At 43.3% G+C, this 72,089-nt stretch overlaps 4 non-coding genes across 4 annotated transcripts; 1 reads left to right on the forward strand and 3 right to left on the reverse strand.

Moving 5' to 3' along the window:
* Nucleotides 1-30,306: 30,306 nt before the first annotated feature.
* On the reverse strand, nucleotides 30,307-30,378 carry TRNAH-GUG (transfer RNA histidin (anticodon GUG)). The gene has a single exon. It is a non-coding gene; the product is annotated as a tRNA-His (tRNA).
* A 1,096-nt stretch (nucleotides 30,379-31,474) lies between these two features.
* Nucleotides 31,475-31,548, forward strand: TRNAI-AAU (transfer RNA isoleucine (anticodon AAU)). Its single transcript has one exon. It is a non-coding gene; the product is annotated as a tRNA-Ile (tRNA).
* A 10,749-nt stretch (nucleotides 31,549-42,297) lies between these two features.
* On the reverse strand, nucleotides 42,298-42,369 carry TRNAG-UCC (transfer RNA glycine (anticodon UCC)). Its single transcript has one exon. It is a non-coding gene; the product is annotated as a tRNA-Gly (tRNA).
* Nucleotides 42,370-68,551: 26,182 nt separating this feature from the next.
* Nucleotides 68,552-68,624, reverse strand: TRNAK-CUU (transfer RNA lysine (anticodon CUU)). Its single transcript has one exon. It is a non-coding gene; the product is annotated as a tRNA-Lys (tRNA).
* Nucleotides 68,625-72,089: the final 3,465 nt, after the last annotated feature.

The raw sequence follows: 72,089 nt of genomic DNA on the forward strand, positions 1-72,089 counted from the left end.
TGCCATATACTTTTCGCTCACAAAGATTTTTTGTTCTGTGCAAAACATATACTGTGCAATTTTTGCAATCTTGAATATATAATCCATATACAATATGTTAATATATACAGAACAATACATACAATACAGAAAAAGGTATATATATATATATATATAAATAGAATAAAATTCAATTCATTGTTATTCTATACACACACTATTTACAATAAAAGGCGAAGTGCCCGTACGTAGGAAAATGAACTTACTCCTACTAAAAATTGTAATTTCCTACTAGTAATATGTATATGCAATTGTTGACAATAAATATCAGATTCTGTAAACATCATGATAAATATTGTGTTAACATCAGAACATGTGCAAACCCTTGTGCATATAAAATGACACTATTATCTTTCGCAAAGAGACAAAAGAATCACATTATTGAAAATATTTACATCTAATTCATATGAACTCATATAATCTTATTAGTTACCCTTGTCGATACCTTAACCCTATGTGTAAAAAATGGTATAGTGCACAATGATAATTCATAATTCAAAATTTCTTTTATTAGTAAAGTCATAAAAAGGTTTTTTAAAAAGGTGTGGGAAGAAGTTTCAGATTTTATAGGACATCTTCATACCACCATTAGTCAATGAGTACCAAAACTCAACATGAGAGATATCGATCATAATTCACAGTAAGCATAAAGGACAAGAGGAACATCCTTCCAGGTTTGTAAGATATCTATGTTCATAATTTTCATTCAGCCAGGTACAACATGAAATTAGAACTAAAGACAAGTATAAAGGTCTTCACTAGCGTTCATCCCCCGCGGGGCCTTACTGTCTAATTCTATTATGTACCTGGTTTCCAATACCCGGAGTTTCGCATCTCTGTCTCCTCCTCTCTTTAATGGAAGGACACAGTCTATGGCATAGTATTGGAGGAATATGGGGTCACTGTTGTGCAGATTTTCAAAGTGACGGGCTACCGGGTACGCCTGATCTTTCCCCACGATAGCCCTTATGTGCTGCAGTATCCGCTTGTGCACGGGAAGGCGGGTACTCCCCACATACCGGAGATCACAAGGGCACTGCAGCACATACACTGCAAACTCAGTTCTGCAAGACATGCGCTTCCTAATCATCACAGGCTCATTTTTAAAGGGTACTATATACTGTGTCTTATTGCACCCGTGCCTACATGCCTTGCAGAATGCACATTTCTTAAATCCTCCTCCAAGGGCACCCCACGTATCCGAAACTTGTTTCTCAAGAAAGTTGTGCACCAACTTGTCTGCCATAGATACGGATTTTCTAAAGGTTATGTTGGGTTTATTGTGGATGTACTTCCCAATAACAGGATCCCCTGTTATCAAATTCCAATTCTTATAGAAAATTCTCTGAATTTCCTTATGCTGTCTGCTGTATTTGATAATCACTCGTGGCTTAATCACTATATCTTCTTCCTTCTGATCAATGGGCCTATCTTTGATGGTTAGGGCCTCTTGTCTTGTGATAGAATTGGATCGGTTTATAGCCTTCTGGATGATTTTTGCTGAATAGCCACGAGAAAGAGAGCGTGATTTGCATTCTTCTTGTGCTATCTGACAATCTACATCAGTACTACAAATTCGCCTGATCCGCAGCATTTCCCCAAAGGGAATGCTGCTAACCAGGTGATAAGGGTGCTGGCTGGACTCATGCAGGACTGTATTTCCAGCCGTTGGTTTTCTATGCATCCTTGTGGCTATACCTGTTTCCGTTATATAAACCTCAGTGTCCAAAAATACCACCAACCTAGCATCTATATGCGAAGTAAATATCAAATTGAGACCATTATTGTTGATCGCTTCCACAAAGTCGTTGGCTTCACTCATTGTATCTTGCCATATCAAGAATAGGTCGTCTATGTACCTTAAATGCAAGGGAACATGTTTCTGCATTACTTCACTAAAGGTGCCTCCAAGGACCTGCTTCTCCCAAAGCCCCATGTGTAAACATGCCAGACTCGGGGAGAAGCAGGCCGCCATTGCGACACTCCTGACCTGCTGATATAGCTGGTTGTTAAAAAAGAAGAAATTCTGTTCGAGGCACATTTCAATCATTGACAGAAACATTCTGTTGGGCGCCGAGAAATTCATGGGTCTCCTATTTAAAAAAAACTCTGTTGCTTTAAGCCCATCAGAATGTTTGATTGATGTATATAGTGAAGTTACATCTAATGTTATCAATAAACAGTCCATATTCCACACAACATTACTCAATTTTCTGATAAAATCAGATGTGTCCTGTACATATGATCTTAAACCTTTTACCCATTCCTGTAAGAAAAAGTCTATATAACTCGAGATATTTTCAGTCGCGCTATTTATCGCCGATATAATCGGGCGTCCAGGTGGTGTCTTGGTGTCCTTATGTACCTTTGGTATTAGGTAAAATGTCGGAATTACCGGGTGGTCATTTTTCATGAAGTTGTATTCATCATTGGACAAAGGTTTAGCACTCCTCCATGCCATTAATTTCATGTTTTGTTCTTGCCTCGCTCCTTTCAAAACAGTTAAGTTACTTTTCCTATAGCACATGGTGTCCAATAACTGACTCTCTGCTTCGGCAACATACATTTGTCGCGGCCATAAAACAATGTTACCGCCTTTATCGGCCTGGCGGACAATCACATCTCTATTAGACTCCAATTTTTTGATTAAGTTGTGATAACATTGATTCTTTTTATCGTCTGCTTTACGTTTTATGTTAGTGACAATGTAAAGTTGTTTGAGCTCTTTGATGACAAGTTCGTGATACATCTCCAAGTTGTCATGAACTAATACAGGTTGGAAAGTCGATTTGGGCTTAAACGGAGTGTGACTCATAGCACGGTCCTCACTTGATGTAATCAAAGGCAGGTCACTAGTTATTTCTCCTTCTTGTTGTAAGCCCCAGATCTCATCAAATATGCCACGATCCCCTGCTTCCAACAAGGAGGGACTACTTTGTGTCTCTATTGTTTTTTTTCTTTTTGGTTGCAGGAGAAAAAACTTATTAAGCTTCAACTTTCTTATGAACCGATAGGAGTCCATTCTTGCATCAACATAATTGAAATCCGCCGGAGGACAATACGATAATCCTAATCCTAGGATCATTTCTTCATTAGATGTTAGGCTGAGATTGGTGAGGTTGATAATCGATTTTTTGTTGTTGTTTTTTAGCTGTGGGTCGCTTTCCGGTTCGATTTGTTCCAGCGGCCCCTTGCTGCCTGACTTGTGTTGGGCTGCTTTGTACCTACGGCATTTTCTCCTGGTGTGCCGCTTTTGGTTTATTTATTTATTTATTTATTGTAGAGTTTTATATAGCGCGAACAAGACCCGTGGGTATCAGAGCGCTTAACATCGAAATAGTTAACTCACACAAGTGTTGACATTACAAAGAACAAACAGATATGAGGTATATAATAGCATGAATGTGATTGTGTAAGCAATATAAATGCAAACAGAAGTACATGTGCAAACCGCCTTAGGAGGTGGGGTAAAGCTAAGATTAACTCATATGCCATCTGCATCGAAAAGTGAGGTAGGCGATGGTCAGGTTTTGGCTTAACAACAAGTTAATCTTTCCAAGAACAAAACCGTTATGAGATAGATAATAGTGTGGCTATGTGAGACAGTATATATATGAAAACACAGACATCATGCAATTCACATTAATAGGTGGGGTAGGGCTTATATCATATGTCATATACCCCGACAGGAGTGAGGTAGGAGAGGGTAAGGTTTAGACTGTGAGATATAGGTATATTATCACATCGCCCCTCAGGGCATTAGGTAAGGGTACATATGCGTCTTATATAAAGCGCCAGTCTTGAGCCAAACAATTAGCTTTTTTAGGTTGGAGCTTCTCCTTCTGAGAGCAACCCTAGATCAGCGTCACTATGCAAGATATTTGCTCATCAAGAGGCTCTTCACTTCCCGTTTGAATGATGAAATATTGCGAATCTTCGTAATGCTTGGAGGAAGAGAATTCCAGATTCTAGGGGCAGTTCCAGAGAACGCTCTGTCGTAAGTCTTTTTCTTTCGGAATCTGGCTGGCCGCAATAGCAGTTCAACGGCACTCCGAGCTGGTCTGTCACCTCCAGATATCTTAATTTTCTTGGCTAGATATCTAGGAGTGTTGCAGTGAAGCGCTTTATGGGTGATACATGCTAACTTCATTTGTATTCTGGCTTCATAAGGAAGCCAGTTTAATGCTTTCAAGTGAGGGGATATATGATCAAATTTCCTTGATCCTGTGATCAGTCTTGCCGCTGCGTGGAGGCAGGCTTTTAGCGGAGCTGTTGACATTTTTGGTAAACCTGCTAAGGTGGAGCAGCCATATTCAATCCTAGAGATAACAAGAGATTGGATTGCTAATTTTAGATCAGTTTCAGAGATGTAAGGTTTCATTTTCCTTAAGTAGTTAAGGTGGAAGCGGGCACTTTTAGCCATTGCATTAATATGAGCTTTCATGTCGAGGTTCTCGTCTAGGGTGATTCCAAGTGATTTCGCTGATTCGACTAGTGTTGTGGTGCAGTTTAGTGCAGACACTAGTTTGGTCCATTCCCTTATTTCCGAATGGCACCTAGGTGGTGAAATTAGAAGGAACTCTGTTTTGTGCGCGTTTAGCTTCAAGTGATTGGTGGATAACCATTGCAGTGCCCTTCTCAAGGACTCGTTCATCCGATCAATGTCTTCAACAGAGGCGACCTTTATGTAAATTTGCGTATCATCCGCATACATGTGGTAGGATATCTGAGATTCTCGGAGAATTTCTGTGAGTGGTTCGACATACAAATTAAACAGGTCTGGGGAAAGTGTCGATCCTTGCGGGACTCCTATTGAGTTGGGACATGGAGTTGAGGTAGAATGATTGACCAGGAATCTTTGTGTTCTGTTCCGTAAGAAGGAGTCGAACCATTTCAGCACATTTCCAGTTAATCCCATCCTATCTCGAAGTCTAGCCAGTAAGGCTTCGTGATTTACCGTGTCAAATGCAGATGACAGGTCCAGGAGAATCAGCAGGCACGCTCGATTTTGGTCTAGGGCTTGTAGCGAGTCGTCCACAATATGTAGTATAGTCGTTTCCGTGCTATGTCCTGCTCTGAATCCTGATTGGCAGTCATCTAGTAGTGAGAACTTGGAGATGTGTTGGCTTAGCTGCCCCTGCACACATTTCTCGATTAGTTTGGCCAGTAGAGGGATGTTAGTCACTGGGCGAAAGTTGTTCGGATCTGTTGCGTCCGCTGTAGGTTTTTTGATTATGGGAACCACTTGGCCTGTTTTCAGGCAATCAGGGAGGATCCCTTGTGATAGTGATGCATTTATTATTTTGGTCCATATTGGAACCAAGATGTGGCTGATATCTCTTACACATTTTCCGGGTAGAGGGTCTTGGTAGTGGTTATTAGGTTTAATTTCCGACAGCGTTTTGGCGATCTTATACTGGTCGTATAGTTTGAATGTGTCCCAGTTTGCCTCGTTTTTTGTCTTGGTACATTCTAGTGACTGGATGTCATCGTTCGGGGGCAAAGAATGTATAGCGAGGTTGGTCGCCACATTTGTGAGCTCTTCTTCCAGCGCTTTTGCCTTCTCTGTAAAAAATGTGGAGAATTCTTCACAGCCTAACGGAGTAATCGTGTTCTCTTGAGAGGATTTGGCTAGTTTGTTTGATTGTTGTTTAAGGATTTCAAAGAGTTTTCGTGGTCTGTTTTTGGCATTGTCCAGTTCTGATCGGATAAATTCCTTTTTGGAATTGATGATCTTTTTGTTATATTGGCTTCTGATTTTTCTGAGAGCTTTCAGCTCCGGGGATGAGGGGTGTTGTCTCCATTTCCTTTCGGCCATTCTCAGTTTCCTTCTGTCTTCATTCAGTGATCCACTAAACCAAGGATTTTTTGTCTTCTCTGTGACTCTTTTCAGTTTTAGTGGCATGGTGTTGTTGACGATGTTTTCAATTGATGTAAGGTAGTGATCAGTAAGCTCATTTACATTCTGTAGATGGTTAGGTGGCTTTAAGTCTTTCTCACATCTTTCAACCAGTAGCTCAGTATTAGCCTCTTTCGTGTCGCGAATCCATTTCTTGCACTTGAAGGGTTGCACAGTCGTGCCCTTTCTCACTGTGGGTATCGCAAATAATATTGCGTGATGATCAGACCAATCACAAGGGTCTATTGAGAGGATCGATGCATTTTTGTCTCTTGCAATAATCCAGTCTAAGGTCGATCTTTTCAGGTGTGTAGGTAGCGCACATGCTTGAGTTAGGTTTAGCTCGACAAGGAAATCTTTAAGCTTATTAACCAGCTTGTCATTATGGTCGTCCCAGTGTAGGTTGAAATCGCCTAGGAATATGTTATTGACATCAGTATTGGGGTAGGCAGTTATGATTTCCATTAACTGCTCTGTGAACTTTGCGTTGTCACCTGGTGGATGGTAAAACGCATGCAGGTTGCATGTTTGGTTGCTAGCCGCTTTTATATTAAGCCCTAGGTATTCGCATGATTCTAAGGTGTCAGCTTGAATTTCTTTGACCTCAATCTCCGAGCGGTGGATGCAGGCTATACCTCCTCCTGTTTTTATTGGTCTGTCTCGTCTCACAATGTTATATTGTGGTGGTACTAACAGATCCATGGTTGGAGCAGATGATTCCGTTAACCAGGTTTCAGTCAAGATTGCCAGATCAATTTCCTTATTGATGATGAGGGCAGCTATATCTGATGCATGAGTTGTTGCCGATCGACAATTGAGTAGGAGGCACGACAGGGGTTTCCCTGAGTTACTGAAGTCCCTATCATTGGATTCAGTTGTAGTTAACTGGACTTGTTGTAGATTGTGGAGGTTAGGTTTTCTGTTGTTCTTTCTGGATGTTCTGTTGGAATCGATTGCTACTGTTTTGATTATCTCCTCACTCCCGGGGTCAGATGATTCGTATATTTGGAGTAACGCAAGTATTTCCTCTTGTGTCAAGGATTTAGTCCTATGTGGTTGATTCAATCTGTTAGCTAGTGCCAGGGCCCTACCATTAAACATTATATTTGAGGAGTGTAGGACCTTCTGGATATTCGTGATCTTAGAGTGGGTGCTTGCCGTTATCTCCAGGATTCTTCTGATTGCATGGGAGGTGTTATTAGCTTCTAGTGCTAGGTTGCTAACCAGGTTCTGGAGCTCTTTAATATCTTTCAAGTTTCGGGCCGATCTCTTAGGTATGTTTGGCCTGCGTATTTGGGGTTTGTATTCTGTTCTTCTCTGTTTTAGATCAGTACTCCGAGCCACAGTCCTTTTCTTTCTCTCCCTTGTACTATTGCTAGTTCCGAGATTATTTGGGATGACAAGAGTGGTTTCAGGTTTAAGTGAAGCCAGTGGTGATATTTTTGTTGGGGAGAATCTACAGACCTCCAGAATTGTGCTTGAGGTATGTGGCAGAGTGTTGACTTCTTCTGTTTTCTCCAATTCCCTGTTCACATCGGGTAAATCACTCAGGGTCAGTGGACGTTCTAGACGTGATGTCTCATCTTTTGGTGGTGAAGCCAGTGGTGATGTTTTTGTTGGAGAGAATCTACAAGCCTCCAGTGTTGTGCTTGAGGTATGTGGCAGAGTGATGGTTTCTTCTGTTTTCTTCAATTCTCGGTTCCTATAGAGTGAATCACTCTGGGTCAGTGGACGCTCAGGACGTGAAGTCTCATCTTTTGGAGGTGGCGTTTGTTCTTCCCTTCGGCGCTGATCATGCTCTTCAGTTGCATGATTAATGGTTCCCTCTGTCCCTTCACCCTCATTCTCTGGTAATCTCGAGTCACCTACGATTATAACTCTCGGGCTATTGTTTTGTTCGTGTAGGCCTTCATATCTATTGGCGTCCCCGGCCGTATTAAAGGCGTTATTGTCAGGGGTGTCTTCTGCTGGTGACTGGTGTTGTGGATATCTTGGCCCCTCCAGTGATTCTTTTAACGTTTGAAATATCGTTTCAAACTTCTTTAGTTCGTTGTTCCCAGCTTGTATTAGCACTATTCTCATACTTTAGTTCTTTAGTTCGTTGTTCCCAGCTTGTATTAGCACTGTTCTCATACTTTTTTGCATATGTGAAAATTTGACCATTCAGGTAATCGAGGCGGTCACACTCAAATTTAAAAGTCTTGCGTTTTTTTATTATTTCCTCATCTTTTTTCACCCTCTGTATCATGTCACTCCTGAATTTATCTGCTTGTTCACTGGGTCCCAATGCCGCTATTTCTACTTCAAATTTTTCAATATCCGCTTGTATTTTCAGGCGGTCGCTTTCTGCATAGCGAACCAGGGTCCCCATTAATTTAGCAGAGCACTCCAAGTTGATTTCTGCCCACTCCGTGAGCATTGCAGGGTCTGGCGTTTCATAACTTGGTGCAAGACTTATTCTGAGACCTCTCGGAACTCTACCGACTTTTAAATATCTGGATAAGGACTTGTTTTCCCACCACTTGGATTGCTCTTTTTTCATGAGCTTCTCTAATTGCTTGAATAGGTCTCTCAATGTGGGATTAGCGCTCAAGTTGACATTAAGTGGTAATTGTCCTTGCGGGTTCGACTCCCCAGCCGGGGCTGTGTCAAACATGTTTTCCGCCGCCTCCTCCCTGTTATGCAACGTATCCGCAGACATTCTTGCTTGAAGCGATGCCGCTTCTATTTCACGGGTGATTAATTCCTTAGAAATTTCACACTAAAACAGACTAAGCACTCGAACCTCGGATCCCTGAGTTGATTTGCGCTTTCGTCGTTTGCACAACTCCCCACTGGAAACTCTGGGTTATCATCCTACCTTTCACGAGTTCTCTTCACTGCCGTCGGATTCTCTCACTCTTGACAGACTTGACTCCCGTATACCAGGTAGGTAATTCATCCAGTATCCAGGGGCTCTTCGCGGTATGCTTCTCGCCGAAGCCGTGTAGAACTGCTTGTTCCGGGTTAGGGAATCAAACTGCTTCCTGCCGCCGAGCCAATCCACAGGGGAGGGGTCTGACTTACACCTTAGAAGCCGGTTACAGTGTTTAATATTCCTTGTACTCCGCTCGATGTTGCAGCCGCCACATCACTCTCCTCTCTGTCCGGACAGTTTTCGAAAAAAAGCGAACAAGTCAGACCTAAAGTTTCTGGTGCAATTTTAGTGTTTTATTTCCAAAATAAAACCCAGCAAGTCCGCATGACGCGTTTCGCCTCTAGCTCGACGCTTGATCACATGATACAGTTGCTAAAACACAGACGAGGGTACTTAAGGAGTTCAAAGGAAAGGGGTGGTGTTAATCAATTCCAACCTGCCCAGGTTAACCCTTTACTGTGCACATCCTTATGAAACAAGATGTCTATCATTTGAAACTATATATAAATAAATATATATTTATATATATATATATACCAATACCCACTAAAAAATTGGTCCGACACATGCTCAGAGGCTTAAGTTGAAATGTATTTCTCTCCAGGCTAAGGTCCCAAAGTCCTAAGATATGGTGAAATGCTGGGCAGAGGCGTTTCAGCCTGATGGCTCTCCTCAGTGCCCGCTTCACTTGTGCTGTTAAATCATTTAAGGGCTTGGTTTGAAAGACTCAGGTAGTGTTCGCTCATTGGAACAAGCACTCTGGCCCGCCCTCCACAACTTCCAGCCATGTCAGTCCTGATTAGATCCATGCCGGCTTTTCAATGCTCCCCGTTGGTGAATGCTGGTGCAGTGAACAGCTTCTTCATACACCAGGTGGTGTCCCAACCTCTGCTGGCCACAGAAAGCACTTCTCCCCGGCGATCTGCGCAGGGAGTAAAGATGACAGTATCAACTCGAGCCTCCTCAAATGGGAAACATCCTTAACAACGCGGTCAGTACACCGCAATGCTGTTACATCGCGGTCGTTACAACGACCGCATGTAACAACGCTATGCCATTACAACGCAAGTCTTTACATTGACTTGCGCTAGATGGCGTGCTAACATTAAAAATGGTGTAGTTTACTATCCCAACTCCTTCCCTACTGATAAGTGGACTGGAGTTGGAATAGTAAATTACACTTTTTTAATGTTAGCACGCTATCTAACGCAAGTCGATGTAAAGACGTGCGTTGTAAAGGCATAGCGTGGTAACATGCAGTCGTTGTAATGACTGCGATATAACAGCACGCGTTGTAATAACACGCGTTGTTACATCATACATCCCCTCAAACAGCATACAGCTGCTTCCTTTTTCCCCATGCGGCCACGGACTCCAGTGAGTATCTTGGACCTTCCGGGGGTCGTCGCGCTGTTTCCTTCCACACTACACCAAACTGCACAGGCATTGCACGAAGCTCCAGATCAAAAGGGCGTGCCAGTCAAACGGTGCCTGTAACCGCTTAAATATCAACACCAATACCCATTAAAAAATAGGTCCGACACATGCTCAGAGGCTTAAGTTGAAATGTATTACTCTCCAGGCTAAGGTCGCAAAGTACTGTAAGATATGGTGAAACGCTGGGCAGACGCATTTCAGCCTGACGGCTTTCCTCAGTGACCGCTTCACTTGTGCTGTTAAATCATTTAGGGGCTTGTTTTTAAAGACTCAAGTAGTGTTCGCTCATTGGAACAAGCACTCTGGCCAGACCTCCACAACTTCCAGCCATGTCAGTCCTGCTTACATCCATGCCGACTTTTCAATACTCCCCGTTGGTGAATGCTGGTACAGTGAACAGCTTCCTCATACACCAGGTGGTGTCCCAACCTCTGCTGGCCACAGAAAGCCTTTCTCCCCCGACGATCTGCGCAGGGAGTAAAGATGACAGTATCAAATCGAGCCTCCTCAAACAGCATACAGCTGCTTCCTTTTTCCGCATGCGATAGCGACTTCACTGTCTATGTGCTGGAAAGTCCCATTGCAATAGCCTATTCACTGTCTATGTGTTGGAGTCCTTGTGGCTACCGCTACATAGGCAGTACCAAACTTCCACTTAAAGTATGGATTCTACAGCACCTTCAAGCCATAACTAACCGTGATTGTCATTATCCGTTAGCACGGTACTTTGCAGAGACACATAAAAGTAACAACAGTCCTTTGATATTCTTTGGAATTGACAGAATCCTACCCTATATTCAGGGTGGTGGTAGGGAGAAAATCTCAGGGTTTTGGAGTTGAGATATATAATTGGTTTGAATACAAAAACCCAAAACGGTCTAAACAGTGGGGAAGAACTGGTTATGCATATTGACTGCTAATTCTGCCTTCCCCCGCTCTCACCAAAGCACTTCCATTTAATTCTTAACTAATTTTATCACTTAATCACTCATTTTAATTAGGAGCCCACGAATGAGGCTTCCCCTCTCACATTCCGTGATTTGAAAATGCGTAGTCATGAATGGGGCAATAAGGGACACATTCATTACCCAATGCAGAGAGAACTGTTGAAGGAACTATACCGTGACAGTTGGATGTCCTTTTTAAGTTCCATTTATTATCACTAGTAGATTCACTCAATAGGTTATATTCTTATTTTTTCACTCATCACCATACACTTAGAGACAGCATTCCCTTAGCTAGGATTTCAGTGGAAACCATAGAGTTGGGTACATGACTCCTGATTGCAATTATCTTAATGGCAAGAAGATAATATGGGTACATTACCCTACATTGGCATTGTTAATATTGTAATGGTTTTGCACACATATGATAAGTATTTGGGTGGTAGCATAGATCACGTGTGCTGTTGATGCGATAAAACATGAATTGGAGGTTAGGACTTGGCTAGCGCAAATGTATCTTTTTCTTGATTGTTATGGACTTATAACCATGTATAATTATCATTTTTGAACTAGTTTTGAATTTAGATTCATGTTTTCAAAACGCGATGCAATACAATTTAAAGTACAATTATCAGAAAGCCATTTTTTTAATGAAACTTTAGTGTATATCGCATGTGAACACAAAATGCTTGTGTTTATCTCATATGTATTGAAAATCCTAATTTGTGTGTTTAGAACAAACTTGAATTGTGCATGCAGACCGCTTACTAATGAGAACCCAGAGCGTCCGCCTCCCCCCTTCCGCTCCGAAGCCACCGATATCATCTGCGGCGTACCCCAAGGCTCATCCCTCAGCCTAACGCTGTAAAACGTCTACATGGCACCGCTCGCCCACGTCGCCCGACAGCACAACCTCAACATCATCTCCTATGCCAACGACACCCAGCTGATCCTCTCACTCACCAAGGACCCCCGCACCGCAAAAACCAACCTCCATAAAGGAATGAAGGCCATCGCCGACTGGATGAGGAACACCCATCTGAAGCTGAACTAGGACAAGATAGACGTCCTCATCCTCGGCTCCACCTCCAATTGCCTGGGACGACTCCTGGTGGCCGACGGCACTAGGAGCACCCCCTACACCCACCAACCACTCACGAAACCTGGGGGTCATCCTCAACTCCACACTCTCCATGACAAAGCAGGTCAACGCCGTCTCCTCCTCCTGCTTCAACACCCTTTGCATGCTTCGCAGGATCTTCAAGTGCATCCCCACCGAAACTAGAAGGACAGTCAACCAGGCCCTCGTCAGCAGCAGACTGGACTACGGCAATGCACTCTACGCAGGAGCCCCAACCAAACTCCAGAAACGACTCCAATGCATCCAGAACACCTCCGCACGCCTGATCCTGACATCCCCCTCCACAGCCGCATCACACGCCACCTGAAAGACCTACACTGGCTCCCCATCAACAAGAGGATAACCTTCAAGCTCCTCACCCATGCACACAAAGCACTCCACGACACCAGACCAGCGTACCTCAACAGCTGACTCGGCCTCTACACCCCCGCCCGCTGATGGAGCGAGATAGAAAACAAAATTTTGTTTAAACTCGCAAAGTCATATTTCCATAACATGAATAAAATTATTAATGATTTGTGATATGTCGTGCTAATACAACCTAGATTAAACTTCACACGTGGGGGGACTAACATGTGTGCTCATAAACGTGCATAAATGTTGCATCTTTTTGTTTGTGCAAAATAATAAAATAATTTATTGTTTTCGTTTTTGTCATTACTAACTGCTGCATATTTAAAATAAGCATGTGCTTGTTTTGCTTTTTCTTGTCTGTGTGATGTCATTTCTACTATTCTAGGTGCATATGGGTCTCATTGAAAAACGGAGACTGGTAAATATAAACGCTGCTTTATTTGTTTGCAATGGCTAGGTAACATTTTGATTAATCGGGTGGGTTAATTATTTAGTAAACCATGGGGTGGATACAGAATATACTTTATTTCTTACATTAATACTTTTCTTGTGTTTGTTTTATACTAGAAATCATAAGTTGCCTGCTTTTGAGGCCTAACTATTTGAGCCGCACAAAAAGAGCTAATTCATATTTCTGCAGAAAGTCACGAGACGCCCATTCTGAATTAAAACGTTTATTGAAGCTGCATTCACAAAGCAAAAACTGATGAGCTGACATCATTCTGTCGGACATGGCCAAGGTCGAAAGTGAACTTTTTGTCAGTCCTTAACTTGGCATCCGCGGAAGTTGCACTGAAAGACTATGGAAGCTGCGAGGATGACTTAAAACAAAGTTGCAATCGCAGGAAGCCTCTGGCTTCACGTGGAAGAGACAATGGTCTTTGTAAGACATGATTTTGTGGAACTTTTTAAGAATCGGGTGACATGTCACTTGTCACTCTCAGCCAATGGGACGTCGAGTATTTCTGAAAATTTTCCTTCGCTAGTTTAGTTAGCGTAGAAAGGTATAAAAAGTCATGCCCTTAGGGTTGGGCTGGCTGCTGCTTTCTGACTTTCCGATGAGGGTGATGTGCTGCTGGACTTTGCGTGGAGCACGTAAGAATCCTCAAAGAACTTTACTTTAATTTCTGTCTATTTAGCTCAGTTAGGGAAATAGGTTTTAGAAATGCTAAACTTTATATAATTTCTTAAAATTGATTCCTTTGCTTAAATTGTATTTTTTTCATATTTCTTACTATCATGCTTGCTTTATTGCAAATAAATTTCATTTATAAAACTTACAACTTATATACCATAATCTAGAAAATAAAATCTTACTTTTGACAAACAAGCTGGTCTTGGTTATTTAGAAGTATAGGTTACCTTTAGCTAGATCACGTCGCCTATGGTGGTCGTTTAAATGGTTGGGTTTTATTCTAATGACAATATTCTTTCTGCAAATGTATAAATATGTTTATAGTTTGTAAATAATGTGTATATAGATTTATTCTGACCACCTGATTCAGTAGGCCCAAAATATATCAGGTTCATAAATGGGTCCATGTTTAGTATAGAATTTTGTTTATAGGTTATGAAATTGGGTAGCGTAGTTTATGATATATTTTCTATAGCCCGCTGGATCAATTATCTGGTAGCAGAAATTGATGGTTGCTAAGCGGTAACCAAGGTAACATGTTGGTTGCTAAGGATTGCGTCATGGTATGCAAATAGGATTGATGTTTTAACACTTGTTAAGTTCGTTTTTCGTGCCTATCTGTAAGCTATACCGGTATAGATTGTGTGGCGAGAAATTAGTCACGCAAGCCATCTGTTCGTTTGTAGTGATATCGCCGAGTATCACAAGAGGTATCGCCGTGTACCATAGTGTTGTCGCCGAGCAGCACAGTTTTAGGGCTAGGTCTGATTCTTGTATAGTGAGGATTTTCTAAGAAATCAAAGCAGCATGAGAATAGGGACAAAGCGCCTTCCATAAAACTCACTGTGATGAGAGTATTAGTTATATCCAAGCTTGAGTGAAGGGTAAAATTAGCGTCGGTGCATGATTATCTATAAACAGGTTAGAGTCCTGTACGGGTACATGTTTCATATCTATAAACAGGTGAGAGCCCTGTACGGATAACGTCGTTATTTTGCTAACGGTGCATGATTTCTATAAACAGGTGAGAGTCCTGTACGGATTTCGTGTGTGTTTGAATTTAGGGAATTTTCCGTGTAAAAGTGCGAGTTTGAATTGTATTTTATGTTCAAGTGGAACTCTTAGAACTTTCACTTCGCGGTGGGTTCAGAGCAAAGCGAGTTCATAATTATACTTGATTGAAGGGTGGGGTAAGGTTACTCTACTGACAATTGAATATTATCCTTAGTGTGAATAGCGCCGTCTATTCCGAAGTGTGGATACTTGAATGTATGTAAACTATCCTAATTAGTGAAACGAACAGATGTTGTCTTTATAGTCATTGTTAAGAATTAATTTACACTGAAAAGTGTTCTTAAAATGGCGCTGTGAAAAGATTTTGAGAAGGAGGGGTAAGCGCCAGGAGTGAGAAACGAGAAACCGCAGCTGCTGTGTACGTCACAGAGCCGCGCTGGGATTGGGTGACCTACGTCACAAACTGTATTCTGATTGGCTCCTGAGTCTCTGACGGCCTGTGAGCTGATTGGTCCTTAGGAAAATCTCCAAAATTATTGGTCGAGCTGAAAAGTGACGCAGCTCAACTGCCATTGGCTTGTTGGTGTGTTTCGCGCACGGATTGGTTGTTTTGCGGAACATCCCGGAAATATTTTACGAACGATTTTGTGAATTAAATTTTACTTTTGAAAATGAGTTATCATTTTAAACATGTTGAGAAAAAGACAACATTATTTCAGAAATTTAAGAATTTATTTTCACCTGACAAGAAAATCGAAACGCGAGGTGGTAAACTACTTCATAAGTATAAAACACCTGCAGCGTACATGGAAGGTGAATACGGATATCATACTGTCTTATGGTTCGACAGTTGGAAACGCTATACTAAAAACGATGGTGTTTTGGCTTGGCCTGATGATGGTTCATTTAATGTAAGAGTTTTAAGAAACTTACGAGAGAAAATGAATGCTCTTGTTCCAAAACCGAGACCAACTCAATTTGAAGCTTTAGTTGAGTGGGAAGATGAGATGTATCAGTTACAAAGAGAAGCTAGTGGAATTAAAAGACCTTCTAAAAATCCATCATGGAAAAGAGAAACTCATGAAGATAGATTACGAATGTGGAGACAGGGAAACATGAGTGAAGGATTGTATTTAATTCATGAAATGGTAATGGGTTCTCCTACAGGGAAATCTATGGAAAGTGAATCTGAGGATGCAATTATGGAAGAAATATATACAACTGCAAAAAATAAACAGCCTAATCAGCCTTTGAGACCTCCTAGATCATGGTCTACTCCGGTGGTTTCTACTGAAACTTCACCGAGTGCACCTCCAATTAATGAAGCTCCTAAACTTTATCCAAATAATTGTGAAATCACTGAAACTCCTAGAAGACCAGAATTTGAGAATGCTCGAAATGAGGGTAGACATTTTTCAATGACTCCAAGAGCAAGGGAACCTCCAAAAGATTATACAAGAGAGACAAGAAATGTTGATGAGGTTGATTATAATGAATACTTAAGGTCTAAAGAAGAATTAATTAAAAGAATGACAAAAGGCATGGAAGCTGTCACAGTTCCAGTAACAATAGGTCCTGTTCAGCCTGTATTTGATCAAAGAAATACAAACAAAACTGGATTAACTATTCCTTTAAATACAGAAATTCAAAAGCCTGCTGAAAAATTTTATTCAGATTTGACAGAATTAAACACTTCTAGATCGAGAATGCCTGATTTAACCTTTAATGAGGATTTATCTCCAAAAACACCAATGGGTGCTATGTCAGATGTAGGAAGTCCTGAAGTCAGGGTAACTACACCAAAGCTTGATGTGGCCAAATTAAAAGCAAATATAGAAGAATTAATTATTGGAACAATTGGCCCAGATAGTTTAAATTACTATCGAGATGATGAATTATTATTCATTTGCAAAAGTATTCAATGGAAAACGAAAAATAAATATGATCAATTAGAGGATCTAGCTGCAGAACTTGAAATCGATGTGAGTAAACAAAAGAATTTTGCAAAACATTACAGATTAGATTTCTCAGAAAGCGACATTGAGAGTTTGAACTCAATGGGAAGAATAGTTCACATTAAAGATTTAATTGTCTATATCAAAAAGCTAGGAGAACTGAACAAATGGAGAGTGAAATGGACTAAAAGGAAGGAAGATGAAAGATTAGAAAGAATGTCAAAACAATTTCCAATGAGAGAAGTTGCAGGTGGAGGATATGTCCATGTCCCATGGTCGAGACAGGACATTCTGTTATTCACAAATGACTTTCCTAAATTAAGAGAGAAACCTGTTGAGTGGTACAGGCAAGTCGATAGATTTATCAAAGTGTCAAAAGTTCTGTGGATTGATTTGGATGGATTTTTTGACATTGTTGTTCCATCTGATCTTTGGACAGAATGTAAAATATCTATTAGTTGGCCAAAAACAGAACCTGAGCGAATTAAAGAAACAGGTGCCCCAAATCCACTTGTAATGGATTTTTATGAGAAAGTAATTGTTTGGATGAAAAACAAAATTCCACCCAAAGAAGTTGATTGGGTTAAAATAGAAAGAACAGAGCAGGAAACAAAAGAATCAGTTCATTCTTTTTATGAAAGACTACTGTTAATCTTTAAACAATACAGTGGTTATGAAAAATTAGATGAGAAAGACATGAGTCATTTTATCTATAGATTTGTTTATGGACTAAAGCCTGAAATTGGAGAAATGATCAGAACTAGTATTGTCGGATGGCAAGCACTATCTATTGATGATATTCTGAGAAAAGCAAAATATTGTAGCGATGAATTAGAAGTAAAACAGAAAAAGCTGAAGGAGAAAGCCATGTGGGCACAGGTAAAAGTGGCTGAGCAACAGATTGCCAGCATGGGAAATAAGAACACTAATTTTGTTCAAACTGGAAATACGAACCAGATACAAGGAAAGTTTAAAGGTAATAATTTCCAAAAGAAATTTAGCCCAAAGATAGAAGAGCTGAAACAAAGATTACCTTGTTTTAATTGTGGCGAAATTGGACATTGGAGGGACGAGTGTCCTCATCCTCCTAGAAATTTAAAGAATCCCTTATTGAATCCACAGATGCAGAATGGTGTTAACGTGCAGCAACAGCTACAGATGCAACAGGGGTTAAATGAATTTAATATTCAGCGACAATTACAACAACAGCAACAACAACAGGTGAATAATCGACAGGACCAGTTGCCACAACCACCTTTTCCGAATTGTGGGGGAGTTCAAAAATATAATCCAAACGTGGGATTTCAGGGATGTGAACAGGTAATAAAACCACAAAAACAGCAAAAGCAGCAAAGGGTTCAAATGCAAAATGCTTCACAACAATTTTTATTAACAGAAAGCCAAGACAGTGATTCTGATGATTATTGCTGACGGTGCCCGAGAGAGGAGGAAGAGTGTGTTGTTGGAGCCACTCTTGAGGTTGACCAGTCTGGTCCTTATGTAAACGGGAAAGTTAATGATGTAGACATCACTTTTCTAGTGGACACTGGTGCTACCCGTTCTACTGTTAGATCAGTGGAAATTGAAAACCTACCTCTCTCTGGGGATACCATCCAAGTTGTCGGAGTAAGTAATCAGCAAATTAAAACAGACTTAACTGATCCAGTACCAGTTGAAATTGGAAATTACAGAGACAAACACAGATTTGTGGTTTGTAATAGTAGTCCAGTAAATCTATTAGGTAGGGACATCCTATGTAAAATGAATTGCAGAATATATTGTTCTCCTGAAGGAGTTGAATTACAAACAATGGAGGAAGATGGTTTGTACAGAATGACAATGATGATGATGGAAGCAGAAGAAACAAAATTGTTTCCTGCATTTGAAGAAAAAGATTTACCTGAAGAGCTAAAAGAAACAGTGAAATCTGAAATATGGGATTTTACTGGGAATGAGATGGGTCTGATGAAAAACGTAGATCCTGTTAAAATTGCATTGAAGCAGGGAATAGAATTTCCAAACACTCCACAATATAAAATGAAAACAGAGACAATTGAAGGTATTACACCTGTAATTGAAAAATTAATCAAGCAAGGTGTATTGGAAGAAATGAAGAGTAGCTCTTGTAATTCACCAATTATGGGAGTTAAAAAGGCTAACGGAACATTTAGGATCGTACAAGATTTGAGAAAGGTTAATCAAATTGTTATTCCATGTTGTCCTGTGGTTCCAAATCCAGCAGTGATTCTATTTCAGATTCCATATGATGCTGAATGGTACACAGTCATTGACCTTTGCAATGCATTCTTTACTGTTCCTCTACACCCAGACAGTTATGAAATCTTTGCTTTCAGATTCCAAGGTAAGACCCTTGGATGGACAAGAATCCCTCAGGGCTATACAGAAAGTCCTTCAATCTTTAACGAACTGTTAAAAAGATCATTAGAAGATTTAGACTTACCAGGTAGGTCTACGTTGGTGCAGTATATTGATGATTTGTTAATAGCTGCAAAGACAAGAGAAAATTGTGTAACAGACACAATAATTTTGTTAAATCGCCTTGCAGAAGAAGGACATAAAGTGTCCCCAGCAAAATTACAGTTTTGCAAACAAGAAGTAAAATATCTTGGTCACAGAATTGCAAAAGGAAAAAGACAAGTAACAATAGAGAGAATAAAAATGATTCAAGCAATGTTACCACCAAGAACACAAAGACAGGTCAGAATGTTCCTGGGAATGGTAGGTTACTGTCGACAATGGATAAGTGGATTTTCGGTAATTGCGAAACCACTACAAAGACTGACCAAATCAGATGTAAAAGATCCAATCATTCTTAATGATGTTGAGATGGAATGTTTTGAAAACTTGAAAAAGAGCTTATGCCAAGCTCCTGCTTTGGGTATGCCAAATTATGAGAAAGATTTTGAACTGTATTGCAGTGAGAGAGAAGGATGTGCATTATCTGTGTTAATTCAGAGACATGGAAACCTAAAGAAACCTATTGCATATTTCTCTGCAGTTCTTGATCCAATTGCAAAAGCATTACCAGGTTGTTTAAAAGCAGTTGCAGCTACAAGTATCAGTCTTGAACAAAGTGAAGGAATCATTATGGGATTTCCTGTGAAAGTTTTTGTGCCTCATTCAGTTGAAATATTACTGACAAGAGGTAAGACTCAACATTTAACAAGTAGCAGATTGACAAAGTATGAGAAAATCATACTAGGAGCAGATAATGTTTCGATTTCAAGATGTTTGAATCTAAATCCTTCTACATTACTGCCTGATTCAGAAATCGTTAATGACATTGAGACAGAACATGAATGTTTAGATGTCATGGAATTCTGCACAAAACCAAGAAAAGACATCAAAGACAGACCTTTGCCTGAATCGGATTTTGTCTACTTTGTAGATGGCTCATGCTTAAGATCCGAAGGTGGTGTCTTGAAAGCTTCATACTCAGTTTGTACAGTCGAAAATATTAAAGAAGCATCATGTCTTGAAGGAGTTCGTTCAGCTCAAGTAGCTGAATTGATTGCTTTAATTCGTGCATGTGAAGTATCAAAGGATATAAGAGTTACCATCATTACTGATAGTCAGTATGGGTACGGAGTTGTGCATGATTATGGACAACTCTGGTCACAGAGAGGATACATGACATCAACAGGGTCACCAATTAAAAATGCAGTTTTCATTAGAAGATTAATTGAAGCAATACAATTGCCAAAAGAAATTGCCATAGTCAAGTGTGCAGCACACACTAGAGGGACTGATTATATTTCTAAAGGAAATGCCTTCGCAGATGAAACAGCAAAGTACTGCGCAAGGAAAAATTATTCTTACAATCGGAATAGAAGTACAGAAACTGATTCAAATTCATTAATGCTAACAACTATTGTAGAAACATGGAATGAGATTAGAGATTTACAAAACGAAGCAGATGATGAAGAAAAAGACCAGTGGTTAAGATCAGATTGTAGACAACGTGATGAAGATGGAGTGTGGGTTTACAAAGATGGGAGAGTAGTTTTACCAAATTGCATGATTTCTGACATGGCCAGATTATATCATGGTCCTGCACATTTAGGAAGAGATTCTATGGTCAGACTGTTTAAAGAAACATGGTTCAATACCAAATTTAGAACCATTGCAGAATCTTTTTGTCAAAGGTGTTTATCATGCCAACAAATGAATCCAAACAGAAAATCAGTGGTGGGGACAGGAATAATTGGTCGAGAGGGTGGTCCCTTTACCAGGTTACAAATTGATTTCATTGAAATGCCATTACACAACTGTTTGAAATATGTACTTGTAATTGTATGCTTATTCTCAAGGTGGGTAGAGGCTTTTCCTACACGACATTGTGATTCAATTACAGTAGCAAAACTAATGCTCAGAGAAATCATCCCAAGGTACGGTTTTCCAGTCACTATTGAGAGTGATGGAGGAAGTCATTTTGATAACAAACTGTTGAAATTAATTTGCGAAGCTATGAGCATTGAGCAGAAAATACACTGTGCATACAGACCAGAGGCATCAGGTGTAGTTGAACAAATAAATGGAACTATCAAGAACAGAATTGGAAAAATGTGTCTAGAGACAGGAGTTAAGTGGACTGATGCTCTTCCACTTGTTTTGATGTCAATAAGAAGTACACCAGATAAAAAGACAGGTTTGAGTCCTCATGAAATTTTGATGGGAAGAGTTATGAGGCAAGCTTTTGTACCTGTAGGTAAACTGTTGAGCATAAATGACAGTGCAATTTTGGATTACTGTAAAAGGTTATCTGATATGGTAACTTCTGTGTCTAATCAGGTGGGAACTGAAGCACAATCAAATGACAAAGTTTTGACACATGATCTGAGACCTGGAGACTGGGTCAGAACGAAAGTACATCGGAGGAGGAATTGTCTATCTCCTAGATGGCAGAAACCTAGGCAGGTAATCTTGATCACTACTAATGCTGTAAAGTGCAGAGGATTGAAGCGCTGGATTCATCCAAGTCATACTATTCCAATACCAACTCCTGAGAGTTCTGATGTTGAAAGTGATACCACAGATGACTCTGATTCTGAAGCAGAAGACAGATCAGAAGGTGAAGTAATTCCAGATTCTGAAGATCGACAAGAAAGTCGACATCTGGAAACTGTGCCAGTGAATGGAAATCTGACAAGAAAAGACTTAGAAATAATTGAAATAGATTCTGAAGGTGAAGAGAATCTGCTAAAAGGAAAGATAACTGAGGATTCGGTTGTCTATATTGAAGACAGAGAAGCTGAACCAAAAGAAGTTTCAAACCAGGAGAGTATCGAAAGGCAGAGAATAAGCTCTGAAGTAAGGAACAAAAATCCGAAATCTGGGAAGCTAGAGGTAATTGAGGAAGAGGAGGAGAACGAATTACCGAGTACCAGTGATGGAAGACAAAGTGAAGTTCCTGAAGGAGTAAAATTGCCGAATAGAGAAGTTCCTGAGTCAATTGAAATTTCAGACTACGAAACTGAGGAAAGTGACGTGGAAGGTGGAAGTGAAAGCAGAAAGAAAAGGACTTGGAAATCTGAATCGAATAATTCTGAACCAAAGAAAAAGTACGTGAGAAAAGCAGACTACTGGCCTGGTGGAAGATTGAGAGTCAGATTGATTAAAAAGCCAATAGAACAAGTTGAAGAAATCAGTAGTCAAAAGAGTCCTGGAAAAGAGGTTGGAGTTGGAAGGAAAATAGAAGTGATATCAAGAAAAGGGAAGAGAATAATTAGACCAAACCAGAAATACAAGTCTCCTGAGTGGACTTACTTAGTAATTCCACCTGTTATAGACATATATGATAGTAGTGAAGAAGAAAATGAAATCCAAGAAATTAGTGACAATGATTGAAGTACAAATTTATTAAATTGGCATAAGGCTGAAGAAATCCTGTTAGTTGACACAAGGTCGAAGAAAAACTGTTTAGTAGAAGAAAACTTATGTATGACATAAGGTCGAAGAAATCTTGTTTAGGGTTATAAAAGAAAAATATATTTTAAAAGGGGGGTGTATATAAATTTTAAAATTTATTTTTATTTTTTATTTTATTTTTGAGGCTAAAACTAACCTAAAAATGCCTTACATCAAGGAGAGCACTTCAAAATGCTCTGTTTTTAAAAGATGCTGTAAGATGACTCTGGTGTGTCTGCTCATTTTAGTACTGCTCTGGTTGGTACTAGCTGTGATTATACCTTTAGAAATGAATAGAGAATTACACAAAGTTAACATAACAAGCAAAGCTCTGGTTAGCCAAACTAAACATAGTGCATCTGCAAAAGTAATTGATCATCAGCCTAACATTCATCAAGATAAATCAATAGGTGATTTTTCAAGCAATACTTTCACAAAGCTTTTGAGTGAATATGTAAAGGTAATGGATGCAAAGGATTGTTATGTGTGCGTTAAGTTGCCCGCTTCTGTTTCTGAGGGAGTAACATATAATATGCTTCCTCTCACTTATGCTGTTACATGTAGTGTATTAACTAGTTTATTTTATCAAACTGGTCGTTTAGAATATTACTATTCAAATTATGATGAGATTTTTGCTAATGTCAAGATTGATAATGCTTTAAATAAGCATAAGAAAGCTAAACAATTGAGAGAATATTTCCTTGTTACTAACGAACTCACTTATGAGTATGCTTACAAGAATAATCTAACATGTAAATTAAGTGCTGAAGGAAAGAAATTTCTGAATATGGTTGAGGAGAGAAGAGCAATTTATAAGAGAAATGAATTAGTCAAGCAGACTAAGTCATCATTCTGGCAAAAAGAGGATGAGAAACTAAATGGCAAAATGCTTGAAAATATTGCAATTCACATAGACAAACCTGTTAGTGGAAAGCTTTGCATTAGAAGAGATAACACACTTTTTGATAATTATTTTGTAGGTGCAAGCAACTGTGAAGATACTTATCAGATTTTGGGAGGTTGGGGATTTAAAGGTGGAAAAGATCCTATCTTTCCTGGAATTTATTTTGTTTGTGGTGACAAAGCCTACTACAACCTTCCAGACCATTGGTATGGAACTTGTTATGTGGGAATTGTTTTTCCTAAAGTGTTTCATGTTGACAGAGATTCAGAAGGATTATTTAAAATCCATAATTATGTAAATAGAGCTAAAAGAGAAACTTTTACTGAAGTTCTGGGAGATATTTTTCAAGCTGTAATACCTTTTGTTGGTATAACCTTAAATGCAGGGAGAATCAGAAAATTGTCCACTATAGTTGATAGATTATCAACTGACACTGCTGATGGATTTCAATTAGTGAATGTTGAAGTTATTGCAATTAGATCCATGGTAATTCAAGATCGTCTTGCTTTAGACATACTCTTAGCAAAAGAGGGAGGAGTCTGTGGCATTTTACATGTCCAACATTGCTGTACATATATACCGGATGAAAGTAAAAATATTGAAATGTATATTAAGAATATTACACAAATGCATTCTGAAATAATTCCTTTAGAAGAAGAAGATTTTACTGGGAAACTTTCAAATAGGTTTCAAGCAATTAAAAACTGGTTTCATAATATCGGAAGTTCAATTCTTGGCAAGATTCTGGCACCTTTGATTATAATTATATTCATTTTTATTTTGACTAAAGTAGGTTGTTTGTTGCATAAAAGAAAGAAGCATTTGAGAGAAAAGAAAAGAATCTATAAACTCAGAAAAGAAGAGGATAGGGAGATTGAGTTGCAGGAGTTACATAGAGAGCGTCATGTTAATTGCAAGGATTATGCTGAAACAGACTTTTAGGTTTACTAATACAATGAATTTGAATCGATTTCTTATAAAATAAATTTACCAAAATTTTGAGTGCTGGTGTGGTGATTTGTTAATCACCAGATGAGGGAGTTGATGGAGCGAGATAGAAAACAAAATTTTGTTTAAACTCGCAAAGTCATATTTCCATAACATGAATAAAATTATTAATGATTTGTGATATGTCGTGCTAATACAACCTAGATTAAACTTCACACGTGGGGGGACTAACATGTGTGCTCATAAACGTGCATAAATGTTGCATCTTTTTGTTTGTGCAAAATAATAAAATAATTTATTGTTTTCGTTTTTGTCATTACTAACTGCTGCATATTTAAAATAAGCATGTGCTTGTTTTGCTTTTTCTTGTCTGTGTGATGTCATTTCTACTATTCTAGGTGCATATGGGTCTCATTGAAAAACGGAGACTGGTAAATATAAACGCTGCTTTATTTGTTTGCAATGGCTAGGTAACATTTTGATTAATCGGGTGGGTTAATTATTTAGTAAACCATGGGGTGGATACAGAATATACTTTATTTCTTACATTAATACTTTTCTTGTGTTTGTTTTATACTAGAAATCATAAGTTGCCTGCTTTTGAGGCCTAACTATTTGAGCCGCACAAAAAGAGCTAATTCATATTTCTGCAGAAAGTCACGAGACGCCCATTCTGAATTAAAACGTTTATTGAAGCTGCATTCACAAAGCAAAAACTGATGAGCTGACATCATTCTGTCGGACATGGCCAAGGTCGAAAGTGAACTTTTTGTCAGTCCTTAACTTGGCATCCGCGGAAGTTGCACTGAAAGACTATGGAAGCTGCGAGGATGACTTAAAACAAAGTTGCAATCGCAGGAAGCCTCTGGCTTCACGTGGAAGAGACAATGGTCTTTGTAAGACATGATTTTGTGGAACTTTTTAAGAATCGGGTGACATGTCACTTGTCACTCTCAGCCAATGGGACGTCGAGTATTTCTGAAAATTTTCCTTCGCTAGTTTAGTTAGCGTAGAAAGGTATAAAAAGTCATGCCCTTAGGGTTGGGCTGGCTGCTGCTTTCTGACTTTCCGATGAGGGTGATGTGCTGCTGGACTTTGCGTGGAGCACGTAAGAATCCTCAAAGAACTTTACTTTAATTTCTGTCTATTTAGCTCAGTTAGGGAAATAGGTTTTAGAAATGCTAAACTTTATATAATTTCTTAAAATTGATTCCTTTGCTTAAATTGTATTTTTTTCATATTTCTTACTATCATGCTTGCTTTATTGCAAATAAATTTCATTTATAAAACTTACAACTTATATACCATAATCTAGAAAATAAAATCTTACTTTTGACAAACAAGCTGGTCTTGGTTATTTAGAAGTATAGGTTACCTTTAGCTAGATCACGTCGCCTATGGTGGTCGTTTAAATGGTTGGGTTTTATTCTAATGACAATATTCTTTCTGCAAATGTATAAATATGTTTATAGTTTGTAAATAATGTGTATATAGATTTATTCTGACCACCTGATTCAGTAGGCCCAAAATATATCAGGTTCATAAATGGGTCCATGTTTAGTATAGAATTTTGTTTATAGGTTATGAAATTGGGTAGCGTAGTTTATGATATATTTTCTATAGCCCGCTGGATCACCGCCAGTTCCACTCTGAAGAACATGCCCTCGCCACCGTCCCTCGCTTCTGAAGAGTGACCGCCAGCGGCAGATCATTCTCCCACCTCGCCACCAAGACGTGGAACACCCTCCCCATCCACCTACGGCAGACCGAAGACCTCCTAACCTTCAGGAGACTCCTCAAGACCTGACTCTTCGACAGTAGCAGCATCCCCCCCACCCTCCAGCGCCTTGAGACCCTCACGGGTATGTAGTGCGCTGTACAAGTGCTATGATTGATTGATAGATTGATTGATGAGGAATTATAGTAATTGATTTGTTGAAATAATGCGTTACGGCTTTAATTCGAAAAATACAGAATGTCATAATGTACGTTTTCTATGTTTGTGAACACTGATTGCTATTTCTAGGGGCAATTGCTGGCATAACAAACTACTCAAAAAGGCTCAACGCGGAAACGCGTCATCTTGCTTTTTGGTGCACAATAAAGTAATTGTGCAGTCTTCTGGTGTGCCGCTCCTTGTTTTCTCCAGCTGGGGTTTCATCAAGGATTTTCTTTTATATATATAGATATATATAGATATATATATATATCCAAAATAACACCGCACTCCTTCTGGACTATAGGGGACCCATGGAGAGTGGCGCACATGCCGGCGGAGCAGACCGGCTGTATTCATGCTATCACCGATTTCACTCGTAAGTACGGGCTCAGTTAAGGATGGCTATGTGCATTTCAAAGTAACTGCTGTTTAATCACAACGCGTTTTGCCTTGACAAAAGGCTTGATCACGTGATCAAGCAAAGGTTTTTAACCTCTTCTAGCCTTTCACTAACCTTCTCAATTAAAAATAACTGACTAACATATCCACCACTCAAAATCTTTCATATTTCACTCTACTAATTCACCACTAACACTGTATGGGTTCCAGAGTAGCGTTCTACTCGCAGAAAAAAGCACTTCAACCCCCATCAGAGGTATTAAGCGCTATGTAAATGCAAACCTTTTTACCTTCTCTATCCCTACACTATCTTTCTCAATCCAAATAACTGACTAACTTATCCACCACTAAAATTACTTCCATATTTCACTATACTAATTCAACATTAATCCTGGGTTCCGGAGTAGCATGCTACTTGGGAAAAAAGTACTTCAACACCTCATATGGGATAGCAAGCGCTATACAAATGCAAACGTTTTTAACTTCTTCTACCCTTTCACTAACCTTCTCAGTTAAAATAACTGACTTACATAACCACCACTCAAAATCTTTCATATTTCACCATACTAATTCACCACTAACACTGTATGTGTTCCAGAGTAGCGATCTCCTCGCCGAAAAAAGCACTTCTACCCCCCATCAGAGGTAGCAAGCGCTATGTAAATGCAAACCTTTTTACCTTCTCTATCCCTCTACTATCTTTCTCAATCCAAATAACTGACTAACATATCTACCACTAAAATTACTTTAATATTTTCACTATACTAATACACTACTGATCCTTTATGGGTTCTGAAGTAGCGTGCTACTCGCCAAAAAAGCACTTCAACACCCCATCAGGGGTATCAAGAGCTATATAAATGCAAACCTTTTCTTTTCTCTCTCCCTCCCCTATCCTTTTCAATCCAAATAATTGACTAAAATATCCACCACTCAAATGAATTTCATATTTTCACTATACTAATTCACCACTAATCCTTTCTAGGTTATAGGAAGTATATGAATATAGGGTGTCGCCTTCCCTGATTCCTACTTTTATTGTTCTATTTCACACCACAGTCCTGAAGAAGCGCACCAGGATCCATTAGGGACCTTTATTGAGCACAAAACATGTTGACCCAATCCCACTTTCACTCACACTCACGGATTATAAGAGCAGTAGAATAATACTCTTCCCTCTACTATATTTGTTTATTAGAGGTCCTCCTTATCCCTTGTTTATTACTCTTACCTCTTGAACCCCTGAATAAAATGTATTTTCTGGGTACTGTGAGGGTAATTTTAACTGCCTCTCACATATTTTAGACCCACAGACCCACATGCACAACTGCAGCGTCTCTTAAAAGATCTCTGACAAAGAGCCCTCTCGCAGGGCCTGTGCGGGACAGTAGCACCGCCCCCACATGGAGCAAAAACGCTCTTTGATGAAGCATGACACTCACAGGGGTGTGTGAGGGCACTATTTCCAAAAGGAGGAATTCCCCTACCTTCATCTAGATCCAACTGTGTTGATCAATCAAGACTACACTTCCTTTTTTCCTAATGCGCAACCAGAATAGGTTGTCTTTTGCCTTATAGGAACCGTTAACCCATAGTGATTTACGTGATTCTTTGGGAGCACTGGTACTGGACATGCTTTTTTTCCTCATTCGCTCCCTGTCCCCCCCGCTTCACATTGTGTTGTGGAGTGCTACTTTACCTGATGCGATACAAGTGAAATTTCAAGCACCCCCAAACATGCTTGATACTTTGGCTGAAGATGGGCAAGAACCCAGGCCCACATTTCCAGAAATGCACACGTTGACTGCGCCAACTTTAACGGCAAGCACTTTTCTACTTTGGAGCAACTCAAAACACTATGAACAGCATTTACCAGAATGCAATGGTCGAACTGGAACTGATTTTCAAGCAGTCTTTCCCCTTAATTGTCAGGCTCATACTGGAATTATTTTGTTGATGAGCATCCGTACACTCTGAAGCAGTGCATGGTATATTAACACTGGAATCTTGGGAGCTCCATTGTAGACAATGGAGTACTCCCTGCTTCTACGAGCCGGTAAAGGCCCGCAGAGCAACATTCCAATCTTTTACAAAGGCCTCTCGGAGCTCGAGGGAATTTAAATCCCCTCGAGCTTCGAGAGGTCTTTGTTTTATTTGTTAGAACCTTCTGCCCTCTAGTGGCAGAATGGTCTAATGGCCTTATAGCCCTTTGTAGCAGGGCTATACCGGCTATTAAAGTCCCGGTCCCGGTCCCGGCTCAGGCCTTTAAAGGCAGGAACTGGCCTTTAATAGCCGGTGTAGCCCGCTATATTAGAGTGTTGGAATGCTGGGAGCTTAACTGAAGATAATGAAGTGACTCAGGGTTAATAACGGTTGGTATAAGCCTTTTGCTCCAACATTCCAATGGCTGTCTTTGTGTTTCTCCCTTTTAAATTTAGATCATTCTACTCTCAGTGGGTGAGAAGTTCAAATAGCCTTAGAGATCTTCTGTCTCGGGCCATACCAGTTGCTAAAGACTCTCTCACTCATTATAGGCCTGAGCCGTACTAGTTCAGGGCCTTTAACAACCTTTATAGCCCTCAGGAGTGGGCTATAAAGCTATATAACAATGGGTATTTCAAGTACCACCAAACCAGACTGCTACTTTCTTCTAAACAGGTATAAAACACCCAGAAACATGAGACTAGTAATCCAAGCACTGGCAGTGTCAAAACTGGCGCCAAATAATTTTCTCTGTGTGTAATTCAAAACAACTGTGAACTAAATCTGACAGAAAGCAATAAAAGAACTTGCTGGTAGTGTACTCCCTCACCCCAACCCCCTCTTGAATTAAGCAAAAACATATCCCCTAACAGACACTGCTATGCCATTACAAAATAAAGAAACATTTGGATTTGAGGACGGGTTGTTTCACACACTTTCAATTCGATGCGAAGGTCTGGGCAAATACATCATTTTTGTTGGGGTACATTTTTTTTCCTGTACAGGTAGTACATTCTTTGCTCATAGTCGATACATTATTTTCTTGATGAAGGAGTATTCTTTTGACTTTGACTGAGAGAATATTCATAACCAAAGCTGTGATGCTTTCATTTAAACTGTTCGGCTTGTTTAGAACGAAAACAATATTGTGAAGTCAAAATGAAGTTTCTTAAAGTGTTCTCGATTAATTTGATTCTATAACAGAACTGAACTCTATTTCACTAAAAGCTTACCAGGTAGGCAACACGATTTTCCACGTTCTTTCACATCAAATGTAGGTACATTTTATCAAAATATGTTATCTGTATGTATGCAAATCTAAAATATAAATTAAAAATATCGCCCAACTGCCGTGACATTGCCACCCGCAATGCCGTGACTCGGATTCGAACCGAGGTTGCTGCGGCCACAACGCAGAGTACTAACCACTATACGATCACGGCGAGCTACTTGGGCTCAATGCGTCATGCTCTCTGTGGCATTAATAGCATATAACTGTAGCACAGTTGCTGTCCTCTGATACGTTAAAAGCACATCATGGCCAACTGTCTGCCTATGACCTAAAGCGCTTTATGCCCGCCTCCCTCTTTGATTGGCTGTAAGAACACCAATGGAACACCTATTTCCCTCTTTCTGTGCTTGGACCGGAAGCGTCATATTCGGGTGCCAGTGTTGTGTGACGATAAGAAATCATAAGTTGGTCAGACACAGCTTTGGGTTTTAACCGAGTCATTTTAACCGTTCAAGCTCGTCACGGTATTTAGGCGGAAACTGATGTCCTCTCATTTAATATGAGTGAAGCAGATCAGGCTCTCCCCAAATTACGTAGACGATTAAAGAAATGAGACAAGAGGCTGGGGGACTTTAGAGAGGAGAGTGCAGTGCCGAGCTCGATTGAATTGAAGTTGCTTTTATATAACTGCCATTGACAAAGCGTCGAGGCGCTTCACATGAAGAGAGTATGTTTGGTTAAGGTTGTTTTAGTTCCTCGTTAAAGTGCCACACATCTGCACAGGAGGTGGCGCTGTTGAAAGAAATTACAGTAGTTTGAGGTATGTTACGTGGCAAGAGTAGCGATGGGCGAACAGCCTTTGGAGCTCCTTGACAACAGAACAGCAAGGGTGGATTTAAGGGGTTGATGTGGTCACCTTTTTGTACGCGTTTCAAAACGTTCAGAGCGGCACCATGCAAGGGAACTTTCTGATAAAAACGTACAGCTGGGCTCAAAACAAAGGCCTTCTTGAAATGGATACCAGCCCTTCTTTTGTTTGAGGATAACACTGGATGGGAGCTATCTGAAGCCTAACAGCTGGACACCAATGTAGGTAACTACGTGTGTGTATTGGAAGGGCTGTTCGCATCAGTGTTTGGTGTTGACCCCCTCAGAGTTCCAAGCTATTCAACATTTTTCACTGTTAGACAAGGAAATACAGCTTCTATTTATAGGGGAGCCTGTAACTACACTTGTTGACAGTAGCACGTAGAAAAGACATAATATTAGATAGGAATGTATCTAGTTGTTCAATGTGAATATACGGTGGCCGGTTAGCTCAGTTGGTTAGAGCGTGGTGCTAATAACGCCAAGGTCGCGGGTTCGATACCCGTACTGGCCATGACCATTTTTATTAAATGTCTTTAATCCTCCCCAGCTCTGATTTTTTGCCACTTAATTCGTGTTATTTTACTACAGTAAGACTGTTGCAGCGCAGAGACGCGAGTGACGGGTAAGGCAAGCATTTTGAAACAGAAGGACAGCTGAAGGCAATATTGAACCTGCAGGACGTGCTTAGACGTGACGGGCTGAATGGAGATAAAGCACGAGTGCCTTGAACGATTGGGGTACAGGGTGCTTAATGCTTTTCTTTTATTGCTCTCTCCGCTCCACTGCATATTTATTCCCCATGCTGTATTTTTTTTTTCTATTTTTTTTTCTCTGTGGTTTGCTTCCTTACTGCCGGCCTACTATATAATGTAACATCCTTCTGCTGTTTACTGTGTGTATGTAAAGCGCTCTGATACTTACGGGTCTAGCTAGCGCTATATAAAACTTAAAAAAAAGAGAAAAGGAACATCCGCAAAGAAGAAAATTGAGAAAAAACTGCTTCCACCAGTACGAAACCTCTCAGCGTGCAAAGCATTTTTGTACTGCATGAAATAATACTACGGGAGTAAGTTGAAGTATCAAAATAATCTGATACCTACAAGACGGAAAGCAAGATGTATTCTATTGTTCAATTTGGGTATATATAGCCCCTACCGCCCCTGATGAAGCGTTGCAGCGCTTTATTGTGGAGGAAGTGAAGTTCAGAAGTGAGCAGAAACCCAGAGGTGGGAGACAGCGCCAATATTCTGATGTGTAAACATGCTATGTGTGATGAAAACGGGAGAGGGGTGATTGTTCACAGGCTTTCTATTCGACGTGCAGGCAGGGCTAGAGGAGGAAGCTACAGTATGAAGTTCAAGCACATTTGTGATAAACATTGGTAACATGACAACAGGGCCGTGGGATGGGATGTAGCCCGAGTAGAACCTTCTCGAATCTTCCAACCATGATCTGCTTACATTGCTGATGGATGCCCATATTCTGGGTCTGACTGCAGAAACACACAGAAGCCAGCGTTTCCCAAGTATTGGATGGCCTGGCCATTCAGACCCTGCACACCACAGAGTGAAGGTCTCGGAAAATGTGATCTCATCCTCTAGGGTCCCTAGATGCTTACACACCTCCAGATACACTGCACTTACCCAACTCCAGGGACCCCCATTCATCTTGCCAGGACCCTCCTCCCCTCCCCTCCTTAAAGAGACACTGCAAGTTCTCACCCACAGAGACAGGGCACCTCCCTGCACCCCAGCCACCTACAGGAACTATGCATGACCCCTCCACCCATGGTTTGAGATTTTCACTCACAACCACCCCCACCTACAGGGACACCCCACCTCCCTGCGTCGTGTGATCCTGCACCACAGTCGCTTACAGGGACTATCCCGGACTCCCCCATGACTAGAGATTATGCACTTGCCCTCCCTTCAGGGATACTACACCTCCCCACCTCCATGAAACCTGCACCTATCTGACCTATAGTCACCCAGCACCTCTATTACCAACAGGTACCCTGCACCTTCTGAGCTTCCAGGGCCACTTTGTCTCCCAGGTCCCTGCACCTTCCAAACCCCAGGGAGACTCATGCTCCCCTACCTACAGGAATCCTATACCTCTACAGATCTAGTTACCTCCACCTTTGCGCACCCTGCACATCGAGAACCCTTGCCCAGCTCTCATTCCCGAGACTAATCACCTCCTGGGACCCTAAACCTCACTCAAAGTACCCTACTTCTTCCCTCCACCACCTCCATGGACCATGCACCTCGTCCACCTACACGGATTCTGCACCCCCACACCACAAATACCCTGAACTTCGAGACCCCTACGCCACCAGGAACACTCCAACTCCCTAAACTCTGCAGCCCCTCCCTCTACACTCTAAAGGGACACTGCATGCCCTGAACTCCATGGACCTCACACCTCCATGAATATTTCCCCTGTACTTCTCAATGGACTCTTCCACTCTAATGACCCTGCTCCTCTTTTGTCACCTCATGGACCTTGAATCCCCAGCACCTTCAGTGATTATTCATCCATCAAACATCCAGAGACCTTGCTCCACACCATCTAACGGGGCACTGCACTCCTATTTCCAGGAACACTGTACCTCCAGGAACACAAAACCACCAGAGACCGGATACCACCCACCTCCAGGGATTTTTCACATCCAGGGAACATTTACCTCTTTCACTTCAAGGAGCCCATCACAAGCCCACATCCAGGAACCTTTAGAAATCATGTACTGTAGAGATCCTGTCTCTTCTCCGCCTTCTCCAGAAGCTCCACACCTCCTCCACCTGAGAAACCCTGCACCCAACACACCTCCTGTAACCGTACATCATACCGCCAACAGGAACCTTCCATCCTCCTGTGGACCCTGTACCTCCCTGGAACATATAACGTCCACAACCTAAAGAGGCACCACACTTTCCCACCCCAATGAACCCTACATCCATCCTGCCTCCTGGGATGCTGTACACCTCCTCTACAGGAACCATGCAGATTCCACCACTTCTAGTGATTCTGCACCTCTCATGCCCCCAGGGGTTCTGTGCCTCTCTTGCCTCCAGGGGTTCTCCACCTCTCTTGCTTCCATGGATTTTGCACCTCTCTTGTTTCCAGGGGTTCTGCACATCTCTTGCCTCCAGGGGTTGTGCACCTCTCTTGCCTCCAGGGGTTCTGCAACTCTCATGCCTCAATGGGGTTCTGCACCTCTCATGCCTCCAGGGATTCTACACCCCTCTTGCCTCCAGGGGTTCTGCACCTCTCTTGCCTCCAGGGGTTCTGCACCTCTCTTGCTTCCAGGGGTTCAGCACCTCTCTTGCCTCCAGGGAGTCTGCACCTCTCTTGCCTCCAGGGAGTCTGCACCCCTCTTGCCTCCAGGGGTTCTGCACCTCTCTTGCCTCCAGGGGTTCTGCACCTCTCTTGCTTCCAGGGGTTCAGCACCTCTCTTGCTTCCAGGGGTTTAGCACCTCTCTTGCCTCCAGGGGTTCTGCACCTCTCTTGCCTCCAGGGATTCTGCACCCCTCTTGCCTCCAGGGGTTCTGCACCTCTCTTGCCTCCAGGGGTTCTGCACCTCTCTTGCTTCCAGGGGTTCAGCACCTCTCTTGCCTCCAGGGGTTCTGCACCTCTCATGCCTCCAGGGATTCTGCACCCCTCTTGCCTCCAGGGGTTCTGCACCTCTCTTGCCGCCAGGGGTTCTGCACCTCTCTTGCTTCCAGGGGTTCAGCACCTCTCTTGCCTCCAGGGGTTCTGCACCTCTCTTGCCTCCAGGGGATCTGCACCTCTCTGGCCTCCAGGGGATATGCACCTCTCTTGTCTCCAGGGGATCTTCACCTCTATGGCCTCCAGGGGTTCTGCACCTCTATGGCCTCCAGGGGTTCTGCACCTCTCTTGCCTCCAGGGGTTCTGCACCTCTCTTGCCTCCAGGGGATCTGCACCTCTCTGGCCTCCAGGGGTTCTGCACCTCTCTTGCCTCCAGGGAGTCTGCACCTCTCTTGCCTCCAGGGGATCTGCACCTCTCTGGCCTCCAGGGGATCTGCACCTCTCTGGCCTCCAGGGGTTCTGCACCTCTCTTGCCTCCAGGGGTTCTGCACCTCTCTTGCCTCCAGGGGATCTGCACCTCTCTGGCCTCCAGGGGATCTGCACCTCTCTGGCCTCCAGGGGTTCTGCACCTCTCTTGTCTCCAGGGGCTCTGCACCCCTTTTGCATCCAAGGGTTCTGCAACGCGTCTTCCAGGATTCTGCACCCTCAGGTAAACTTCACCTCCAGAAACTCTACGCCTCCAGGGACCTATCAAACAAGTCCCTTTCTCACCAATCTCCATGATTAATGTATAACCCCAGATCCCAGAACACTCCGCCTCCTCCACCAGGTGTCATGCACTCCTCCTTCTCTCACACAATCACCCTTTCTGCACCATCTCTCATAGTGACTTCACCACCACCACCTATTCACCAGAGATCGTACATTTCCCTGTCTTACAGGGGCCTTTCACCTTTTCTCCTCGAGGTACCCTGGACCACTCTCCCCATGGACTCTGTATCCTTCCACCATAGATCATGTAACCCCCCCTCCACCAGAGGCTTCCCTTCCCCATCTCCACGTACCCTACAGCTTCCTCCACAGGGAATTCTCATTTTTTAGGTTGAGCCTGTCAATGCGCTTGCGCATTGAGCTAGTGAGAGATATTGGGGCTTAACGAGAGCTTAATCATCGGGCGATTTGATTCTGTGCCCGTGAAAAGCAAGCTCAATGCACAAGCGCATTGACCTAAAAAGCGAGTGCACATGAAAGCCAGCCATCTGTTGCTTCCCCAGCGTGGTGCATTTCTCCTCCCCACAGCAATGCCAAGAGCTTGTTATTCAAAGGAATTGTTCCTTGATTCTTCTGGGAAGTATGCACGGTTATCGTTCTACTCGTCATCTAAGAACTTTTAAAGACCAGTTAATTTACAAGACAGTGTCATTGTCATTTTATAATATGACAGTTTAAAACTGAAGGCAAAAAATAACCTGAAAACCTAGACCTGTTCCGCCGAGTGGTGTATCAACATTTGCCGTACGTGCTTAAAGTGAACACTTAGTGTATTTAGTAGCTCAGCTTATACCTATAGCATCACCGTGGCATCTCGGAAGGTTAACGTGCCTGCTGTAGCTGAGCTTCATGTCCTTCCAAGGACATGACTGACTGACTCAACGTGTCATTTGTCAGGGGTCGACGGAAAGAGTGCGATTTAATTCGAAGTGTGTTCTCATTGACGTTCACGGGTATGATGGCACAGAGATATTCACGTACAGCTCTTTAAGTTTTTATGTTGCGCTCATGACCTTTGTCCTCATTTAATACCCACAGACATTTCGCTTCATACCATTAGATTTTCACAGGTAGGAAGGAGTAAGCGAACCCATTGGAATAGCCGAGTATTAAGCGGCGTTCACTGTGCACCGCCTACTGGCTGAAATGCACACACTTGCCCTACACAGTAATTCTCAGTCCCTTAAAGTGCACCCAGAGGGGGCCTGGTGTGCTAATGCACTTTTATACATTCCCCCCAAAACAGGCACTTTGGCCAGAAACCCTTGTTGCGCCTAAAACGGTATCATAGGTCATGCACAGAATTTCCAATGACGAGTCTTTCTCGGCATACCATATGACAGGTAAATCAATCGCAAGTTTATACCTGCAACATATATGCGAATGAGAACCTGCTTGCTTCTGAGGTTTGAAGCTCGGAACTGAGGCAACCATCCAGTATTACCACTCTGCCCCCCTTTTGACCTGCAGAACTCGCGTAATTGAGGGTACACCGGGATAAACAACACCGCTTCCCCAGCACGCGCTGGGCCTCACTTCTCCTCACACCCCATATGCTCATTCCCTCCCACGACTTCAAAGGAACACCGCTCCCCTGTTCCCCGCCCCCCCCCCTAATTCACCCCTGCCATCGCGTGGAAGTGCGTTTAAATTATGTGTTTACCGGATTGTCATTTTCTTTCGTTTCTTATGTATAGGTTATGTTTTTGTGTTGCAAATTGGTGCCGATAACATCATGGCGCAGTTAAGGGTACGTTGAGGATGTGCTTTTTTGTTGCGAATATGCACTTATGTTTGTAGGCTTTTTTGAGCGGCCCAGAACGCTAGCAAGGCACTGGAGGTATGAGAACGAAAGGTAGGCTTTCTTTTGGCGAATTAGCTTTATTTATTAGGGTATTATAGGTAGCTGGGTGTTGGGCATATTTCCTTATATGTTTGTGGGGGCGTACATGTGTTTCTTTGTTGACAATAGACACCTTTGTTGCACGTAGAGGTTGTGCTTTTCTGTAGTGAATCTGTGCTTGCTGTTGTGGACTTTTTTTTAGGCGGGCAAAATGCTAGCAATGCACCAGAGGTATGGGAACAAAAGGTGGGCTTTTTTGTATCGGTAAATTTGCTGCATTCATTATGGTATTAAATGTGGCTGTGCGTTGGGCGTATTTTGTTATATGTTTGTGTGGACATATATGTTGTGTTTGGCCATGGAACGATAGCTACACACTGAAGCTCAAAACACATACAGGTAATCATTTATATGTTTGTGGGGACGTACTTGTTGGGTTTCTTTGTTATTAATAGGTGCCTTTGTTGCAGTCAGCCACACCATTATACGTTCATCTTAAAACTGGCAGTGTGTATTTTAATGTAAAACAATCCACTACAGTAACACCGGCAACAACGTTCAAAAGGAAACATGATCTACACTCAGGACGTTGCAGTGGGCCTTTGACTGATTTAAATAAGGAGCGGGTGACATTTTTAATGTAATCTGGCCATGTGTTTAAAATGTGGCTGGCGTCCCGTGTGCGTCCTTTCTGGCCGGCTACATGATAGCCCTCATCAGTTTGAAAGATTTATCCGTCAATTACATAAGCTGCACTTTCCGCAGAAGACAATGTGGTTTCCAGACCAGTTGCAGTTGAGGTCCGCTGTCACTGGGATTAAACGTGTCAAGCCAATGTCAAGCCAATGTCAAGCCAAAAAATGTACCTGTGTTCCAGTATACACACAGGTCTGCGTCGTTCTAAAGGGATGCTATGCAAAACCACATGGAAGCTTTACATTTATATCACAGTCCACCTTCCTCTCATCCACTTTGTAATGAATTCTTCAAATGCAAGTGTGCCTTGCACTCTGGTGCCAGAAACTTCTCTTTAATTTTACCACTGCTTAATTTGCCCCGGTGTCAGTTGCCGGTAGTCAGTGTTTCTTTTAGTGAGATCACAGCTTCTCCCCCGCCCCCACTACCGAAGTCTACAAAACTCCTAACTGCGTACACTAACCTACGAGAGTGACACCAAATACTCCCACGAGTTCACTACAGTTCTATCAACTTATTTTTTCTTCCAGCTAATGAAACCAGAGAGGCAGTTACGTCACTGCCTTAGGTTTCATCAGAAGAAGTCTTTCCTTTTATTATTTTTGAAAGTGTACCAGTTACCTAGACACTGCATTGTTTTGTGTTTTTTTTCCAAACATATCTGTGTATAGATCTATGCCAACGCGCAGTTTCCTTTAACAGTATATGTTATTACAGAGATTTGCATAACACTGTATTGCCATTAGTATGGCCTCGCAGCAATCCCATAGTTCTAGACTAACAACTACTTGATAAGATGCACTTTATATCTGGATTGTGCTGACCAAAACATAATTCTGCACGACTTCACATGTCTCTGCCAATATCCACTACATGGTGAGGGAATTGTTCATGTCTGTTGAGTGGCTCATTCCTTCCCCCCTGCAAGCCCGATTTCTTTGCCCCTCCCATCCCCCACCTGTGCGCCCGATTTACAAACCCACAGGAACGATAGCTACACACTGAAGCTCAAAACACATACAGGTAAGCATTTATATGTTTGTGGGGACGTGTTTCACTTTCTTTTAAATATTTTTCATTTCACCATCGAAGTTCCTCTGTTACTGCCTCCAACTGATCCCGTTGTTCATTACATCCATTCCACTGTTGCTCATCTTTCGCTGTCTCATTTTTTGAAAACTTTTTTGGGACCCAGCAGTTTTTGGGGGGACTGCACCGTTCTAGCAAAAATGCTTTTTTCATGTTTTACCCACACCGCCCCAAACCAATGTCCTTCACTGCCCGGTGCCTTCTCCTCTCAGTGCTCTGTGCTTGTGTCCCTCAATGTCCAATGCCTCTCCCTCACCCTCCCTCACACCCTCACCCTCACACCTCCTCACACACCCTCTCACCCTCACACACCCTCTCACCCTCACCCCCCTCACACCCCCTCACCCTCACACACCCTCACCCTCACACACCCCCTCACACACCCTCTCACCAACCCTCTCACCCACCCTCACACCCCCTCACCCTCACTCACCCACCCCCTCACCCTCACACACCCTCTCACCTTCACACACCCTCTCACCCACCCTCACCCACCCTCACACCCCCTCACCCTCACACCCTCACACCCCCTCACACCCTCACACACCCTCACCACCGTCACCCTCACCCCGTCACCCTCACCCTCACACTCCCTCACCCTCACAACCCCTCACCCTCATACCCTCACCTCCCTCACCCTCACACCTCCACACTCCTACACCCTCACACCCCCTCATCCTCACACACCCTCACACCATCATCCTCACACCCCCTCGCTCTCACACACCCTCACACCCTCACCATCACCACCGTCACCCTCAACCTATCACCCTCACACTCCCTCACACCCTCACACTCCCTCACACCCTCAGCCTCACACCCCCTCACCCTCACACCCTCACCCCTACACCCTCACACTCCCTCACAACCCCACCCTCACACCCCCTCACCTTCACCCCCCTCACCTTCACACCCCCTCACCCTCACACCCCCTCACCCTCACACACCCTCACTCCCCCTCACAACCCCTCATCCTCACAACCCTTTCTCCCTCACACACCCTCACTCACCCTCACACCCCCTCAGACCCCTCACCCACCCTCACCCTCACTCACTCTCACCCTCACCCTCTCACACCCTCACCCTCACACTGCCTCACCCACCCTCACTCGCCCTCACTCAACATAGCATAGCATCACAAAGCATAGCATAGCAAAACATAGCATAGTATAACAAAACATAGCATAGCATAACAAAACGAAAATAGGATAGCAAAACAAAACATAGCATAGCATACAGCATCACTCAGCACCACCACAGCATCACTCAGGGGCACCACAACATCACAGTGCGCTACCACAGCATCACTGAATGCCACAGCATCACTCGTTTGCCATCACAGCATCACTCAGCACCACTACAGCATCAATCTGTGCAACCATTCAACAACAGCTGGTTCAAATATGTTCTCTCAATGTGTCAAGCTTTATTACAAATGTAACAAAAAGATGTTAATATTTCACTTCTGTTCTTGGATTTTCGTCACAATAAAATACACTGAACATAATCTTCACAAAAGTTATTTACAAAAGTTTAAGCTATTGCCATTATAAATTACAATTACTTTTATTTAGGTATTCATTATTAAAAAAAATTAAAAGCCATTGTTATTTGTAATATCAAAACATGTATGTCACGTAAATACAACACAAATTGGATTACAAATGCTATAGGTGTCCCATTTGTGAAAGTTATAACTATTGGCATTGTACATGACAAAGCTATTTATTTCGCAATTTTCAAAAACAAAACATAAATAAAAAATTGGTCATTTACAATACCAATAGCTCAAACTTTCCTAATGCGAGACCTATTGCATTGCAAATGCTTGTTTACCAGAGATCCTATGCCACCCTCCCGCCTCTCCCAGGCTCTTTTCCTCCTTTAAGCCCCCTGCTCTTTCTCTACTGGGGGCTCTTTAGCACTGTAACCCAGATATCCTGTATCCCCACCCCCCTTTTTATAGGGGCCCTATGCCTTGCCTCTCTCTAGGGACCCTAGTTCACTATTTGGAGGAAAGGGCCTCTCAAGATTGCACATTTTCTAGAAAATGTATTAGTGTAAAATGCATAAATCTGACTTTAATTTCTTGCACACAATTGTGCAGAGAACTTGTAGCATTTGAAAATGAAGAGTAACCTGTTTCTGGTATGATTAGGCTTAAACCCATTGAGCTGCCTGGATCAGCAGTCCCTATTCCAACATGTTTTTGAAGCACAGCACTTAACAATCTTGGTTCTGTTCTTTTCTTTGTTCTGCTTTGAAAACCAAGCAGCAACAAAAATCAATCATAAGGCACCCACTTTGCACAACGGACCTCTGTGTTTATGGTCAGAATTTGCAAACAAACATCAAAGTGATGAAAGCAATGCTTGAATTACATGCACGCCCAAACACCCGATTTAGACGGGAGACTCCCGATTTTTCATGCCAAAAATGAGTTTCTTTAAGCTGTTTCCCACCTGAAATTGCATCTTTTTCAATAGAAGTCGATACGGAGATGACTTTTTCTCGGTTTCTGTTTCAGAATCTCAAACTTCCCTGTCCTAACATGTTGACACGTATGGAATTCTTCCTATTGGAGCAGGACCTAGGCTTAATGGCAGATGCCTGCTCGCAATAGTGATAAAAAAAATGATGGACTGGATTGGGCTGAGTTTTAATACTAGGGGATGAAATGAATCCAAGCGTTCCACCTATCAACTTTTTTTTGTTTTTCTCTGCGGTAACAATTTAGCATTTTCGGACCATGTAGCTAACTGTTTCTCTGTCTGCCTATAATATTTATTGGGGACTGGCGTGCTCTTAAATTTCCCTTTGTGACATGTTAACTCTATAGAAAATAAAATAAATATGTGCACTTCCCCATTTCACAGCTCCCTCGCCGCCTTCCTTCACACACGCCGTTTTAAACCCCCGAGATTCCCCACATACTGTTTTTTTTAAAATTTCTATAGTTTTAGTGGTAGATTGTGCCCATATATGTGTTAATCACATTATTGTCACAAAGTTACTTCAGAGTGACAAATGCACGCTTCTGTCAGGACAACAGACGCTTCACTTAATAAGGGAACAATGACATATGAGAAACGTGTTCGTTATGATTTTTATGGGTGCAGATTTCATTCAGCAGTTACACAACAAATGGCATGCTCCTCCCCCTTGATTCATGCGTTCCAGGAGTTGGCTGTCCAGAGAGGGCAGCATTTCTATCCCAGAAGGGTGATTGCGGATAAAGTCCGCCGTTCATGTTTAATACAGGTTTTACATTTTTGAAAACATATATTACTAAAAGAAAAAAAAAAATGAAGCTGCGTTGGCCGGGAATCGAACCCGGGTCAACTGCTTGGAAGGCAGCTATGCTCACCACTATACCACCAACGCTTGCATGTTTTATCGGAGCACATCTGGCATGATGTAGTTGCTAATGTCTATGTGAAACGGCATGTATTGTGATAAAATGGTCTAGTGTGAACACTGCCTTTTATAACAAAATGTGTCCTCTCTAGTTGTGCCACCACAAGACTGAAACAGGCAGCCAGGTCTGTCCATCAAGCACCATTACCGCAAACCAAAGGGAATGCTTTAAAAGAGGCCAAATGTCCAGGAGCATTAACAATTTTAAAATCTGGAAAACACCTAACTCAAGTGCCTTGATTGCACTTTCTATGCTGCTGATATATATTTCAGATATTTTACTTTGGCTTGTGAAGTAAGCACCTCCTTGTGTGTTAGGAAACCTCTGGAATACTGCAGTTGTTTTCAGTAGCGGTTTGCGGGGAACGAGGGGTGAGGTGAGGGGTACAAAATAAGAAAAGCACTTACCTCCTTCCCGCGTCTCTCTTCCATTGTCTCTCTGCAACCAGAACAGGAAGCACACAAGCTCCCCTAAGCCAATCACAACGCTGCAATGCAGCATTTGTGTTTGGTCTGAGCACCGTGGATAGGCGTTCAGTTGGGGAATGGGAGCCTGGATGGACCATGCAAAATGCACATGACTGTTTGGCTGGCCCAAGACAGCCGGCCAAACAGTCATGTGCACTTGGAGTATGCAAACCACTCCTCGACCCTGTGCCACCAGCCCCGCCTCGTCCTAACCCAGCCCCAAACCTACAAAAAGTAAAAAGATAATAACATAGTTATTATCATTTTATTTTTTACTGCTCTGAGAGCAGTAGGGCGACGCTCCTCTGGCTGTTTCCTTTCACATGTATCCCAGCACGAGTGTTATTAGTTAAAATGACAAAATACTTTAAACATGCAGCCAGGGAAAGGAATACTAAATACTGCTCTCCAAGTTAAAAGAATTAGCAGCACTTAGTTACACACAGTGATATGCATTACCCCATATGTATGCACAATAAATTATTCTGCACTAATATATAACGGCCTCTTCATTATTTATTCTCCATTTGTGCTCCCTTAGGAGATTATAGGGTGCTGCAGCACCCCTAGCACCCCTGCGTTCAGCACCATTGCAACTGTCAGAGACAGAGTTTGCAACCACCTTCTACTGTGCACCAGTCTCTCCACATAGAGAATTAGTACTTCCTCCACTAAATGATCTGAGGGTCCGATTTAGAGTTTAGTGGACAGACTACTCCGTTGCAAAGACAACGATGTACCCTCTCCGCCAAACCCTCGGTACACCTGTTTATTTCGAGAGATGGGCAAACATTACGCTTTCTGCCCACAGAGCACCCATTGACTCAGTCAATGGAAAACTTTGTCCAACAGCTGATGGAGTAGGAGCTGTCAGAGGAATATCTTTTCTAGTCTTTTACCACCAGAAAAACTGGGCAGTGAGGGACAGAAAAGAAAAAATATCCCCACACCCTAGGAGAAAACTCCCAGAGTGTGGGGATCATTAGTTTGTAGTTTTTTATGAAACAAACTTCCACTTTGAGAGTTTTTTCTGGAAACAAAAAGAAGTTTAAAGTTTGGTGAATGGCTGTCAAAACAGACCTTGCATCCACCAAACCTTTTGTTCATTAAAAGGAATCTTTATGATTTGATTCCTTTCAGTGTACAGGAACGACCGCTGGCCCGGTAATCATTTCTAGCTGTTACAGGCAGAAGTCCATCAGGATGATAAAGGTGATGTTTTCAGCCACCCTGACAGATGGAGTACAGTCCATCAAACACTAAATCAGGCCCTAACAATGTTAAACTCTCTACCCTTGTCTCTGTTTGCACTCTCTTACAGTACTTACACTTTTAAAACCCTCATCATTAGGTAAATACAACTGCGCAAACTAATCAAGATTACTAGCAGACTGTATTCAATAAACAGCCCAACCATGGTGAATTTTCTATCTGTCTAGGCTTATTCTGACAGCGTAAGCAACGGGCTATATTAGTGATCTCTGGGATTAGCAACGGGCCCCATACCTGGTGTGTGTTCTTTCCAGTAACGGCCTCTGCAGGAATTCGCCTCTCTGCTCCCAAAGAGACAAAACACAGTTTATATGATAAAAGAAATGTGTTTTAAAAGCTGCAGCTGGGCTACTGTGTCATGTCTAAAACATTAGCAGCTATTGCTGACTGAACAGAAAACAGTACAACATGGTGTTGTGTGTTCTAAACATCTGAAATGTGTAGACTGAATCCCAAGAAGAGTCACTGAATAACAAAACAACATGTACAGGATATTTCAAAAATAATGTTACAAAAACAAAAGTGTTATCTCTGGTGACTGTGCAAGCAGATGCAGCCTAAAACATCTATTATACTAAAATAAGGGAGAGCCAAAGTGAAAACCAAAGTGGGCCCATGAGGGAGATCACCACATCCTCTCCTTGGTCGGGAAAGTAACTTAACGACTAACAAAAAAAAAAGGTCACGAGCTAAGCAATTTCAATGCGATACTAATAAGCATAAAATACACATTTATAGTTATAATAAACTGAAACATGAACATTTCCAAAAGGTGGCTTAGGGTACAGAAGGGGCACCCAAGATTTCTTCCAAAAGATCAATGTTTTTTTAATCAAGAATGGAATTGGTCTCTACATGCAATGATTCCTGAAGAGCTCCATTCAAAAGCTTTAACAAACATATATGATTCTCGTTATTAGCAGATGCTGAGGAAGTAGTCTGTAGGCCTCATCCCTGTTATTAGAGCAAAAGTGTGGGAATCTTGTTGCAGAACACCCATCTCCCCAGTAGGAAGCAGCTCATTCCATGCATCTATAAGGAGCTACAAGTTGACAGGACAACTCTGAATATGTGTTGTTATCGGATTCATAAACAAGTTCCTGACCTTAGGAACAGGCAATTGCAGTGCCAGGCAGACATCAAGTACCCACTTGAAGGGACACCAGAGGCAATGAAACACGGGCTGTACGAAGGTAAACTAGGCAGGTCGGAATGTCAATGGCCAGTTAGTGTTCAGTTCCTGGACCAGCAGGGCTTCAAAGAGATGTATCAAGCACTTACGGCACAGCAGAACCGGTGGCAGTTCAAATATCAGTGGGCTTCAAAACGGAACATTCATTGCAGAGAACCAAAGATCGAATCAAAATGCAGCAAATGAGGAATAACACCAAGGTCATGTCCCCAAAAACACTGGAAAATAGGGAATGTATAAAGGCCTTTATTGCTCCAAAGATTTTCTGAAAGATACTGACTAAAACAGTTGCAATTGTTTTAAAAAAAAGTGTGCAATACCAGCAGTAATGGAAGCATTAAAGTTGCGATGCACAAGCTTACCAAAATGCTGTGGGAGATTTGTGCTTAAATGTGATTGTATTTCACTGGATGTCCTTGCAACCTGAAGTTCAAAGGTTTGTTGGGCAGATGTTAATGCCATATCTTTTTGAAACAAAAAGGGTTTGAGTCAGCTTAGCTTCTCAAAGTCTGCCTTCAAAGTTGGAATTGAAGACCACAGCAAAGTATCAGAAACCACAGGCATAGGTGGGAAAACGCGTTATTGCAGTAGGCCAATATCTGAGAAACACACACAATATATGGGATCCTAGCCTTCATTCCACACACAGTCGTGATAACTTAACAATAGGTAACTTTAACTGGAAAGGGCTGTAATAAGGAGGATAATTGAAGGGCCTGGCATTCCTTTTAAAAACATGCCAGATTCACTACCAAAGTGTTGCATACTACGCGAATGGTAACGTGGCCTCTTGGCCAACAGATGAGTCGCATTCCTTTCCAGTAAGTAATACCTTTCTGTCTGCTCGTTCACATCGATAGTCAAAAGGGAGTGACCATGATTTCTGAATAAAGCTCACTCCTAGAGCTTCATATCTACCTACCAGGAATAGTTTCATGCAAGATGTGACCTGGAATGCTGAAATCAACAAATAAATTATGCTGTGAATTAACCATACAGTGGAGGGTGTTTCAGCTACCGTAAAGGACAACTGTTCTAACTTCTTAATATGTAAGATTGTGTAAGTGGTATCTTTTTTTGGCCATGACCGCGCACCTACTATTGCTCCTGAGGCGTGAGCCGGGAGCTGCTGCTAATTTCACTCCACTGCCCCGTTTTGCACTATTTTCTGTATAGGATCAGTTGCTGCTATCTTGAATGAATTTTACCCTTGTTTTACTCGTTTAATTTATTTATTTTTATAAATTGTGTGGTTGAATTCCATGTGGACCTAGTTACTTAGGGAGGGCAGGCCACTGTTTATAACACAATTTCGAGGCCCAGAAGGGAGGGAAACGTGACTATGCTCTCACCTGGATGGCTGCCATTTTGAGTGGGCCAGGGTGAGCACTCTAGTCTTTTCTTCTCACCAGACCTTCAAAAGGGGGGCTGGCGCGATCGCGCACCTACTATTGCTCCTGAGGCGTGAGCCGGGAGCTGCTGCTAATTTCACTCCACTGCCCCGTTTTGCACTAATTTCTGTATAGGATCAGTTGCTGCTATCTTGAATTAATTTTACCCTTGTTTTACTCGTTTTTAATTATTTTTTTTATAAATTGTGTGGTTGAATTCTATGTGGACCTAGTTACTTAGGGAGGGCAGGTCACTGTTTATAACACAATTTCGAGGCCCAGAAGGGAGGGAAACGTGACTGGGCACTCACCTGGATGGCCGCCATTTTGAGTGGGCCAGGGTGAGCGCTCTAGTCTTTTCTTCTCACCAGACCTTCAAAAGAGGGGCTGGCGCGGCCGCGCCGCCGGCGTGCCAAAGGCAAGCCCGTCTGCGCCCGTCCGCGCTAAGGCAGCGCTCAGCACCAGCCACGCTGCCCTTTTTGGCGGGGGTAGGGTGCCCCCCTCAGAGATTGCCTCGCGGCACTATTCCAGAGAAACCTTGCTCAATATAGGGGAACGTTGCGCCGACAGGGGTAATCTAGCCTTCGCTGACTAGTCTCTTCCCTAGAGCGATTTCCTGGGTGGCAGCCTTCTCTCATGTGGACTCCTTAATGTGAGGTCTCTGCCTAAACACTGTGTGGAAATCCAATTGCTATTTGAGTCACATCAGCTTGATGTTCTTTTTATGACTGAAACTTGGACTCGCTCTGACTGCGAGATTGAACCTGGTTGGGCCTGTCCGCCAGACTGTAAAATCCTTCATCTCCCTAGACCAGCGGTTCCCAAACTGTGCGCCGCGGCGCCCTGGTGCGCCGTAATGAGTTGCCTGGGGCGCCGCGCGCACGATGAGGGAAAATAGTGTCTGGCCGTGTGCTGAGCAAGACTCTCTACCAGGGCCTGAATGCAATGAGCAATTGAAGGTTATTCTAGCAGCAGCGCGACATAAGGGGGAGTTAGAAATGCCGCCTGCACAATCTAGGAACATGGTTTTGCCCAGTAAGAGCGCACTGCCGCCATACATGCATACGTGCATACCTACGTGCTTTCCTTCACAGACTTACATACGCCGGCATACACAGCAGATTGTACAGCGTTACTGCTGCCCGCCGTATTCTGCCGTGCCTCGCGGGACCCTCTTCTCAAGTTACATAGGTAAGAGGACAGAATCACGGCTCAATCATGGTTAACTCATTTATGTTGTCATGTCGAGTTTGAAAGTGACGACTGTTAAATAAATGTCTGTGCATTTAGCGGAATTGAAATCCGCAGCAAGATTGACAATATTCACTGTCTGCCAAGTAGAGTGTAGATGTTTAGAGGCATAAAGTCATGGTTGCTCTTGGTTATCATGTTTCGAATTCCACCTTGGTGAGTTGATCAAAATATGTACGGGATCTCCTGATCGTGCCAGTGTCTCAGCTTGGAGCAGAGCACAGCTCTCACTGGGTTACGCTGCTGCATTCTGGCTCCAGTGCCAGTTTAAATATGCCAACGTTACATAAAGCATTCGGTCTCATTATACAATGATATGCATTTACCAAAAGGTTGCTTCTTATGTTATTGAAAACCGCTTCAAATTGCCTCATCATTCTTTTTCCTCAACACATCATCATTCCCTGGGGCTAAAAGCAGAATTTGCAGAGAGATGCAGGAAGTTAAAATCTGAGAAGAGCTCACATTTGAATTAAAACAGTGCTGTGCTAAAACTCTCTGACTGCAGCATGCCTTTGCCCCCAAACCATCTGCTCAGCTAACAGACTGAACTCCGAGTCACCTTAGTCGAGAAGATTACCACTGCAATTGCTCTTCTTTCTGACTTCTAGAATATGAGGATAACTTTGTAAAGGACTGTGGGCGTGCAGATATTCGGGAAAGGTTTAGAAGCCCAGGGAACGAGAATAGGGGAATACTGTGTGCTTTGTAAAAGGTATTTCTTTCTAGTGCACAAGGGGAGATGGCGTGTGGCAATCCAACACTCCATCGTTACTATCTCCCCTGGATAGTGTGTGTTCTTCTTGTGCTCTCGAAGCTTGGCATTCACAGGGACACAGGTGAGCTTGCAAGAGTTTATTTTACAATAAGCTGATTTATTAGAAACTGTTTCAAATTCATACGGGCCTCGGTCTTCCCTTGGTTTGATTATAGTCTGTGCAAGGGCACCAAGGAAAGAAATTCAGAAGATACAAAGAATCAAACATTGAGAGTCTGTCTGAACTTAAATAAATCCTACCACATTACTCTCTCAATGTATTGCTTATTCCTGATGTAATGTGTAATTGTTATCATTTTCCATAACATTGTGCAACCTAATGTAAAGCGCTCTGATACTTACGGGTCTAGCCAGGGCTACATATGTAATGTTTGTATCCATGAATATCTGCTATTCTTGTTCATTGTCTCTGTGCTTGTGTCTTACTATGCTTGGATCCTCATGTAAAGCGCTCTGATATCCTTCGGGATCTGGTTCACGCTATATAAAACTTTATAAATAAAAAATAAAATATATCAGTGCCCTCCGTACCCAATGGACATGAACACAGAGCATTCCAGAGATGTGCATGTGGAGAGTAATGAATATTTTTTAATTAGGGCTCTTGTATTGCAGGATATAATGCACAATTAGGCTGGTTCTACTCCTGGAAGCAATTGGCAGAAGCCCAGGCCTGCATCCACTACTACTGTACTAGCCTCTCGTGCCACTTGTTCTTCTGCTGCCCTGCTGTCTTGCCATGTGACTTGCTCGGTGTGCAAAGTGACTTTCTCTCCCACCATCCAGCAGACTTGGCATGTGACAGGCTCGCCACATGAACTTACTTTGTGCCTGACTGTAACCCCGACCTACTTGTCTGCCCTGCAAACAGAATTAGCTTGGTCCGCTTATTCGCCTTCCAACTCACTTTGGCCAAGTCCTTCTTGCTTGTCATGCAAACAGTCTCAGTCTCAGTTCATCTGGCATGCCATGCATATCTTAAACTGGCCACCACTGACCTGGGATGTAACTGGGTCTACCACCTCCACTTTGTGCAACTGACTCTACCTTATCCATATCAACATGCTACAAAACTGCCTCTTGCCCGTCCATTCTTCCTGCTATGAGACTGGCTCTACCCCAGCCCCACAGAGTTGGCTGGATCTTACGCAGCCTTGTCTTCTACCATTCATCTCGTTCTGCCCCCAACCTTACTGTCCTGCTCTGCCTCAGCCCCTGTGACCTGGAGTGTGCCTACTAGCTCTACCAATGCTTGTTGACCTGGCCCCACTGACAGTATATTACTGGCTGTTCACCAGCCCTCCCAGTCTGCCATCCAACTGACTGCCCCATCCCTACTGTACTAACTTTACTAGGCGACTGACTCTGCGTGACTCTGCCCATACACAGTGACATGGCATGCGACTGTCACTGCATCACCCGGCATACTGGCATAAACCCATCTTTGTAGTAACTTGACCTGACCTGTTTAGGCCTGCCAGGGAACCTTTAACGATCATAAAATGCTCCAAAACATGACTTCCTCTGCTTGTCATCAATTGGAAAATCCAAAAGCGAACTCACAGAAATATTCAGCGTTGCCAGCTGAATAAAAAAGTTAGTGCTCTCTATTTCCTAGTCTTCCCTTGAAAAATATTATGATTTTATTACCCATTTTACCCTGTTTCCAAATTAAGAAGTTACATATTCGACAACAATTTGAAAAATGAAATAAAGTCAACAGGTGATTGTATCATTTCGGACTTAACGAGTTCTTATTGAACAACTGTTATATTTTAATTTTGTTACAAATATGATTATAATACATTCATCGCATCCCAATTGATTTCAGGAAGACAACTGGAAGTACTCCCGAGGTCGGGCTTACATCCCCCCACCGGTAAAAAAATGGTGGGGAGCCACGGCCAACTGCCAATTAGGTCAAGGGAGCCACAGGTCAAAAAAGTTTGGGAACCACTGCCCTAGACCCATTGGAAGGGGGGTGGGGTGGGGTTATCTACAGGGCCCCCTGGCTAGTTGGGACCATTGAGAAGGACTCAGTTGACGGTGTGGAGCTACTGGGCTTGGCGATAAAGAATGCCTCTGGCCTTATCGCCACTGGGATCATTTGCTATAGACCCCCTGGGGCCTTTACAGCTCTACAACAACAATCCCTGCTAACAACCTTTACGAACATGGCAGCTTCCCACAATAAACTGTTAATCCTAGGGGATTTTAATCTCTGGCCCAATGGCCCCCTAGATGTAGGGCACCGCAATCTTCTCCACTCGTGTGAGGACCTGGGCCTTTCTCAGCAGGTGGTGGGTGCTACTCACAAGGATTGTCACTGCCTTGACCTTCTCTTCTCCGGCCCTCAGTTGTTGCACATGGGGACCACACTACCGATGATCTGGACCGACCATTTCTTAATTAAATTCTATGTTACCATTAACACTGACAAAACCCGACTGGAGTACCCTACTACTGAGGTTCTGTGCAGGGACTGGAAGGCCCTGGCACGGCTACGAGGGTCAGGGTCGGTGTTCAAGGTCGGAGATTTTTTCTCCCTGGATAAACAGGTTGATGAAAACTTCGCCGAGCTGTGCCTTAGGATTACCAACACGTTAGATTCCCATGCCCCATTAAAAAAGCTTAGAAGCAAAAGCAGAGCCTCGTCCCCTTGGTTTAACGATACTCCGAAATCCTCTAAACTAGCTTGTAAACAGGCAGAGAGGAAATGGCGACGGGGATATGACGACTCAGACAGGCTGTTTTGGAAGTCTAAATTGACTGAGTATAAAACCCTGATCCACAACGTCAAAGCAGAGTATTTCTGCTCTTCAATCTGCAATGCTTCAAACAGCTCTCGGAGCATTTTTAATATACTCAATAGCCTTACTAGCCTGGACTGCTCCAAGAATGCGACACCCCCCTCGCAGGAACTCTGTGAGAACCTGGCCAAGTTCTTCAGGGAAAAAATTGAGGTTATTATCATGGATCTCAAGGCTCCCCCTAGGCTTAGCTGCTCCCAAGTACGGATGGATCGGATCTCCTTCGGCAGGAACATTAGCCCCGGGGAGCAACTATCGGAGTTTCCCCCTTTAGGGGAGGAGGACTTCAGGAAGCTGGCGTGGAACATCTCCTCCGGCTCACCTATGGACCCGGTTCTGCATAAGATCTGGAAGGAGTATGAGGTAGAATTATTTCCTGCCCTTCGCCAGATCTGTAACCAGTCCTTGACCAGTGGCATTGTGCCCGGCCGATGGAAGCAGGCGGTGATATCCCCGCTGTTGAACAACCTTTGCTGGATCCAGATTGCTCTAAGAATTATAGACCAATCTCGTTACTTTCTTTTCCGGCAAAGATTGTTGAACGTAGGGTCAGTTGTTTACTGTCTAAACATTTGGAGCAACACCAGCTGCTGGAGGAATTGCAATTTGGCTTCCTCCCTGCACATGGGACAGAGACGGCCCTGGTTGTGGCTATGGATGAGCTTCTAATGCGTGCAGACAGGGGTCAGGCAACCGCTTTGATCTTACTCGACCTGTCTGCCGCATTTGATACGGTAAACCATGAGAACCTCCTGCGTAGATTGCAGGAGGCTGGGTTGAGGGGCTGTGCCCTGCGGTGGTTTCGCTCCTTTCTTGAGGATAGACAGCAGGCTGTGGCCCTCCCCCCATTTCAATCTGCGTTCACCCCAGTAACACACGGGGTGCCTCAAGGCTCGGCAATCAGCCCTATCTTGTTTAACCTTTACTTAAAACCTCTGGTCTCCCTGATTAATTCATATAAGATTAATACGAATAATTATGCGGATGACACTCAACTGATCCTCTCCTTTGAGGGGGAGGATTCAATATCGGTTGAGACCTTCCATGAGTGTTTTCGGGATGTTGCTGGCTGACTGCAGGTTAATTCCTTGCAATTTAACGCTACCAAAATGGAACTGCTTCTCTATGCTGGGAGCAAGATTCCACACCCTTTTCCGGTTAATCCCTGGCCCCCTGAAATAGCCACTATGGTTTCTCCTGTTAAAACAGTGCGTAACCTAGGGGTTATGCTAGACAACAAGTTGACTATGGAGGCCCAGGTTGCAAAAACTGTATCCTCCTGCTTTGCCCTGATTAGATCTCTTCGTAAGATTATGCCACTTCTTCCTTCCTCTGCTCGGGCTCTGGTGGCCAGATGCACCATCCTGAGTAGACTCGATTATTGTAACGCACTTTTGCTCGAGTCTCCCAGTTCTCTGCTTGATAGGCTTCAAAGAGTCCAGTCAGCGGCCGCCAGAATGGCCCTGGGATGGCCTAGAAGAACGTCAGCCTCCGCGGCCCTGGCCGAACTTTACTGGCTTCCCCTCAGGCAGAGAATACGATTTAAGTCACTCTCACTCTGCCTTGTTTTTAAGGCCCTTCACAGGCTTGGACCCAGATCGATGCAGGCTAAATTTACCTGGTATGTCCCCACCAGGGTGCTGCGCTCCTCGTCTGCCCATCTAGTGAGAGTTCCTAGCTTTAAAAAAGTCAGGGCAGGGGGAAGATCTTTCAGGGTGGCTGCGGCAAAGCTCTGGAACAGCCTACCTTGGGAGATTAGGCAACTAGATGAACTTCTCCCGTTCAGAAAATCTGTGAAGACCTGGCTTTTCCCGAGGGTTTGAGTGTTGTTCTCCAGCTGTCCTTCGGTCATGTTCATGGAGCTCCAGCGCCAGGATGCCTGCTAGGCGACAGTGCGCTTTACAAGTTTTATAAATAAATAAATAAATAAATAAATGTACATGTCAGGTTGAAAGGCAAGAATAGCTGCTTTGAATTAAGGTAACGCCATGGCACGGAGCCATTTTTGAGGACCTGAAGTGTCAAACTAAACTGCACAAAAGATCTAAGCTGATTTTGCCTATGGTATAATAAAGACATGTAATTTTGAATAATATTGATAACAGATGACACAATGTTATTCAAGCAGTAATTGTGAGCAGGCAATGTATTAATGATATTATCAACAACAGCAAGTGCATCGTCCAAAGTCTCTTGATCAACTTGCCTTAAACGTGAAGCTGCTTCCATTTGTGACAATTTCCAAATTTCATTGTAAGTTGCATAAATAAATGATTTTGATCGCACGGACTTAGGACCCAACATGAAATCAGATAGGTCCCTCTCTTTGGACTGGAGAGAAAGATGTTATGTTACAGAAGATAGTGTGGCATGTTCCAACAATTGTTGGCATAATGTCCCTACTGCATAAGTGGCGACTCTCTTTTAGTGTTGCAAATGGGAATAATGAGAGTCGGTCTGCTTGCCTTAATCCCCGGTGTGGAATTCAAACAACGAGCATAACAAACTGTTGTATTTACCTATAATGTAAGGTTGGTATATTCCAACCCCCCTCTGTTCTGCCCCAGTTGAGCTGACCCTTTTGTGTGCTGTCAACGTTCCAAGACGCACTCCTGTCAGTACCTGACTGGCAGGGTTATGGATGTCGTGTTCCAAGTACTTGTTCAATAAAAGACTTCAAGATATAAGGCGTTGTTATTTACAATACTGGCGACGATTGTTGGGAGGAGGCCAACGTACGACATTCCCTCCACCTGTTACCCAGGACCAGTGGAAAGAAGAAAGGAAGTAAGAGAACGAAATACGAGGAGAGCTACATGAAGTAGACGTACGTAAACTGACTAAGTGAGTCTGCAGGTTACAGAAGAAAAATAAAAGTGTATGGGAATCGGCAAGCTGGAAAGTGAGAACAGCTACAAGGAAATGGATCTGCTGGCGTAACGGGCAGTGACTTAAAAAAAAAAAAGTAAAAGAAGAAGCACCCACAGTGTGACGGCGCCAGCTGAGGAGAATGTGAAACTGATCTGCTGGTGTTAATGGGCAGTGAATGAGAAGAAAAGTGAAGGGAAAAAAAACGGTGAGCACAGTGTGACGGTGCCAGCTGAGGTGGCGGTGAAAAGGATCTGCTTAAAAGAAGAAGTAACCACAGTGTGACGGCGCCAGCTGAGGCGAATGTGAAACTGATCTGCTGGTGTTAATGGGCAGTGAATTAGAGGAAAAGTGAGGAAAAAGAAAACGGTGATCACAGTGTGACGGTGCCAGCTGAGGCGGTGGTGAAAAGGATCTGATTAAAAGAAGAAGTAACCACAGTGTGATGGCGCCAGCTGAGGTGGCGGTGAAAAGGATCTGCTGGCGTATATCGGCAGTGATTGAGAGGAAAAAGAAGCACAAGTAGAGGTACTCACAGTGTGTCGGTGTCGGATGAGGCGACTGTGTGACGGAATAGTTATGTACAGAGTGAAGCCATTGTGGTGACTGAAGCATCCGTCGGAAGGTGACACGGTGTTGGCAATCATAGGGAGAGTAACCATCGTGGTGTCAGGGCAGGCGGTGGCGTTGGTGAAAAGTGAATGAGGGGGGAATCCTGTGTGGAACTGAGCCCTCGTGAATCGGAGCAAGTTGCGGCTGGTTGGAAGACAGTGAGGTGACACTTCGTGCGACGGCAGAAGTTAGCGGAAAAAAAAAAGAGTGAGGAGGAAGCTGTGGCTGGCTTGGAGGTGACGAAGGAGGCATCTCGGCGTGTGAAGAAGTGAAGCATCTCGTGCGTGTGAAGAGTTTCAAGAGGAAGGAACGTTCTTGGAAGAGCTGAGGTAACCGGTTGCAACTGCGTGAGGCGAGGGAGAGACGCATAGGAGAGTAAAGATATTCATCTGGACAGATTCGTCATGAGATTCTGTGAACTTCATTGGCAGATTCCTTACAGTAACTGATTTAAAGAGCAGAGCAAGTTGCTGAGGAAATATTAACAGAGCCGCTCTTATTCCACCTAGGTCAATCGGAGGGGCGGGGGCACAGCAGTTTAAGTTTTGGGCTTATAAATTTAACATTTGTGAAGTAGGAGGCTAACCAGGGAAAACGGCTGGTGAAACTGATTTGCAGATTTCAAAGAAAAAAAAAAAGAATAAATACGTGAGAGAAGGGAGGAACTGTACATGTTGGGGGGTCACACAAGTTTGGGGAGCACCATTATAAGCTGTGACAGGAAATAATTTAGTATATGAGCAGATGTTGTTGAAGTGTGATGGTAAAAGGGCGTAAATTGAAATAGATAATTATAGCATCCAAAGGCAAAAGTAAGTGATGTGTAATGCTGTGAAATTATAAGGTAATCTTTGCTAGGGGAGAGGCTAACCCTTAGGTAGAATTTGGTACAGGGAACTGCGCTATATATATCTAGTAGGTAGTGCATTAGTGGTGTTGTACAATAGGGAGTGAGAACTTCCTCCTCAGTAGTCACCCTGGAAATGGCGGCAGCGAGCATGAATCAACCGCCACCTTTCTTAACAGAGGAAGGGGAGCCAGTACTGCCATGGAAGGATTGGAGGAAGGGTTTCGGATCATATGTGGTCGCAATAGGAGCAAGTGGGTTTTCAGCTATTAGGAGGCAGAATATACTCCTGATAAATCTAGGAACTGAGGGAAAGAAGGTTTTTGACAGCCTACCAGATTTGGAAGGAGGGGCAGGTGGAGAAGAGGAGATGGATATCTACGATAAGAGCTTAAAGAAACTAGAATTGCAATATGCTGACAAGATAAATGTGGTGTTAGAAAGACACACATTTTATGGAAGAGTACAAGGGAAAAATGAGAAGGTAGGGAACTATATAGCATGTCTGAGAGGATTAGCGAACACATGTGAATTTAATGATTTAACAGAATCGCTTATAAGAGATCAGCTGGTGAGGTGCACCAACAATAAGAACATCCAGGAGAAATTGTTGGTAGGTAATCCAGATTTGAAAAATGCCATAGACCTAGCCAAGAGTGTAGAACACACCGCAGAATGCGTGAAAGAAATGAATATAGTTGAAGGAAATAAGGTAAATGAAATTTCCGGCAGTAGGGAGGACAACCGAGAAGTGTATGCTGTAAAGAACATAAAGAGGAAAGAGTCCTATAGAGAACAAAATGAAGAGAGGTACAGGGAGGAAGACAGACTTAAATGTTTTAGATGCGGCAGTTCAAGACATTTAGCGAATAGTACCAGATGCATGGCAAGAACAGCTATGTGCAGAAATTGCAACAGGAAAGGGCATTTTGAAAGAGCATGCAAAGATAATTCAAAAAAATCGGTGAATCTTGTAAGCAATAGTGATGAGTGTGATGAAGGGTATGTGTTATGCATTGGCAACAAAGAAGTAGACTCTGTAAAGAGGGTTGATTTACCAAAATGTGTAATTGATCTTAATGGGGATGTGATAGAAGTATTTACAGATTCTTGTTCTCAATTTACTTTCATCAATTTTAAGACGTACAAGGAAAAATCTGAGAAAAGAGGTATAAAGTTGATGAAACCAGATATTTGCCCGATAGGCTACAACAGTGAGAGAATACCGTTAGAAGGAATGTTCACAGGAATAATATCCTTTAAGGGAAGTAGCACATTAGGAAAAGTCCTTGTGGTGACAGACGGTCTAAACTTACTGGGATGGGCTCAACAAAAAGACTTAAGGATAATACTAGACTCCACAAGTGAAGAACCAGTTATGATATCAGAAAAAAGGGTGTGTGATGAAAAGGTGATAGAAGGAAAAAAAAGAATGTGCAATGAGAATTCTATTGTGGAGAGGAAAACCCCTAAAGAAGATCAAGAAAAGTATTTAAGGCAGGAAGAAATAGAACCTGCAGAGAACTCAGAAGGAGTTGTGCCCATAGTAATGAAAACTGAAGGGGGCACTAAAAAAAAAAAAGTTCTAGTCTGTGAAGAAGGGAAGCATAATCTGATGAGTGTTCTTCCTCCGGGCCAGTTAGACATAGAAGGGGGCATGGTCATGACCATGGACATAAACACTAAGAGAGCAGGGATCACCCTTAGTCAAGAGGTAAATGAGGAAGAAGAGGAAATGGCTTTTGATTCAAGGTCCCTAATCGAACTAGGAGAGCAGGAGGAAGAATGCAGGGAGGAAAGAAACAAACTAATCTTCCAAGGAAGGAATTTGTATAGAGAGCGTGAAACAGTACCACAGGAGATCAGGAGAGGAAGTTTAATGACTAAAACCCATGGTGGTCAATGGGGTCGCAATTTAATGGTAAACAAGGTTAGAATATACTACGGGAGGCAAATGGAGGAAACTATGGTAGGAAAGTACTCCAGACAGGGCAAGTGTTGTACCAAGAGTGTTACAACTACATTAAGCAAGGTACTCCCCCTCCGAAAGAAACCTCACATTGGCTTTGAGGTGTTGGAAAATCTGAGGCCCATCTCACTCCTACCTTTTCTGTCCAAAGTGGCGGAGAAGGTGGTGAACACCCAAATTATGAAGCATGTAGAGGAGGTGGGTTTGCTTCACGATACGCAGTTTGGTTTCAGACCGCGGCACTCTACAGAGTCCGCCCTGCTCATGGCTACAGAACAACTGAGACAGGGCGTAGACGAGGGGCAAACCATGGCCTTGATCCTGCTTGACCTCAGCGCGGCGTTCGACACTGTAGCACACTCCACCTTGCTGCAGTGTCTGAGCAAAGGGGGCATCGCTGGCACCGCGTTGAGGTGGATCCAGGACTTCCTCACAGGAAGGAGCTTTCGAGTGCGGCAGGGCGACCACTATTCCAAAGGGGTGCCGCTGGGTCAGGGCGTGCCGCAGGGCTCGTCCCTGAGCCCGACCCTTTCCAACCTATATGTGGCGCCCGTTGCATCGATTGTGGAGAGCTATGGCCTCCAATTGGTGACATACGCTGACGATACGCAGCTGGTCATCTCCCTGTCGCACGCGCCCTGTCTTGCTGCGGATGGCTTCCAGTCATGCATGAAAGATCTGGCCGATTGGATGGCCGCGAATTGCTTGAAGCTAAAAGGCAGCAAGACAGAGGTGCTGGTGGTAGGGAGAGCCCAGTCGGCCTGGTCATCAGCTTGGTGGCCATCCTGTCTTGGACCTACTCCCACCCCCTGTCAGGAGGCCAAAAATCTTGGTGTGTGGTTCGATGCGGCTCTTACCTTCGGGCCTCAGATCAATCGGGTAGTCGGAGTCTGTTTTGGGGTCTTAAAGAGAATGAAGAAGGTTTTAGACCTTTTGCCATTGGAAGCGCGTCAAACCTTAGTGCATGCCTTGGTGACCGCAAGGCTTGACTACGCGAACTTGCTGTACCTTGGGGCACCGAGTAAAAGCATTGCACGTCTTCAAGTGCTGCAGAATGCGGCGGCACGCCTGATTCTTAGGCTGCCCAAAAGGGCGCCCTCGAAGCTGGCTCTACGAAAACTCCACTGGCTTCCGATAAAGAGCAGAGTTGAGTATAAGGCTCTCTGCACGTGTCATCGGATTTTGTATGGTAGGGCGCCCCAACCTTTGCAGAAATTGATCGACGCCTATGAACCTCCTAGAGCGCTTAGATCTGCGGGCGGAGGACTGCTGAGGACTCCCAGGGTAAAGAAAGCTCGGATGGGAGGCAGGTCCTTTAGGCAACTGGCCCCCAACCACTGGAACAAACTCCCAGTAGACCTTCGCTTGGAACAAGCAGAAACGAGATTCCGAGCTAAGTTAAAAACCTACCTCTACACTAGATAACTTTGGCCTGCCAGTACTGTTTGCCCCTGTTTTTTTTGTTTCTCTCACCGTCAGCGCGAGGACACGCCGGTGCGCGTAACTCAGCGCTTTACAAATGCCCCTATTATTATTGGCACCGAGGTACAAACCACTCTAAGTGAAAAATCAGCAAAGGACATTGTAGGACCCTGGGAGGCTAAGGAAGGGGAAGCTAGAAGCAACGAGTCCCTGGTGGGCTATCAATCCAGTGGAGTGGGGAAAAGAATTGTAGAAAAGGAAACTATTAACTTAGCAACAGTGTGTTGTCAAGAAAAGTTAAAGAAAGAAGGAGCCTCTCTAACATTGGGGTTGGAAAATGGGGTCCAGATGGTCCTATCGCACATTAGTGAGGGACAAAATAGTTGGGTTGCATCTCAACTAAGTCCAACCTTATACTGTACTAGAGTGAAGGGAATGTTCGAAAGAGTAAATCAGATGATTGAAGAGACTTTACAAATGGTTAGTAACACCAAGGGTTACGAGAGGAAAGCACTTGAGGAAACTATATGTTTGTACCTAATCATGCCATCCGGTGTGGTGAGGTCATCTACATGTAAATCAGAAAAGGCAAAAGCACCAGGCACTAACATGGAAACCTTAAGGCTTAAGGGAAAAGAGGAGGAGAGGGATGACAACAGGAAGAAGCAGGAAGTATAAGCATTGTCAGGATTGGTTTTCTAGATGTACTCTCTTACTAGTGCCTGGGAAGGGTCATGGAAGAGTACAGACAAGGTAAAGTTGGTTACTCATACCTTGATTGCTGGAATGTTCTAATGTTGTCGGGGAGACTAAAATTTTACATCTTATGCAGTTATCCTGGTCAGCTGTTCTGTTATGGGGAAGGAGATGTGTTGTATTTACCTATAATGTAAGGTTGGTATATTCCAACCCCCCTCTGTTCTGCCCCAGTTGAGCTGACCCTTTTGTGTGCTGTCAACATTCCAAGACGCACTCCTGTCAGTACCTGACTGGCAGGGTTATGGATGTCGTGTTCCAAGTACTTGTTCAATAAAAGACTTCAAGATATAAGGCGTTGTTATTTACAATACAAACCTTTTTGTGTCCACTGGCCACAATAACTACCCACTTGGACCTGAAAGTCTGGAGTTAAATGTACCATTCTGCACCATCCTATTGAGCTGTTCTTCAGTGTAATTTATAAAGTGTTGACAATTATCAAACTGGGCAATGGAATGAATGTTGGGAGAATTCAACTCTTTAATTTTAGAAAATCCTAGACAAGTAGATTATTGAACTGTGTAATTTAGAAAAAAACATTTGTTTTTGGAATTAAACAGGCTCTAAATAAAGGGTCTGTTTCCTGAACGTGCCAAAATTTGGTACCCCAAATTGATTTCATGTTAATGTTATCCTTCCAATATTCATATCCTTTTCAGAATAACTGCTTGACAAACTAATCTGTATATACTTGCTTGGTTAGTGTCTGCATATATTTATTTGCTGGTGTCAGGACAAGTTTAAAATAAAAGGATTTTGGGACTAATGCATCATGTCCAGAAAATATATACATTTATCTGTATATGTATTCCATCATCGTCAACTTTTTTACTTCGGTCATAAAGACCATAAAAGTACAAATTATAAGAAACACATTGCAAAATTAAATTAAATACGGTATGAAAAAATCCCTGTTGAAAGACATAAAATAGTTAAAACTCAGTAATACATCTTAATAAAATACAATGTCTTGTACCTAACCTATCAGACTTATACAGATTCATCTTGTTCTAAAACAGTAAAAGGCACCGCTATCAGTTTATTTTCACAGAGAGTTTCAAATTAATGTTCTCCCATATTTCTATTGGCTACATTTACTGCAATTGATTATAGTTGCTTAGACTTGACTAGTATAGGATCATAGTGTCAGTTCCTTGGCGTCTAGTTTTTATATTGATCAGGGCATCCAGCTAGTGACTATGGTCATAAAAAGTTATTCATTTAAACCTTTTCCTTACACACCAGATGGTAAACAAGTACTATGAAACAGCAAAAAACTATTGGCTGAATGGCATCATATTTTAAAATTCTAATGGCCATTTGACAGCTGGAAGTCACTAGATTCGTACAAATCTGCACTATCCATTTGGACCTGTATTTTTTGTAAGCTGGACAGATAAAGAGAGCATTTGCCTTGGTTTCTTCTGATACGCCACAGGATGGGCACTTCTAAGTTGGGGCCTCACTGCAAGTGTTGATGAAAGAGCACAAGGGAAGGGATCCATGCCTGAACTGTATATAAAGTTTTATGGCCATTACTGGCTGGATATCATCGAGAAAAGCCTCAGGGCTATAAACGTCTTTCCCAAGTAATCTTTCTGTCAGCGTGCCCAAAGTTGTATCCCCGCAACATAGAGGAGAGTTTATACCCCATGTACCGATTCACAAGTTCCTTACTCAATATTTCTTTCACAGGTTTATGCCCACATAGCTCTGCACCCTAGGTGAGAGCCCCTAAGGATTGGGATTAACAAGGGACTTATAAGCTTGAAAAAAGAGCCCCTGTGCACCCTGGCAAGACCACCTGTGATCTGTGCAAGGATCATCATTTGCTTACCTATATGAAAAGACCAACCCACATGCTCATTAAAGGAAAGCTCTAGATATAAAAAGGTGGAAACCCTCTCAAGGAGGATTCCATTCAGAGTGGGATTAGGCCTTGTGGAGTGTGACGGATTGAACACCATAAATGTTGTCTTAGTGACATTTATTTCTAGCCCCCTATCTTACAAAATGAGCTGAACCCTTCTAAAATTCTTTGAATACCCATTGGATATTTGGATAAAAGAAGGATATCATCGGTAAACATCAGTGCTGGAACTTTAGTCAAGGTAATCTTGGGTGCGTTGTTGTTTGTAACCCCATTTAGTGAATCCACCAAGCTATTTATATGGAGACAAATAAGTTGGGAGCCAGCACGCAATCCTGGCATACTCCCCTACTCACAGGGAATGGTTCTGAAAGTGCCCCCAATTACCCCGCAGAGAATGTATGGAAAGTCCTTCTCACATGGTCTTCTAGTAATATATGGCAGAGGTAGAAAAGAATCCCCAAGGCAATCATTACAGATCAAAGTTTAGGTCTCAGAACTAAGTTGAAAGCTGACTTTAAGTCTAGGACTGTGAGATAAAGGCTATCACCCTCCAATACAACTGTTTTCCAATAGAGGAGTTTGACCCTAAAAAGCTGAGAAATGGTAGATGTTTGCTTCCTAAAGCCTGATTGTAGTTGGCTAAGTAAACTATGGTCCTCCATCTACTCATGGAGTCATTCCAAAATTACCCTTGAGAAGGCTTTCTGCATCATATCAATCACACTGATGGATCTATAATTCTCTGGTAGCAGAGAAGATCCTTTTTTATAGAATTATTTCTGCTCCAGCCCAGGATTGTGTAATGGGCATTCCCCCCGTTGTGGCGTTAAATATAGCCCACCTATATGGCCCCCAAACATCTGGTTGGCAAGATAAAGGTCTCTGAGTCTTTTATCGACGTCAGGTGCCTTATGGGGTGCTATTTTGTGAATGGCACAGTTTTAAGTATGATGAACTGATTGAAACAAGTCCTCAGTTTTTGTACTTGGATGTACGACCTAGTTATTAATGGCAGAAAGATTAATATAAAAAGTGATGTTGAAGTATTTAAGAAACTATATTCTATATGATTTTTCTCATGATATTATTGAGTCATTCGTTTGTATTGGAATATTGTGTAGTCGTAGCTAGGGAGGTTATATAGTGGTGGTGTTCTACGTTCCTCATCCTAGCCCTTCTTAGCTTATCTGTGACCCATCCTATGCAGTTTTTCCATTTCTTATGTGCACCTTCTGCCAATTCTGGCAATTTAGATAGGAGCACTTTGCATGCTGGGGTTTTGAGCCCATAATGGCCATGTTAGAAGCAAATCTGCCGGCCCACAATGCAACACGCTGGTGGCTACAAAGCCCAGAATGACTGATGGTATCAAATATCACAGTGCCACTGAGCAAGCTTGTGAAATGTTAAAGAAAATGTAGTTCCTGACATTCTGTCTTTATTTCTTTATGGCAATCAAGGGTTAAACAGCCCAGTGTGTGGGAGGGCAGAGATAGCTTTTCAAAAGGTGCATGGGCTGGTATTGTCACTTCTTGGAAAATCAAACTGAGGTGTTAAAAACCTCCTTTCTCAGAACAATGTGAGCAGTAGAAGCTGAACATGTTTGAAGAGACTCTGAGAGAGGAAACGCAGTATGTGGGCACCTCTCCTCAAGTCAAGCCCAACTTTCACACAGAGGTTGGTAGGATTCCAATGGATGCTTCTCACACAGCTGCGATGCACCCAGCCTTCACTAGGTGCAGGAGTGCTGTGGGCGCTGTCCCACTGGGAATGGAATGGAATGGAAATTGCACTTGTATAGCGCGTAACTACCCGGAGGCCTCGCAGCGCTTTTGACTGAATGCTAGTGGCGGGCTCGGGGTAGATCAGCACATTTTTGCAAACAAGTACGTTTTTAAAGCCTTTCTGAAGGAGAGGTGGATATTGATTTCTCGGAGAGAGGGCGGGAGGGAGTTCCACAGCCTGGCCGCGGTATGAGAAAAGGAGCGGCCACCCCAACGTGCTTTGTTAATTTTGGTGGTGGTTACAAGCTGAAGAGAACTAGAGCGTAAGGCTCTGGACGGTGCATAGGGAGTAACTATAGGGTGCAGAATTGCCGGGCCCGTGCGATGGAAAGATTTGTGCACAATGCACATGGCCTTGAACTGCACTCTGGCCACTACTGGGAGCCAATGAAGTTCTCTCAGGGCTTTCTTCGCTGACTGCCAGCGAGGGATGTTATACAGCAGACGGGTGGCACAGTTTTGTGTAACTTGAAGCCTGTGAGTCACTCCCGCTGGAGCTCCCATATATAGGGCATTCCCATAATCCAGGCGGGAGAGGACCAGGGCCTGGACCATGATCCTCCTAGCTGGAATGGGAGCAGGGGAAGCACCTTACGGATCATTTTCATCATCCCAAAGCACATAGATGAAGTTTAAGTGGCTTGGGCTGAAAAATCCAGCGCTTTGTCCAGCCAAATTCCCAGACTCTTAATCTGGGGTTTGGGAAGGGGAGGCGGGCCAAGGGATGGAGGCCAGATGGATGCTAGGGCAGATGGAGAGGGGTTGCCCAGCAGCATAATGTCTGTTTTCTCCCCATTAAGCTTAAGGTGTGAGGATTGCATCCATCTGGCGACGGCCTCTAGACAGGGACCTAAGGTGGAGGATGATCCATCCAGGTGGTCAAGGGAGACCACCAGTTGGGTGTCATCTGCGTAGGTAACAATACGCACTCCGAAGGGATGGACTATCCTCTCTAGGGGCTCCATGTACGCATTAAAAAGGGTGGGGCTCAGGGAGGAGCCCTGGGGTACCCCACACCTAAGAGAATGCATAGGGGAGACCGACTCACCCTCAAACACCTGGAAGAATCTATCGTCCAGGAAGGAGGCAAGCCATTCCAGGGCCGCGCCCGACACGCCCAAACCACTCAGCCGATGTAATAGTGTGGAGTGGTTGACCGTGTCGAACGCGGCACTGAGATCAAGTAATATAATGGCAGCCTTGCCTCCTTGGTCCAACACAGCTCTGGCTTCTTCCGTCACCGCTAGAAGAGTGGTTTCGGTTCCGTGCTGAGGGCGGAACCCTGCCTGAGAGGAACGCAGCAGACGATTGGACTCAAAAAAGTCCACTAAGATGTTGTTAACGTGCCTCTCAAGCAATTTGCTCATCCATGGAAGTAAGGAGATGGGGCGGTAGTTGGCCAAGTTGTTCTGGTCCAAAGTTGGCTTTTTCAATAAAGCTTTAACCATCGCACACTTCCATGGAGGCGGGACGGTTTTAGAGGCAATGGAGGCATTAAGGACATCTAAGATGACCGGACGAATGATGTCTATGATCTTAATGAGAGTCTGGGGGGGTGCTTGATCATTCTGAGATCCCGAGGTGATCTTAGGGATCAGCCTATCTAGTGAGGAGGGGTCAAGAAAAGGGAATTTCTCGAGTATACGGGGGGTAGGGTGACCGGAGACAGGGGAAGAGATGGGTTCCATGTTATCATCACCGGTGGTAAATGAGGAATAGATAGCCTGAATTTTCTGGGAAAAGAAAATGGCAAGATTGTGGAGTGGGTTTGTGCACCGCCTGATGATGGACGCTCAGGGGGAGGGGAAATTAAAGATTTGGCTATTTTAAAAATTTCCTTGGGTGCATTAGCAGCCATTTTAATTTTCTCCTCATAGAAACGGGATTGTGTGGCATAGATTTCCTTTTTATAAAACTTTATGGCGGCTCTGTAATCGGCCTTCGTCTGTTGAGAATGGTCCTGCCTCCACGCTCTCTCAAGTTTACGGCAAGTTTGCTTCATAGTTCTAAGAGCAGGTGTGTACCACGGGGCGACTTTGGATCTTAATATTGATTTTAGGGGAATGATGGGGAGGACTTGGTCGAGGGTACTGGAGATCCAGTTGTCGAAGTTGATCGTGGCAGTGTTGGGGTTAGTGGACCTCTGCGGCGGATGTTCAGAGAGAGCCAGTCTCCAATCAGAGAACAGAAGTGAGGACCATTTCCTTCGCCGGTGTTTATTAAGATTGTGAGAGATAGGGGGAGGATTTAAGGACCAAGTGAAAGGTAGTAAAAAATGGTCAGTCCAAGGAAGTGGAATGGGAGTCTCGACTTCTAGATTATCTAAGTTGCTATAGATATGGTCTAGAAGGTGTCCCTTGTTATGTGTCGCGAGAAAACCTTTTTGGCAAGGGTCAATGGCCCGAAGGTTAGACCTCAGGTTATTGGCTGAGGTGTCACACGGATCGTCCAGGTGCAAATTAAAATCACCCAGCAAAGTGAAATTTGCTGAGGAAAGCAGGGCGCTAGCGACAATGTCTGTAAAATTAGAAATAAAGTTGCAGAGGGCGCCAGGGGGACGATAGGCCAGCATGCCGGAGAATGTGGTGGTAGGAGAAAACTCTAAAGTAAAATGTAGGCTCTCGCATGCTGGTGTAGTAAGAGAGGTGATGCGGCATTTATAGGTGTCTCTATAAATGATGGCAAGTCCGCCACCTCTGCCAGTCTGGCGGTCAAGGCATTTCATGGTGTAGCCTTGAGGGGTCGCCCACACGGTAGATGGATCGCTTTCCAGCTGAAGCCATGTTTCTGTTAGGAAGAGAGCCTCAGGATTGAGCTCTTCTAATAGCATGGAAAGCTCTGTATGGTGCTTAGGTAAAGACCGGCAGTTAAGGAGAAACATTCTTCTTATATGTGCGAGTTGAGGTTTCACGGTGTAAATAGGAGAAGGGCACCAGTCACATGATGTACAATGAGGCCTAATATTGGACGGAGGGATCAAGTGTAGGCACGAAAAATTGGGGGGGGGGACGTAACAAATGCAGGGAGGAGGAACTGTAATAGAGATGATTCCCTACCATGATGACAAGCCGACTGAGAAGCAAGAAGCTGGAAGCGTCTGGACGCGGACTGGCGCAGACTGGCTTCTCTTTGGCGCCTCTTCGGCGCTACCGCTGCGCGTAACCGCTGCACGACCAAACCAGGGTTAAATAGATTGGGAGGTGAGGGGAGACTAGACCATCACCCTCGAAAGATGGCCGCCCGCCGAGGGACAACCAGGAAGTAACTGGCGCTATTCCTCCCTCCACACAAACAGCATGAATTTGCTGCGGTGGACCGGGGAGTCAGCGCGTGAACTGGCAGGGTAACAACAATTGTTTTAAACATGCACAAGGTTAAAAATGATTCTGGTTTAAAAACCCTTGCAGCAGTAAATACAAAACACACCCAACGCTACGGTACTATTATTCAGTCTCAATGAGTAATCAGTCAACTATACGAAAACGAAGCACTTCCAGACATAAAAGAAATACACTTTTTGAATGATGAGAGATTTTTATAATATTTGTGCATCATGTATGTTTCACGAATTACACACTAAACGTTTTGAGGGGGCAAAGTGACTTTTGGTGCCAAGTCAGACCCAGGGATCAGCTGAGCTCTCCCTATTATTTTGCCGGTTTGCCTAACTTCTATCATAAAGGGGTCAGTGCACTCTGTGTGCATTTTATTTTTAATCAAATCACACAGTAGAGTAGAAAATATGTTTTTTAAATGGCCTATGTGAATGGAAACCGAAAACCTTGGCATTATTAGCATAACAAACTAAGCTAACCACCTACCGAAGCACTCGCTGGTGAAATTGTGACTGAAGTCCATTCAAGGATGCTTCATTGCAGGCACTGAGTACCTGAAAGTCTTTCATTTGAAAGGGAGAGAATCAGCTCTTTTCAGTACTGGTGCAAACTGCATGTTAGTGACCGCCTTGTCCCTAACACTGTCGTTTAATGGGAAAGTACCGGCACTTCTTTATTTTTATGTATTAATGTATTTATTTATTTTTATATAAATGTGTATTTACTTCCAAAATGTATAGTACCGGCACTTCTTGATAGCAATACATTGCCTGGATACTGAGTTCCTGGAGTTCTGTACTTGACCCTCAAAGCGGGTACGAGTGGCACTCAGCATCTTATCCTCCCGCTTTCTTCATCACCAACCAGAGGGGCCGGGCACAGCTCCGTATGACGAAGCATGTCCCGTCACCAGATGTTCCTTAACCCTTTGTGTTCTGGTTTGTCTCCCCTCCACCCTATACAAATGGCGCGTACACTCTTTAACCCTTCACTTGCCGTCGATCATGAAGCTCTTTGTTGCATCACCTGCTTCAGGTCACATGTCTATGCTCATCACCTTTAAAAATCTTAAGCATAAATAATTAACCCTTTCAATTCAGCACTTTCTTGTCTGTCATAGAGTCGGTCCCCAGACCCCGCTTGGTCAATTCACCCCAAAACATCCCCTGACCGGACCTTCACCACCAGCACAGATTGTGTGCATCTGCCGGGGATGCAGCAATTTGGGAAGTCTGGTTTTAACGCTTGTTTTTACGCGCGTAAATAGAAGACGAAGAGCTGTTTCATAACCCTAAATCACTTCAACAAGCTGCCGCGACAGAGGCGATACTGCATAGGAGATGGCTAGCAATCCCTTCTGGTCTGGCCAGTCCCCCCGCAGCCACGATCTCTTATTCTTCATAAAAGTATAAATCATCTATTTTGCGATGCTATTGCCTAGCACATCTGAGAACAGAGCATACATTATTGAGAACTAGGAAAAATAAAAAAAATGTGGAGGAGCACAAAAATTACATGCGCCCAACGTGGGGCTCGAACCCACGACCCTGAGATTAAGAGTCTCATGCTCTACCGACTGAGCTAGCCGGGCACTTGATGCTGATAGTTGAGGAAAATCAAATTACCCACCTGCTGGGTGTAGGCTGAAGGCAAGTTTTGAGGTTGATCATGGCGACTCTTTAAGAAAGACTAAACTGGAAACAGTTACCTTAGACTTGCTTTTTTGTGCATTTCTGGCCCTGTTAGACCCGTTTTTTGTGCCCTTCTTCCCCCGTTCGGCTCGTTTTTTCCCGTTTTTCTGCCCTTCTGCCCTCTGTTAGACTCGCTTTTTTGTGCCTTTCTGCCCCTATTAGACTCGTTTTTAGGTCTCGTGACCTATCAATGCGCATGCACATTAAGAGAAGCGAGACTATAGGGCTTTAAACAAAGCTTAACTAACTGTGGCGATTTGGTGCTGTGCCCGTGCGCTTTTAGGTCAATGCGCAAGCGCATTGACCTAAAATGCGCGTGCACAGCATCAAATCGCCAGCCATCTGTTCCCCAGCTTGGATCTCCTGGCTGCTCCTCCCCTAATTATCCGCACATCAAAGGCTGCTCCCGCCCCCTGCTTCACACTTCAAACGAATGCTACCGAGAGCATTTCCCGGCCGGCCGCTTTTAATTTCATTTCACAAGCAGTTCCCCCTCCTCCCTCTCCTCCCTCTCCTGACTTTCTCCTGCCTGCCACACCAATCCAAACTGAGGCGCTGCTGCTCCAGTCCCTGTATTAGTCCCACTCATCTATGATTAGGAATAAAAGACTGTCGGTTAAAAACAGTTTCAAGATAAAAATGGTTTCCCATTACTTTTGCAGAATGTTCTGCATTTCGTTAACCGCCTCCAACTCTCCGACTTTCACATGCACATACCACTTTGCTGATACTGACCGAGACATGCGCTTTATAAGCAGGAAATAGAATTCTACAGGAAACAATACTACCGAAGACCATTCGAGGGTGTGAGCTCAATGCCACCGAAGAGTACAGTACAATTACGTTACGTTACGTTAGACGCCGGCGTTAGACGCCGGCGGCCTCCGAATGATTTGTTTGCATTCCCGAACCGACGTTTCCTGAAGGAGACTAACAATCCTGGCGATCCCCGGACCCACTCCCGGTCGGGGCTACCATCGTTTCGTCCGCCCACATTCAAGCTCAAGTGTAGAAAGTCCATACCGTGTGAAGCCACTTTCCACGTTCCACTCCCCTTGCAGCCCCTGTGCGCTGAATACAGAAAAGGACCTTTACAGTCCACATCCTGAGGAGAACCTTGAAACCATCATTGGTTCGAAACGCGTTGACTACCAGCCTGTGATAAGGAAGAAGGGTGCAGCTGGGGAATAAGTAGTATCACTGGCCCTGCCTCAGCTGTCCAATCCTTAAAAATACCTTTCCACAGGTTGTTGGAGATAGGCAGGCAGTCTGAATTATTTTTCTGTTTCCGCCTATCCAGTGGTACACAATTCAAAGGACTGTGTTGTTTTATGGAATGTGTTGTATGTTTCAATATGTATTGTATAAAGTAACGTGGCTCTTGGTGTTTTGAATCTTGAGCATTCATTGTGATTCATTTTGTCATTTGAATTAATTTGTCACTTGTATATATTGTGCACACCTACGTCTGTTTGTTGATTCAACTGCTTGACAATTGTGCCTTTCATGTCGTATGAGAAATCAATGAAACCAATACCAAAAAAGGAAAATAAATCATTTCTAAATAAATTGTGGCCCACGTAGCATTGACAGGCTGGGTGGGGCTTAAATTCGTTACAAAGTGAACCGGACTAGCCACTGTGTTCTGTTTAGCGATTGTTGAGGTCCAGGCTGGTCAGGGATAGGACCCTAAACCTCCTTTTGTTGACTCCTAAGTATATAAAACAGCATGGGCACAAAGCGCTGTGCATGAAGCGCTGCAGTGCAGGGAGTCTCATGAAGCATGTTTGCATGTACCCATGATCTATAGTATAGGGGAGGGAATTGGGAGCAGCCTCTGCAAGATTTTGTGTGGGTTTCTTGGAGGTCTAGGAGGCAATGGGGTGAATGTGGCATGTGTGACCCCTAGACTCCGGTCCCTCATCACACGATGATTTTCTATCTTTTTAGGTCGAGCCTGGGAAGCCTGGGAAGCCCAAGCGCTGTGAAGTACAGGGTTATTTAGAACCCAGCGGTGCCAGGGGACACACCCGAAGACTTCGGATTCTCCTGTCTCAGACTACAGAAACACAGAAACTTCTTGGTGACGTCAGAGATCCAGTTTATTGGCTGCAGCCAGTAACAGGTATCCTAGAAGTACAACACGGTGTATGTTCTCAGGAGACTGCTCAACTTTACAAAACTAGTCATCCCTTTTTATACCAAATATTATGCTTCAGGCAAACATTCCTTATTTTACAGTTGGCCATTCACATGCTTTCACGACAAAAAACGCAGAATCATGATGACAAGCCCATTTTTCAGTTTGTCCAGCCCACAATTAATTTGGTCAAACCCAACATTCTTCATCAGACAGGTCGATCGAACCCACCATAAAAACTGGCACATCCCCATCGTAAACGGACCATAAAGAAAGGAGCAGAGACAGGTGTGAGCAAGATAAGACATAGCTGTGCGTAATAATAGGTTTGATGGTGTTCTTCATTCTGATCAGCAATCTTGATCAGCTACTGGGAAAGAAACTGGCTTAACAAGTTTGGCTTCAGGCAAGAGGGTCGCTCGCTCAGGTCATTCAGAAGTCAGCTAAAGTGTACGTGTGCTTGGAGACTCGTTCGGCCACTGTTATCGGCCTATGTGAGGGCAACCACAAAATGGCTGCCGTACACAAAATGGAACCCGAGGGTTCAGAACGGAAACTCTGATTTCACGGTGATTTCGTCACTCGAATATGACGAAAATACTTGTACACCTTACACTCGCCATTTTCGGTCTGTTGCTACCAAAATCGTCATGATACGATGACTTTTATGAAACGGGTTCAGAATTTCAGTACCTCAGACCCTCCTTTTGCCCTTACATAGGCAATAACCTAAACCCATGTTAATCTGAGTCCAGGTCTATACTCATCAGGTCATCAAGATGTTGCTGTAGCATCATCCTGTTACTTAGCACGTCTCTTGATACAGTTTTCCTTACACACGATGTAGCACAGAGGCCACATATAGCAGGAGCACACTGTACGCACAGACAGAACAGGAAAAGAATGGATAAGATCATCCCAATGACCATCAGAATCCTCCATCCCCACGTGGATAACAGTTCCCAGAACCATCCCATTAACGACCAATCTCCTTTATCCAAATGTATAGATTCGGAGATTTTATGCAGTTTGGAAATGGCATGGTACACTGTCGGAGCATTATCTGGAATGAAAACACAGCAACTTGATTGGATCACTTTACATACCCCACCTCGATCTGCAAGTATGACATCTAACGCAACTCTGTTCTGGAGAGTCATAAGACGATCCAACTGGAGCTCAGCAGTCAAGTTACTAAGGGCACCGGCCGTTTCAACTACGGTGG

The sequence above is a fragment of the Lissotriton helveticus genome, chromosome 12, assembly GCF_964261635.1.
Source record: "Lissotriton helveticus chromosome 12, aLisHel1.1, whole genome shotgun sequence".
NCBI classification, from domain to species: Eukaryota; Metazoa; Chordata; class Amphibia; order Caudata; family Salamandridae; genus Lissotriton; species Lissotriton helveticus.